Source organism: Eleginops maclovinus, chromosome 5 (genome assembly GCF_036324505.1).
Source record: "Eleginops maclovinus isolate JMC-PN-2008 ecotype Puerto Natales chromosome 5, JC_Emac_rtc_rv5, whole genome shotgun sequence".
In the NCBI taxonomy this organism is placed as follows: Eukaryota; Metazoa; Chordata; class Actinopteri; order Perciformes; family Eleginopidae; genus Eleginops; species Eleginops maclovinus.
In genome coordinates this window covers 6,161,782-6,233,870 of record NC_086353.1, presented here as the reverse complement: position 1 = coordinate 6,233,870, position 72,089 = coordinate 6,161,782, and the positions used below count along the sequence as shown (strand labels likewise).

Below are 72,089 nucleotides of genomic sequence, written 5' to 3'. Positions count from 1 at the left end.
GCCCCCCCACAATCAGTGTGAAAGAGACAAACTCCCGTTCCTTTTTTGAAGAAGTTGACTTAATTGCTTAGATTATTGCTGACTTTAGAGTCTAGCAGCATTCGACTGCTCTTATGGAAATGAACTATGATGCTTTAAAGTTATAGAAGTATTTATAAAACGAAACAATTTAGATTAAACATCTTACCTTTGTTGATGACGAGCCACAGAGAGCCCAATAAAATGCAGTATCACCACACAGACCCTCCGGCTTATTTCCATCATTTTCTTCCACCACAGTTTCTATACTGACCTTTTAAGTTCATGTTAGCTACATCTATCCTCTGAAACCTTCTCTCCAACATGTGATGTGTGTTTGTTTGAAAGGCAATTGTAGAGGTGTCCACCGTGCCAAAGGGCGTTTAAGTGTGTGTGTGTGTGTGTGTGTGTGTGTGTGTGTGTGTGTGTGTGTGTGAGTGTTTGTTCAGGAGGTGGAGGGAAGGGGGTCACACGGTGTAATTGTAGGGTCCAGGTGTGACAGCTCACCTGTGTGCGGCGAGGGGGACAGATGAAGAGAACAAGGGAGAAAAACAAGAAGAGGATCACAGAGGATAATTGAGGTACAGGAATGCAAGGAACTGATGAGTATATTTGTCGACAAAACTACATTCAACATTACTATAACTCATTTGTTCTTGGATGTAACACACATGTCTTCATCCAATGCACAGGTATCATAATCCTGAGTACTTTTAGGACTTCTTCCAGCTTCCAGTCTTTACACTTTGGCATTTTAGCTATCATGAGTCATGAGTGGGAAATCCTTCTTTGAGTGATAATAATTTACAGGGACAAGAACTCTACAAAATGCTGGGGAAAGCAACACTTCTTAAAATCTGCATTTCACATACTGAAAAGGGACTTTAAGAATTTGAATACACTATGATATTATCATATTTGTGTTATCATCATTATCATTTTAGTTTAAAAGCTTTACTTTGTCATTGTACCCTGAATATGTGTTTTTTAGTAATGATTTACTCTCCCTTTGTTTGTACATCAACTTACAGTATGATGTTATATACAGTAATGAAATAACAAAGATGAGGAATACATGTTTTCCAAAAGCTGGGTCTACGATCTAAGTCTCGGAAATAACTGCCGCAGTCTCAGAGTTAGAGCCTTTGAAGCTTTAACTATTACCAGCACTGATCAGAGTGCAATCAGTTGTATTAAGCTCAAAGGCGGAGTACATGTCTGGAAGCCTGGTGGTCTGCAAAATCACACACACACACACACACACACACACACACACACACACACACACACACACACACACACACACACACACACACACACACACACACACACACACACACCAGTCTTACCTTAACACTACATCTGTCTGATGAATGAACATCAGCTGTTAAACAAGTTATGATGTCACGTGTTAACCAGCTTCTCCGAGGGCCCACACCAAACTGATTACGCTTACCTGCACCAAGGCCAACATTATTCTGCTCCCTTTGTCAGTTTACAGCAAACCAGACTTTTCTGTTTTCAATTGACACCTCAATTTGTCTGACCTCTAAACAACAAATAACACATATTTGGCAGGTTTCTCCAATCCCATTCAGCTAATTATGAGATTACTGTGGGTCGTTGGCCCCGGGGTGCAACCTCCGCAAAGGAGACCACGGCGTAGAAAAGATTTAACTGCAAACCACACAGTTTTTATATTCAACTAATCATACTTGTAGAGGTATGTGATCATATGAGGTGCTGAATTGCAGGAAAGGACGTGTGATTAAGGGTGACTGAGAAGTCTAAATTGGTGTGTATAAAGGTTTTGTCTCAATTCATTTTCAATCTCTTTCTCTACAGCCCTCCACCCAGCCCTCCATCTTGGAGGTTTTTTGTCAAAAGTGTCACCACCACACATCAGCAAGTGAGGTGGAAAGAAACCATAAAATGGCTCTGCACGGTCTGCCTTGAATTACTGCCAAACCTCACTCCGTATCTGTCATAAACGATACAATTAAACTTAATCCTGCCTGCCAAAAAGGAAGGGAACTGGAGAAAAAAAGAAAGTGGCCGTCAACAGTAAAACAGAATGATAAACGTTGTCGGTGCTAGCGCAGTGTGTGGCAAGTGCAGGGGTTGATCAGAGAGCTGTGCTGCGTCGCCTCCATCTGCCAGCATGGACTTGGTGGGAGAGGATCAAGATTTCAAGTGTGTCTGTGCCAGATCTGCAGATCCTCCTCCTCCTTTGACCACATTAGAGGTGTAACACATTGGTGGTCTTTGATACCTCAACTTGAAAAGGGAAGCCGCACAAAGAGATCAGATGTCATTAATGTAAAGCCTCTTCCCCACCCCCACCTGCTCAAAAGATATAACATGTCCGTCATAAATGATGAGGTTGGAGTGAGTCCCCCCGATGTGAAAATAAGATTCCAACAATGTAGGTGGTCAATCACACAGGCCATACAGGCAGCCCTTCTGCTCTTATTAAATTGTACTTATCCTTATGTAATAGTGACATGCGGGGGGATTTCATGACAATTCAGATGCCTTTTCTCCTGCCCACAGAGAAGAAAAGACCACAAGTAAACTGGAAAGTGAAATTAAACTTAGTTCAATAATTGCTGACAATGATTTTGGAGTTAGTAACTGCCAATAATTGCTTCATTTAGACTAAATTGTCAAAGGACTGCTTGAGGTTTTGAGTTCTGTTTAATGTCAAACTTGGAGGATTTACTTGCCAAAAAATAGATGTGGATATGAATGACCTGATTTAGAAAAAGTAGACAAATATGACTTTGTATACTTCCCGCTTTGTAATCATATGTTATCTTCTTGTGAACCGAACCCTACTTGATATTATTAATAAATAAAAAGGACATTTGCCAGAACTGTCTAATGATTTAATGATTTGTAACTTTTCATCTTGGCCACTGGTATCACAATAAAGACCAACAACTCCAAAAACTTGATGTGATCAGAAAGCTGCATTTAGCCATCTTAAATTAACATTGAACCGGTTTATATGACTGCTACTGCACACCACATAAAAACATAGCTTACGATCACTCTATCTGGACTTAAAAAAGCAAGATCAGGCAAAACTGGGCAGCTACTTTCTCTTATTTACCTCATAGCGAGAAATATACAGCGTTCTGTTACTCATCGTATGCAGGATGTGCCAGTGTTGTAGTCAAGTCACTATGCCTCGATAGCAGAGCGAACAGGTACAGGAGGCGTAGAGCAAGGAGATCATTGTCCACTAGTTAATCGATCGCGGATAGCCCCTAGCACCGGCTGTGAATCACGTAGGATCTCGCGGGAGAATGCATCGGAAAGAAGAGAGTCTACCGATTCCGGCAACATTTCTACGCCGTATTGTGGCATACATATGAATAGAAACATATCGAAAACGTTGCGAAAACGCGCCGGCGTGTTCGTCGACCTCAGGGTTTTAATGACAAAGTCGAGTCCTTTCGAGTCATCGCGAGTCCGAATGCACGAGTCCAAGTCCGGGTTCAAGTCATTAGTGCTCAAGTCCAAGTCAAGTCACGAGTCTCTAAATTTAGCTCACGAGTCGGACTCGAGTCCAAGTCCCGGACTCGATTACGACAACACTGGGATATACACACTACTCTGTATTCATGCATTCATATGCATAGTTTCAAGTGCACGTGGTAAAGTGTAAGTACATCTGGTTCTGATAAAAACACATGTTTACAGTAGGCTATGAATGTATTTATGAGTGTAAATTGAAAGCAGATTTTGGCATTTACGTATATATACATGCACGTTTTTTTCTGTATTTCCATAAGCAAGAAACATTATACACATTTAACGTGCTATTTAGGACCCCAAAAATCAGTCCACGTGTAAATAATCAGACGTATAAAGTCTTTAGTATATTGGAATAATATGTGATTGACAACTTTTTTTTTCAATATTAAGCCTCTTGTTACAAACCAGTTAGGTATGATAGAATTAACTTGTATATAATTCACAAATCCAGTGTAGCCTACTTGTACTTTTTTGGGTATTATTCTCAGACTTTTGTGCAGAGAGCATCATCACAGAGTTACTATAATTTATTTTGGTTAATGCTTTTCCAGGTGACCCCCATGATGATGGACAGTCTGGGGTCAGAGTTCGGAGAGGGTATGCAAAGGAGTCGCCCAGGAGTGAGGGGTTAAAAGTGAAAGGTCAAGGATGAGGGCAGCATACAGGACACCTGCGAGGGCTTGATGAGGACAGCAGGGACGGCCGTGGCAGCAGGACACGGTAACAGATTTGGGGAGCGAAACAGGGAGGAAGTCTCACTCCATCCATCACCGTGATGCTGATCACCTGGGTGCCGGCGCGGCACTTTGTAATCCTCTCTCACCCTGATCCTGTGATCTGTCCTTCTTTCATATTTCATGTGCGGGAACATATGTACATTAACACATTAACTCTGGCTGACTGAAGACAGGCATCTCAAGAATTTATATCTGTAGCATCAAGTCTTGTTTGAATCATCTCCATTTTCAAGTTTTAAATCAAGTGTATGCCACTGTGAGTCCATCATAACACTGTTTCAAGGACCCCCAGAAATCCAGAAAGTGATATTGAGTTATATAAGAAGTGATTTGTCTCATTCATAACAAGAAACTAGAGATAACCCCTGTGGAATCAAGAAGACTATATATACAGTACATCTTATTAAGTCCCCTAGCAAGGCCAAAACAATACAATCCTTCAACTAACAAGTGCAAGACTTGCTGCTTTCAGAAATCATTCCCTGATTTATATCATTTTAAAGTGAATGTATTTTGGTTTGGCAATGGCATTTTTCAGTTTTCCTGAAATTCGTAAGGCATAGTGATTTATAGATGATCGTAGTCTAGAAAGACAGAAAAAACATACAATTAAAAGGAATGAGAAGCCCTGCCATCGCAGTTCAAAACACAACCTTGGATCCTGCTAAAATGGCTAAATTGATTGACAGGTCTTGTATGACACAGCCTTAAAACAAAATCTTTGAAATGACTGTTTTTGATTCAACACACGAGTAAAAGAGGCATGCATTTAACATATATCTGACCTTTAATGCCTTCTTTTCTCCCTTCCCTTCCTCTTTCTTCCTATCTGTTTGTGTAACAACCCCTTCCTGTCACCACTTTGCCATGCCTGTTAGAGTAAAGCTAAACTGGAAGTACAAAGTGTTCACAGAGGCAGTGCAGCCATTAGACACAGAGCTTTGGAGAGATTAGGATGCACACAGTACACCACCACCAACACAGGCAGCCTCTGAACCAAACGAGGATTAGAGCTTTGGCATTGCCAAGGCAGCACCACAGAAAAAACACCAGAACATCGCCAAAGAAAATCATACACCATGTGTTCCTACCTCATGTGGCATTGATGAGAATGAATGGGCAATAATTCTTATTCAGCTCAATATTTCTCTGCGGTAAAGGCCATGTTTACTCTGTAATCCTCCATTTCTGGAATAACACTAACTAGATTTATTTATGATTCATTTTGCAGAGTGCGCTCTGACGCAGGAGTTGGAGTTATGGGGGTGCATTTGTGTGACTGTGTGTGTGGGTTTGACTGAAAGGCCATGCACTGTTTTAATTTGTTGTGGGAGCCATAAACAATATGGCTTTTTTGTTTACTAAGCTTTGTTTTCCTTTTTTTTGTTTCACAGTAACTGTTGATTCATTGGACAAGTTAAGAGAAGATGTCATTTTTTGTTTGACTCATTGAAAAGCTTCTGTTAATTAAGTTACAGACCTAAAAGGAATAGTTCTACAGTTTTGGTAATTGCGTAATTCAATGTTTTCCTTTGTTGCGGACAATTTGTCTCTTGACAGTTTATTGTGTTTGTGCATTCATAAGCCAGGAGCTGATTAGCTTATTTTAGAATAAAGACTTGAAGCAATAGGAAACAGCTAGCCTGGATGTGCATAGAGAGTCTTCAGTCATGTTATCAGCCTAGGCTTCAGGCACAGCTAAGTACAGAAGTTTACTGAAATTATAACCAATATAATTTCTCCTACATTCACCATTGTATTTTAAAATGCTAGCATGCTAAGACTTAAATTCAAGATCACTAAACACAAGGTTCAGCTGAGGTTGATGGAAGTAATATTAGTTTTCCAGATAAAACCTAATTTGTAGTGGAAGGACTCTCAGACGTGTTCATGGTTTTTGATTTATTTTTGGACAGAGCTAGGTAAGGTTCAAAACTCCCAAAATGAATAAGATAAGTCTTTGTCTTTCTCAAAATGTAAAACTATTCCTTTAAGATTGACTCAAATTGCATCATTTGCTAATATATCCTGAAGGAATACACCAAAGACCAACCAAGAGTAATTTTCAGATACAGTACATGCTGCAGTGGGATGGTGCTCCTGGAGAATCTGAAAGCAGAGGTGTGCATTTGCCTCCCTGCATGCACGTGTGTTCAGGAAACATTCTGTACATGCTAGTCCTGTGTGTGTAATTTTATTTGTGCAAAACCCCAACGTCTTTGCTAGTGGTGTGTGATAAAGTGTAAGGCACAGTCCAGCTGAAAGGGCCGTGCCTCCTCAGATAACAAGGCTGCATCTGGCGGAGTTCACTGGCCTGAACACACAGACACACGGACGTAGGGCTGATGCAAGCTATGGCCACACTTCAGTCAGAGGAAACCACATCTTTGCAAGCACAGAAAAAACAACTGGGCTTAACTTTCTTTCCTTTTGCTGTTCCCTGTTCTCTTTCTCGTAGGGCAGGCAGTGTTTGAAGTGCAAATATGTGCAATGGCATGGTCATCCCAAAACTGTTCTGGGCCATTTCTCTTTGGAAAAGAATTGGCTAGCTTGTTCTGCTGCAGTGGTCAGGTGCCTGTGAACACCAGTGGACACTGAGTGCACCTTTTTTGGCTTTGCTTGGTCGCTTTGTTTGACGCACACTCTGACACACACAAACACATTTTGACCCCAGTGTCAGCGCTAGTGTTAACATTAAAGCTACGGCGGATGTCCCTCTGTTGACTCGGAGTGATGTAAGCTTGAGATGAGCGCTGCAGATTAAGAGTGAAGGCAAACAAAGGGTCCTGCCAAGATGAGCCACAGTGTATACAGATTAATATAACAATACAGCCACACGAGCCCTGCCGTAAACCATTTGCATAACTCTTTTTAATGTGTTTCGGAAAGTTTCTTCGCTTTGCTTTGAGGGGATACCCCCACATGGAAACTTGTACCTAGGTGGTCCATTCCAGCCGACATCAGTTGTTTACCTAGCCCGTCTGAGGATCACAGAGAGGGGAAGCAGACAAAGAGCGATGTGCTGTCTTTGACAGACACACACGTTCATATAGATCAGACACACACACACACACACACACACACACACACACACACACACACACACACACACACACACACACACACACACACACACACACACACACACACACAGTCAAACATGATATACTGTATGAAGATTCACACATAAGGACCTTCATGCTACTGTACACGAACAGAAGCACATTTCACCCATAATGGTGAAAGAATTCTTCTGACAAAATGTTTGTTAAACTGAAAAAACTGAAATATTGACTTTAAATAAATGTATTATGTCAACGATATCTACATAATTGTATCGTGTTAGTTGAAAGCAATAATATTGAGTTAAAATGTAATAGGTGCAGCTGAATATTAGTTAAACTAACTTAATACAATTATGTGTAATCTGTGGACATAAACTATTTAATTAAGTCAATGTTTTAATTTTTTCAGTTTACATTTGTGATCTCAATCAGAAAAGGCACCACAGATCAACAGAAATGTTCTGGACAATGTGCTCCGACTGTACCTTGATCTAATGGTTTAATGAAAGAAGGGAAAGCAATTTCATACATATGGTTATATAAGCTGCCTTGCAGTCCGCCATTCAACAGTTTTAAGAGTAAATTCTTTAATACAGATAATAAGATGTGTTCACAATTTAAGTAACCTATCTAGGTCTAGACTCCATGTTGGAGGATAGTGCAGTAAAATGATGACATCATTGACAAAGGTGGCTCTCATAGATTGTATTTCATAAACCTTGTTCCATTGTACTCTGCTGGTAAAAAGCTAGATCTACATAAATATAAAAGAAATAAATGGGAACAGACTGTTTGAATGACATGTGAGAATTCAAACACACACACACACACACACACACACACACACACTGATGTTTTCTCTCAAAATCCTCTCCTTTCGATGTAGTGCGGTATCATTTATCATGGTTATATTTGGCTTCTTCTGCAGTACAAGACATCACTTCATTTTTTAAACCACCACTCCTCACCCCCGTCAGTTTTACCTGTCGCCCAACACTCAGCGCTGCTCTCAGCGCTCTGTGGGGGTTTAGCATGTGTTAACATGACAGATTGAGCCCCAGTGGGAACCTTAATTGCATCATTTCATGGATGCGAGTCAGTGCTGTGGTCTGGGAGAGTAAACAAGCTCTGAATCCAGGAGCAGAGAGGGAGGGGAGGAAGGGGAGAGAGGGGGAGTGATGGAATGAAGGGATGCAGTGAGGAATGTAAGCTAAGAGCTGGTATAAAGGTAAAAAGAGGAAGTGCCTGAGGATAGAAATGGGTGTAAATAACCTAGATATTGAGATGAATTGAAGGAGTGTGAAATGTGAGATAGTGGAGGTGTGAAAAAAAATCTTCTTGCTAATGACAAAAACCACCAAAAAGCAACAGACTTGCATAAAACCACCCAAACCTCCTCCAAGGTGGTCGTGGAGTTAGGTTTGTTTTGTTATGTGATAAGCTGAGAGTTAAGTGAGGCAGAAAGAGAAGGCAGCAGCAGGCTGGTCGGAAAGTGTGTCTTCATTAGTAAGTGATCGGGGCCGGGGAATATGAGATTTCAGCTGCCTCAGTCGTGCGTTTCAGCAGCAGTACACCCTGAGTCAGAGTAAACACTTGAGGTCACAATACACCACGCAATTAGGGGTGTGACAAAACCAGATATACAACCGGGGGATTGACATGCACACACGTACACAAGCATGTACAGGTCCACAAAAACATCCACCACACATGTTTACACAGTCCAGATCCAATACTCTCACATGAATCAATATGTTGGAACCTGAAGTGGATACAATTTGTATTCAAAATAACAGCAGAGCAGAGCCAATAGGCACAAACACAGATGTTAATGCACAACATTAATCAATGCTGCTCTCCCAGCTTCCCTGACAAGACATCATGACTTCATGTTGACACGTGACATCTGCCAAATGTATAACATGCTGTACATTTAACAGGGATTCTGTGGGACGGTGGAGAAGAGGTAACGTGCAGTTAGATCACAGTGGAAACAGTTATTCATGGTGAGTCAAACAAGAACTGAAGGGATGTCACAATCATGGTGAGTGTCGGGAGACGTTTCCAGAAAAGTGTCATGGGTGGACATGGGTGGTATCAGAAAAATCAAGATGTTGGAGTCAGAAAAATGGATTATGATGTGGAGCGCCAGACATCAGGGGAACATTAGGTAAAAATCCTTTCTGTGTTTAGGTTGTTACAGGAAATAACCCTGAAACATGATGGTCTGCGTTTGAATTATTTTAGTTTTACCAGTTCTTTTAAAGCCTTTTTTCTGTAGAATTATTTATTTTATACATTAATAAACCTTTGAAAAGGCCTTTAAGCAATTAGGTCATTAAAACACATATTTCACACCGATTCCAGACCTTTCAAGTTTCCACTGCGTAATATTATTTATGGATTTTCCACTGCGTAAGTCACCATACTGTACCTGCACTGAAACTGTGTTATGTTTTACCTCCATGTGCACATGAAGTTTATTCTTATAAAACCTCACAGCCACCTAACTATTCACTTAATGCTTATTTTTAGAGAATGTTCTTGAATTTACAGTCTTCTCCTGCAAGAATAGTGCTACACCTGGATAGGCTGCAGTGGAAAAAAAAGGTGCTAAAACTGACGTCCATCCATGAAGTCAGCACGGAGCAAGGTATAGCGAAGAAGGTTGGGAACACAATGACCTCAGAATTTTCCGAAAGGGTTTAAAGGTCACCTATTGTGCAAAATGCACTTTAAAAAAAACATAAATATGTGTCCCCTCTGTGTTAAGAGACTCGGAAAGTTTCACGAAAAAGATTCTCTCTCTCTCTTTTTGTCCTGATCCATTTATATAAAAGCCAGTCTGAAAATGAGCTGATCAGATTTTGGCCACTTTGTGATGTCACAATGTGCCTTTGGGTTGTGCAACCATTAGCCAATAACAAACCAAGGTATCACCCACCCTCTGTATCGCCTGAATCTCCTCCTTGAACACCATTGTGTTTTTTTAAACCAATCATCTCGCAGAGGGGCGTGGCCAGCAGCAGCTCATTTACCTTTAAAGCTACAGACTCAGCACTTTGAAACAGGACTGAAACAGAGGGGTTTATGGCATGCTACAATGCATGATTTGTTTGGTATTTCCAGCCACACACCTCAGAGACATGTTTTGTATATATACAGTTCCGGAAAGAATTAAGAGATCACTCCAAATGTTTCTTAAATCTTTATCTCTACAAGTATGGCAGCCATTCCAATGTCTGTTGAATTCCAACACAGAGAACAATTGTCAGTAGTTTAGAGAATACAATACAATTAAAACAATAATTTAACTCAAAGACATACCTATAAATAATAAAATAATAGAAAATGATAATACTGAAGTGGTCTCTTAATTTTTTCGTTTAAATCTTTAGAGCTACTTTGTGAAGCTACACATCTTACTAAGCGAATGCATCTTAAAATAGTCTCACAAAGTTTGAAGTAAACGTCTCAATAAAGAAATCTTTAAAACTTAGGTAACTTATTTTTGTTTTGGCCATACATATACTGTATATATAGAGTGTAAGCTGAATCACACTAGTAGCATTTCAAATATTCAATAGAACATTTCCTGTTTGTTTCATCTGTGGAAAGATGAATTAATGCATTAAAAGAAATCTGGTTTAGTGATTAAAAAAGGGGAAAACCCAAAATATGTACAAAAATATAAAGCGAGGAGTTATCTGTAGACTCCCACGGTGCAACTGGTGGACTGAAGGGTCATGATTAGAGATAGATTTACTTTGAGAATATGTAGCCAGGTTTTGTTCTCAATATCAACAAAATGAGAGAGTACCGCTGCACAGATCTACTTTGATAATTTTTCAAAAAGTAAGTAATTCAGGCAGACATGGAATCATCACATGTGTTTCACCTTACCAGTGCCATCAATCCCTGCTCTTCATCATGCCTTCATTAGTTTGGAGTAGTTTAATACTTGGTATTATTAGACAGACACCTGTTTGCAAAGACGATCGGGTGATCTGACTCGCGTGCCTCAATAGTTTCAGCTGTAGTTATTTTTTCATTTATCCCGAGGTCACTCATTGTTTGTTCATTATATCCATGCTCCATTTCAATGACATGAGGCCGTATTGGATCTCCTACGGGACGTAATGGGAAACAGATCAGAAACTCAAGTAAATACCGCATAATGAATTGTTCACTTTTGTCTGGATAAGCAGAAACAGAATGACGTCTCTTCTTAATCACGGGGCTATTGTTTTTTCCTGTTTTTTTCCCGTCTCCTCCTGTTACCCTATAAGTATTGCTTGTGCCGACTCTTTCACTCATGTATACAATATTATGGCATGCACTTCCAGCCATCTCAGTCCTACAAATATTTGGTATACAGGCTCCTCATGTTTATTCAAAGTACTGGGTTACACTGTTTGGGAAAGATAGCCAGACAAGGGCCCTTTGGGAAGGAAAAAGAAAACTATTCCAAATGAAAAGTAATGATTCATGCCACAGATAGTGTATAAACTCAAATATACGCTGGACCTCGCAGCACTATTGGACAGTTCCACTTTATGCAATTTTGATTGGATCTGAACAGTGCATAGACAACTTAGTGTTGCATTACTCTAAATATGGCAGTGTGTGCACTTGTGTGTGTGAGTGCGAGCAGAGTGAGGTGGGTGGTCTCCACTCACTATCAGTATACAACACAAAGCCTCATTGGTATTTTGAGAAGGAAATTAATATTGCCATTGCAGTGGCTCGTGCGTGTGTTCCTAGCTGCATGAATGTGTTTTGCGTACTTCCGAAAAACAGAGTGGAGAATTTCCATTTCACAAGATGACATTTTTCCGGCTGAACTTTGAGCGATGCCATGACGCAGCATGACGACACATAGCAGCCATCTCGGCTCTCTCCTCGCTGTCAACTCTGCAGGCTTTTCCATTCAAGCGGGAGTAAAAGGAAAAGCCCAGGCCTGGTGCCACATTGGCCCCCATATAACTTAAACCGTCTCTGAACATCCTTCTCTCTACTGTCTTTAACTGGCTGCAGGAACGTTTGTCTGTGGAAATGTTGCAGCTGACTGACTAGAAATGAGACAATTCCCAGTTCCAAGTACAGGTTTTATACATTAAAGACCACCAATTAGGTCTCGACCAGTCGTATGTGTTCTTCTTTCCAAAGGTTCCCCCATCCCCAAATTGTCTGGTGCAATTTGTTTATTTTGTGGCTATCTTACGTCCATATCACGATTTATTTCAGGCTATTAGAAAGAAGAAATCCAAAATTCATACCAAGGTATTGATTTTTCTAAATGTGCCTGTAGGTTTCTCCTAAACGCAGCTAACGTCAACATTCTAAAATAGGTAATACAGAAAGTATTATTCTTTATTCAAGAAATATATTCCGGGGGTTTTATTGTGGTACTATTTTGGGTTTCTCCCATTTTTGGAAAAAGGGGTTTTCAGTTTACCTAGTTTTTCCAGGTATTATGTGCTGGATTATTTCTTGTCTGGTAAAAATAAAGTTATATGTACATTAGTGTGCTTTAGAGGTAGTGCTAAGTAGAATTGTTATTCTATTTTCTTTTTAACCTTTGGACAGAGCCAGAATAACACCTCCTACTCCTTAAAGATTTAAAATGTATAAATTGTTAAGTATAAATACATGTTTACTTTTTCCTAGGGAAGTTCTACTTTTCCAGTGACTACGCGTAATACAAAGTTAAATAGGTATCCCTTCTGAAATGAAAAGGAAACCTAAAACTTTACCTTTTATTGGCGAATACCAAAAACAGGAGACAAATATTTCTGACATGCTATAAATTTTAATAGACATATTGATATTTCTGTAGAGAAAAAAAGTTATCCCTAGTTTTATTTACAATACAGGAATAAAAAAAATGGTCACATACAGTACAATGGTAAAAACAACATAGAACTTAAATAATTATTTTATTTGTGTAACTACTTAAATAATGAAAATGGTTATTCTATTCACACCACGCCGTCTCAGCAGCTACAATGCAACTTTCACATTAAGTGCTAAAAAAAATTATAATTTTCCATTTTACAGCATGAATTCCATTTTGACCAGGTAGAGTTGATTTATTTCAGCAAACACAAGCAAAGCAGGAGATGAAAAAACAAATACATCTTTTATCGACACTGAACTTCAATTAACCATGATACTTGGAAACTTGGTTTTTCAAAATAAAAGTTGGGGAGAGGGCACATCTGCAACTGTTTGCCTTTAAAATATTAAACACAATGACTGTTTCTGACTCCTTTTATGGAATTAAAATGGCAAAATATCAAATGTTGATTTCTTAATAGGATAGTTTAAGAGAATATAAGCATGCATGTGAGTCTGCTGCATCTGTATTAACTTCTGGAATCCGAGCACACATAAACGCGGCTCCAGACAATCCCAGTCTGTTTTTTAACTACATATAGGAGTCATTATATTGTAACCTTCAAGCGACATTAGACAGATCCTCAGGTTAATCTTAAATCTGCTCTCTACAGATAGGATCAGCCTCCGACTGCGACTCGGTGGCCCGACGAGACGTTTGATCATCTCACAACAGAGACACGTTTCTGACAGTGGGAATGAAACCACACGTCAGGGATAAGAATTGGATGGACTCAGGCAACTGCTCCGAATTACTCTCTGCAGGCACAGACACGCATCACTTTTACAGTGGGGGGAAAAAGAAAAGGAAAAAAAAAAAGGTTTACGTGACTTTCTGAACAGAGGAAAAAGCTGCATATGTATAAGTACAAGAACATGAAATGACATGACCTGACAAGCTTAGTGTAAAACTGCTTTCTATAAACACCGTTCTCTCCCATATATTATTACGCTTAAAAAAATAAACCCTCCTCTATGATAACAATAGTAATGCTATAGTTTTTTTTTTTTTTTTGCAATGCTAAGTAGTACTTAGGTAAGCTCTATTGGAAATATACATCACCGCGCTACTGTATCTCTTCCCTTTGTAGTTTGAGTTCGGGTTCAGTGTGTGACGCAATGTAAGGAGTTTGTTAAACCATACCTGTGACAGTGTGGTGTGTGTGTGTGTGTGTGTCTGTGTGTGTGTGTGTGTGTGTGTGAGAGAGTGTTAATGTTAAACTACTATCATTGCGCTTTTAATAAATGTTTTTAATTCATTTTGAATAATAAAGTGAATGAAACAAAAATGAATACAGTGCATGGGAGCCAAAAACTCAGATTGTTGAAACTGGCTTTGACAAAACGTTCTCACTCTGTCGTTCCTGTTCCTGTGGAGGGGACAGTCCTCTGCCGTAGATCCATTCTGTACATTGATAGCAAGTGACTGTTGCAAAACAAAGTATACACAACGTATACTGTTATAGCTTTTTATGACAATGTGCCCACAAACTAAATACAACATCATAAGTGAGACGACATCTCTCTTGTATTAGAGCCTTTTGAAAATGATAGCACTGCAGGCTCTATGTGACCCACGACTTTCCTTGACTTCGGAGTGTTCCTTCAAAGTCCTCGTGTAAAGACATTTATTCTGCTGGGTTTGAATGGACCATGAGTACAAATTGGATCGCGAGCCACGCTGCTCCTTACAATTTTGAATCCTTAAAGTACCCCTGAACAATCAACTGTCTCCGCTGAAATGCCTCAAACCCCATTTATTGTTGGGTCTTAAGTAAGGCAACAGATTAGCCCCTTTAAGGTCCAAAGTCTTGGGTTAAAATCGTCTGTTCCTGCAAGCGTTATCTGAACGAGAGAGGAAATGCCCTAGTGGAACATCCATAACTTGGCCATGCGTATCAATCATCTCCTCTGCTGTCCCTCCGAAGTGTGAACACGGCTTGGATGCCAGGCCTGGTGCTCAAGAGCAAGTAGCTTATAGGCGAAAGAGGAAGAGCTTGGTTTGGTGATGAGAATGAGGATGAAAAGCAGTCAGACAGGGATCCTGTGTGTATTTGTGAGTGTGTACATGCCTGTGTGGGTGTGAGGGAGATTAAGAGGCCGTGTTAAGGACACCTCGTTAGAGTCTGCTGGTGGTGGTAGGTAGATTTGTGTCAGCTGGGGGATGACAGCGGGGAGCGGCCCCCCTCTGCGCCCCTATACGATGTAGCTGGTCAGGTCCAGGAGGTACGAGGTCATGTCGATGATGTGGTCCAGAATGCCGTCTTTCTCCTGGTCGTTGGGCATACCCCGCTCACTCTTCTCACACTGGTCCCCAGAGTAGCCGCTCTTACACAGGCACTTGTTGGGCTCCATACACACTCCTCCGTTACGGCAGGCTGGTTCACACTTGGCTACAGAGAGGGAAGAAAACAGATGAGAAGATTAGAAGACACAGAAGCAGGTGTTTCACTCATGAAAAGATCTTACAGGATTCTGAATAAGTATAAGAACACATGTCACAGGTTTAACGGTGAATGTTGTGCATCAATAAATAAATAAAAGGATATTTGATAAGATTTTAGATATATGGATGTTTGTTTGCATGTTAGTACACTGAAAGCAGCGGATGCCAATCTTTGAAAAGGCCCTCACCAACTCTGCAGAAGGGTCCCTCCCAGCCGGGGCTGCAGCAGCACTTGCCGGTCGGAGTGCAGTGTCCGTTCTTACAGTGTCGGGAACAAGCTGTCATCAGCAGCTCTGGAGGCTCCACCTGACGCTGGCACTCCTTTGGGGCAAGAGGCCTGCAACAGTTGTTAGAGGAAGGGAAGGTCAGTATGTGAGGGACAACAGCATCACATAGCATGCTAATGAATTTCAGGGAGAGGGGCGGGGCTTTAAATTATATTAATGCTTCATATTATCACTCTTTTGAATTCTGAATCCTAGAAGAACCCCTGAACATTGAACTGTGTCCGCTGAAATGCCTCAAACTCAATTTTGCATCCGAAAACGTGATGAGACGTAAACAGCTGTGTATTGATTAAACACAGTCAAGCTCAGTGACGTGTAAAGGTGTGTAGTTAAACTCTAACTCCATGTTTGGACAATGTCATGTCATGAGACTTGAAGTATATTGTTTTCTACCTATTTTTCAGACTTTTGGCCAGTCCCACTACACAGCCAATCAGCTCTGTGTTTGTTCTGTGCTCAGCTGCTGCGCCAAGTGGAGACATTTCGCGGAGTTCTGATGTCCAAAACAGAAGTGACGTCTCCAGAGTGCACAGGTTGTTTGATTGGACTTGTAATGGATGGTTTCTATTTGTCTTGTGTCTGCTTTTAGGCACACTATGGCAAATGAGTCTGGTAGGAAGTTTGAAGACCATTTCAGTGAGAAATCACACACACAAACACATCAGTTTAGGATCCGTTTCGTGCAAAATCTATTTTCTTTCTGTAAAATTGGCTTTTAACAAAACTCATATCCAACGCTTATTGGTGAGGAACGCAGTAATACTATACTTTGATTATTCGCAGTACTGTATAAAACATTTTAGCCCTTTGTTTACTCCAAAGCTATTTTTGAATGTTACAACAAGTCGGATCAACAAATCTGCCAACATATGCTATGACCTCACACGATAGGCAGCGTTTGTGGATATGCAACTTCAGTAAGATAGCACTTTTAAGTGATGCACACTGGAACGTTCATTTTTAACCTTCCACAAAGGTAAATCCATTTGAAAATACATGTATATGTCAATAAATGTTCCTATTAGTTGCGTATAATCCAATATTTTGTCATTTATTTCCAAATAATCGTACAGCAGGAACAGTCTTATTGCTTTAACTCGTGTTTTCCTCAAATCCTACCAACTTGAAGAACAAAACAACACAGAGGGTTAATACTGGATTACACTGGCCTCTGCAGCTACAGTATAAACATGATTTGGAAAAATGCAGACACACACAAACACAAACATCTCCACACCATATGTGTCAAGTCTGAATAGCAAAGACACATATTGTGATCATTCCATATTAAGACAAACATCCAGACACGCACAACAGCAAATGGGCTGAAACTGAATTATTTCATATCACGCTCTACAAATCTGGAAATAATACAGTTAGTTCAAATGTGAAGCGTCTGTTAGTGCTTGTTGCCCACACACACACATAAACACGTGTCTGTGTGTGCATAAAGAGAGAGAGGGAGAACTGTAGATGTATTGATGTAAAAAGCTAATGAGGCAACACAGTTTGCTGGACACTGATGGACACACACTGATGGACACACACTGATGGACACACACTGATGGACACACACACACACACACACAGTAACTGGACTCCTGTGGACGGATGCTGGTATGAGAACTGAAGAGCATCAGTAGTGAGGTCAGTGTGTATTTATATGTAATGCTCAGCCCACGGGAGAACAGGCCTCATCAATCATGGCTGGGGAGCAAATGGTCAATCAGCAGAAACTAAACCTAGGTGGAGTTCAGGACCAGAGTGATCATAATCTAAAATCTCTTAGATGCTACAGTCTGCTGTGGGTAAATGTGTGTAAATGCTATATTGCTTTTACCTACTGTATAGGAGTGACTACGAGTGGAGAGACACATATTTCAGAGTTAAATGAGATCTGTCGGTAGTTTGATAAATGACTGCAACAATGATATTGTTTGGTGATAATTGTATTTATTGGACTGTGCAGCTGTTTACTTCCTAGTTTGAAAAATGTGTTGCAAATGTTCTGATAGACAAACTGAGTTATGGCAGTGCACAGTGACAATAGTGGGACTGCGTGTGTGTGTGTGTGTGTGTGTGTGTGTGTGTGTGTGTGTGTGTGTGTGTGTGTGTGTGTGTGTGTGTGTGTGTGTGTGTGTGTGTGTGTGTGTGTGTGTGTGTCCATTAAAGTTGCTTTAAATCTCGAGGATGGAGGGGCGGAGAGGGGGTTGATTCCCATGCTCCCATCAGCACCCAACTCCAGACTCCATCCATGCTGGCTTTTGTTGTTGCAGGCTGCATGCAGTTAAAAAAGAGCGAAGGAGGGAAGCAAACAGAAAGAGAGTAAGAGAGAGAAAGAGTAAGAGTCCCTGGAGGATTGGGGGGTCTGTAGCTAACACTGTTAATAGTAGGCAGGGGTCAGCAGCGCTACTAAACAGTCTGTACGACTGCCAGGGTGGCTGTGAAAACAGCACCTGCTGGTAGCGCCACTTGACAAAGGCAGCTGGGTCAACAGCCACTGTGGGAATTTATCAACTTTGGGAGGGGTGGTGTATGTGTGAGAGCGAGGGAGTGGGAGAAGGGCGACAGTGCTCACACATGAGGTAGTTACATTGACAGAGAAAGAGAAATGATGATGATGAGGAGGAAGGCAAATGATGTCATTATTACAAAAAAAAATAGAACGGAAATTAAGAAAGTCTTAAACTGAAGATTAGTTTAGAAGTGACATGCAGAGATAAGGCAGAGTATGAGGGAGAAGAATGCTGGTTAGGATTGTGGTTTTGTGAAAAAAAACTGCCCTCCCTTCTGTCCTTACATCAGGGGAAGCTGAACATTAACATATCTTAACACTGACATCCATTCAGGTCCGCAGTGTGGATGATCTGCCTCAGATTTGTTCCTGATCTGTTTGATTATTAGGTTTGTGTGTGTGTGTGTGTGTGTGTGTGTGTGTGTGTGTGTGTGTGTATGTGTGTGTGTGTGTGTGTGTGTGTGTGTGTGTGTGTGTGTGTGTGTGTGTGTGTGTGTGTGTGTGTGTGTGTGTGTGTGTGTTAGCTTGTTGGCTCGCAGGGCCGGTTTGATTGACACGAGGTATATGTGAGAAAAGGGCTGTGGAGTGGTGTACATTGTGCACCCTAACAATGGCTTAATCAAACGGCCCAGTGTGGTCTCTTTTGCTGTTTTGTCATCCGACTCCATTGTTTGGGGGCTTCTTTTGTAGCTTCATTCCTTGTTTTAATTGTGCAAGAAATTTACTGTGTATTGTAGGAGCCAGGGCTATTCAGTGCAACTGGCAAGCAGCTTTGTCAAGGGGAGGACCACAGCAGAGATGTAGGAAGATTTAGGAGGGATAGGAAAATAAAGAAAAGGCTCTTTTTCTGCAGCGTGCTGGGAGCTAGCGCAACGCACGCTCACACAGGCTCACAGATGTGCATGTTCGCGTGTTCGCACCACCCACACAGTTTATATCTGTACACACAAAAAAAGTACAAAGAGGCACACATACAGATACATATATCCACAAATGAGCACCCGCTGTCTCCTTCCCCTGTACCTTCAATGATTTGTGACTTCCATGGCTAATGCAGTTCATAAAGGAGGTCCCAGAACCCTATTCGAAGTTCACTGTGTCTTTTTAAGGTCTCTGCTCACTGTAATTCAATCAGTGCAGCCTGCAGCTGACACAACCTGAACGTGTGAAAAGTCTTTCATAATACTACTTCTCTGTAGAGAGGGGCTGTAACAAATAGAGAGGCAAATTGCATTTTACAGCAGAAATCAGCAGGGGGGGGGGGGGGTTGGGGGCTCTATATGCGACAATTGAGCTATTGCTGAGGACCAACTGTAAGAAGCTGACTTTGTCCAAATGCAGGGGTGAAGTGCACCATGTGCCTTTTGAATTACGGTATGATAAACATGTAACTGTGTGACTACGACTCCCATGACGTATTGTATATACACAGAGAGGCCGAAACAAATCCCTTTTTGTGCCGTTTCGTAATATCTTCGTTTGTTAGTAGGTTTCTTTCTTGCATTATTTTCCTGGCATAAATATAATGCTCTGACTGTATAAATAATTATGTTATCAAATGCAGACTGACTGGAACTGAAAGGTAGCCAAACGTGCCCATAAATACCTGCCTACAGTATATGTGCAGAGTCAAGTTTCATTCAGTTGAAAGCAACTGCCCTATAACTGTATGATTTAGGGCAAAATATGAAGGGCATACAAACTTCAATATGATATTTTTATTAAATCAGAAATGACATATATTACTCTTAAATAATATTTATGTATCCTGTGTTTCTCTAACTTTATGTCTAATGTAAAGCACTTTGAATGACGTTGTTGCTGAAGTGTGTTATACAAATAAACTTGCCTTAGATACGATATATGTGCATGGATGGTAATGTTTAACCTATGGGAACAATGTAAAGTGAAGAGAATCTAAACTCACAGTTGATCTAATGACTCAGACCTTTAACTGCATCTCCAAGTCATAATATAGAGACTATATGATTGGAAATATTTCCATTCCACTGCTATACTAAAAACAAGCCCCGTCTTGCTCTCTCCTCACTCACATACACCCTCAGACCAAACACATTCAGCATGTTTCAAAATGCATGGTGGCCTATTTATTATTGGAGGGGTACTCCAACTGACAAACAAATACCTAGAAATGAAGTCATCTGGACAGGACATGTTTACACAAACACTGCTGAAGGATTTTATGGCTGATGTTTCCCTGTAAGCCTTTGCCGCCCTCCCTAACAGTTCCTCTTTCCCCCTCCATGTTCCCAAACACCCAGTTGATGAAAACACAGCGCTAGATGCTATACTGAACCACAAAACCCCCCAGATGTCCGCGTTATGGTAAATAAAAAAGGGGAGGACCACCAGACTAGATAACGCGCTGAGGTCAGACACATTAGCTGCCACATTCACTCCCCCCCGTACCCCCACTACATCCTCCTTGTAACTAGATCATAATATTGAAGCCAGAGTGTATTAGGAGTCAAGGCTCCAACACCACAGGGTCCGCACAGACTAAACAAGTCCACTTGATGGTGGAAAGAATTGTTCTTTGGGAGAAATGCATCCAGCAACCATGCCAGAGAACATAAATATGGAGGGAGCCACCAGGGCCGCTTTGAAACATCTGTGGTCTAATTAATTGCGCTAATGCCTGGGTGGCACTGTCATCAACCAGGAGTAATCAGCTGCGAATATGTTTCTATTGTGATTCTGAGGCATGCAAATTCGCTGTCTCTTACGGCTTCTCTTACTTTCTCTGCCTCTCTTAATTAAATTGAACCTAGCCTAAAGATATATGTGTCATTTGGGACTTTTCTTTGCTTTTAGTACATAGAAAATTGGACGCAGACCTGAGCAGATGGGCCTAATCCCACTGGATTTTACCCTCTCAACTTCCTGCAAAAGTGCTGATAAGAAGATGGGTAGAAACACCTCGGAGGGGTTCAACCTCAAAACTTAATGTGCAATTGGTTTGAATTACAACGTCTGCTTACGTTTGGTAAATGTTCTTTCTGTCAGGATAATAAATCAGAAACAAACGCGTATACTTCTCTACTGTATCATGTGGGATGAACTGATGCCCTGTCTGCACATTTTCTGTGACAAAATGTTTCTCGCATGCATTGGCTTTGCAAAAATAGTTTATAGATCCATCACCATCGCAATGGTTTCTGAAACTGCGATGCATATGGTAAGCATTATGACAGTGGCACGCACACACATTTGAATTATGAATTACACTCACACGCATGTTCCCAACACATTCAAGTTGTTTAACATCCATTAATTCAGGATTAGATTGCACAGAAATAGACTGGACTGCACAGCTAAAACCGTGGTGTGTGTGTGTGCTGGATTGTTGCTGAACTCTTTCCACGTGATGATGAGCAAAATGTGCTCTATACATGAACATGTGTGTGTTCCTACAGTTCCTACATGTGCTAAAATAAATTATATAGAGGTCTCTGTGCGAGACAACAGGTGCCTTTGTGTTTTCCCTGCTCTTAGCAGAATAAACTCTGCTGTCAAATGCTCTGAAAATAACCAGCAGGCAATAGTTTCTAAGGAGAACATGGCCAGCTAAGTCAGTGTTGCTCTTAGCAATACTTTACACTAACATTTTGAAAAGCTATGCTTATTCTCCACTTACTGCTCGGCATTTGTTTTGGCCCAGGCAGACGTTATATGAAGGGCAGGGGAGTTCTTGTCACAGCGATAGGTTATGAGTGTGCAGAGGGGACATAAGCAGTGAGGACTTAAGTAGGAAAATTAGAAAGAATGAACGTCACTGTAGTGAAATGTGATTAACTGTAGAGCCGTGGTTTCATAAGAGTTAGTCTTTTATGAGATACTGTATGGGGGATCATAACAGTCCGACTACTAGACGACAACAGCCTTGATTAAAGGATGGTTGGCTAGATGCTAGTAACTCCATTAAGGACTTAGACCCAATTGTACACCACCAGTTTACCAACATATGATGAAAAATGATCAGGAATGTACCTTTTGGGGTCTACCAGCTTGTAGAGTTTTGCACTGTGTGACTGCGCCATGCTTTTACTGCTTGCCAGTATGTAGACTTCACCTGCAAAAGAGAAACAATTACATTAATATTGGCTTTCAACAATGTTGGTATTGCATATTCATTGCAGAGCGTATGTCCAAATGATTTACTTTCCTGGCATTCATGCAATATCTGTGCCAAAATAAGGACAAAAGGAGGAAATGAGACAAGAGTGGGGAAGACAAGAAGAAAAAAGGAGAGGATGAGGAGAATGAGAGTAGCTACAGCTTCTGCATGGCTGCACTTGCCAAAGGAGTCTAAGAAAGAGTTTAATGGGACAATTGGATACTCATGACTGGGAACCAAGCAGATAATTTAATGAGGAACAAGCCCGCAAGAAAATTCCATAAGGGGACAAATTGTAAACATGTGTCTGTGGGGCCCATACAATGGGACACAAGCCCACCCCCTTTATGATTCTTGCACCAGTTGCAAATCATGATCAAATAGAGGATCTTTTAAATACCTCGTCAAATAATGACTCCACGACCTGGCAGGAACTGTGATCAAACATTTCTGATGGCTGTGTGAGTGAGGAACATCATGTGTTCGTGTTAATCAGAAACAGCAGAGCTGACAGTTAATAATTCTGAGTCTGATGGGGGTCCAGCTGGTAAAATGTTCTGTATCATATTAGTCTGCTCACCTCAGCTCACCCTTTCTTATCTTAATGCTGCAGTCCCCCCAGGTAAACAGTAACACATCTCTCTAACCATGCATAACATCGCCTCGTAGGTGGCCGATTATAAATGGGTCTTTGGAGTATCGTTGCTATCTTATGGAAATGACAATTAATCCAGAAGGAAGTGCGCACCATTTAATATCCTGTTGGGAATGTGCCACAGGAGTAGAGCAAGAGGGATTTTCTGTAGTTTGGAGATGTAACACCTAGTTGGCTAGGTGTTGCACATTTTCCAGATTGCAAATCATGCTCTTATGCGTCACGCTGTTAGTGCGAAACACTCCAAGAATATTTTAAATAACCAAATGGAAAATTCCTCAACATGATGTTAACATTTGCACCATTGATCAATATACAACAAAATGACTCTAAGCCCTGATTATTCAATAGTTTTGACAGCCATTTGAAGTCAATAAGCCTACAAGGGTTCATGTTGTAAAACTTCAAAGTGATTCCAGAAAATATATATAAGTTCACACACAGCTGACACTCATGTGGAAAACACAGAAGGGAAGGGGGGAAAAGTGCAAGAGAGCTTGGACATGTGAGAGGTGATGGATGATATTTGTGTGTGTGTTTCTTATTGCCCTACTGACCTAGTTCATCCTCTCCAAAACCCAAGATGTGTCCCACCAGCATGGACCCACAGGAGCCAGCTGAGCCCAGACACAGAGCCTTTTCCTGCCACTGCTCACCGCTGTCTGATGTTGACAAGGTGGACTTCTGGAGGATCCGCAGGTTACTGAAACAAACAAAACACACAGAGTAGGTGAATTCCTACAGTCGTTACTTTGTCAGTTTATCTCATGTTCACTGTAGTATAATGCTCCGTATGTACCATTCATGCACAATTCTCTGTATAATTAAAAATTCAAATGTGATTACTTTAAAGCGGTATTGGTTGGGAAACAGGGACAAGTTTTACTACATGTTACTTGGTTCATTAACCCATCTTCCTCTTCTACCCAATGTCCCACATGGTGTTATTTAGGACCATGGCTTTTAGTTTCAAAACAAACATCATGCCGGGGCCTTCACTTACCCACAACAGTAAGCCCCAAATTGTAATGAGGCACAGAATTAACCGACCACACATTGTTTTACAACACAGTGCCAACTCCAGATAGTGTACTTCCCCCTGCTATTTACTTCTTTTGTTTACTCAAGCGTCCGTGTTTGACATCAGCAAAGTAGGATGAATTACAAACCAAAGAAAAGTGTGAACAGCACAGAGCAGGATGTTCAATTCTCCATTTACACTGAATGGGCCGTGCCGTCATGGTGACAGTAACATAAAACTTGTTTTCCCCCACGTGGATGGAACTTTGTGTTTACTTTGGCAAGTGCTGAAGCAAGGGACAGATTTCAGTGTGAGAAGAGTTATGTTGATCTCAATGGGACTTAAGATGTTTGTCCTATAACTCATTGTTCAAGTGTACTTGAACGCCAATATGATAATGGAAAAGCGATGTGTGCAGGGATTCAGTCTAGATTTCACAACATGTCATTTTCAGATCGTTATCATCAGTACTGTTTCAGCTTTCTTATTCTTACCCATTTTTGTCTCCAAACACATAGCTGCCATAAAGTCTTCTTGACTGGCAGCCCCTGTAGATGAATCCCCCCACAGGTGGAGCTCCTCCACTGGACTGCAAGTCATAGACCGAAGGCTCATTTTCTGGAGAGGGAAAAGGAGGAAAGGTCTGAATAAGACTCGGCTGTCTGTGTGCAGCACCAGTAAACAAAGTTTAATGATTAAGGAAACCTTATCAATGTATGATTACAATACTCATCAATCTACATCCATCAGTGGGAAAAATCTACTGATTTGCTCAATAAATAATTAAAAGGTATACCTATGACAGTAAGTGCTGTTTTGTTGTTGTTGAAATTAAAATAATAACCTCAATTGTGTCAGTAATCTGTCTGAGATAGTGGTTGTGTGGAAACTCAACAAGAGAAGTAGAAACAACAAAGAGTGAGTCTTGATTGAGGTATTTGACTTCTTCTTTGGCAGACAACTTAGACTTAACAATGTCTTTAGGGCAGAGGATTGAATAATCGTCTATTCATAACTGGCAAATATGGCATGAGGTAATACGGCATATTTTTCTGGATTACAGCGGTCTTGGCAAAGATAAATATGAATGGAAGTTTGCTGCGTTTAAAAAATGTATGATCCAAGACTTGGTGTGCTCACTTCCCCACTGTAATCACTTGAGAGTTTGGCTAAATCAGCCATCCTGCCAAGTGGGAATTGGTGTGTGGAAATAACCAGCATGTTGAATAGGAAATGAGGGATTGCTTTGGGATGCCAAAACAACATTGATTGTGGCAAAGATAACCAGCCCAATGTCATTTGGAATAAACAACAGTGATTTGTTTTTGTGTGAGGAGCAGTCTAAGCATTGTGGAGGAACTGCTGTTATTGATTATTTTCTAAATGTGAGAAGAACTAAGCTCCTCTCAGCTGTGTTTTCAACAATGCTCAACCATCATCTAGACAGTTATTGTTGTTGACAGTTTTAAATCTTACTTGTGGACACCATATTACATTCCCCTGGCAAATATGCACTCCACAAGGGGGGAATCTTTCGAGATCACATCATTTTTATGTTCAACCTTCACTGTCTCTGCACTCGACCCGGGGTGTTTTATGAACTTGTTGCCAAAACACCATGTTCTTACAAAATGAAAGACAGTCGTGAAACAGATGTCATTTTCAGCAGAGTAAATGTGAAAAGGTTATCCAAGAGGTTGATATATTTTCGTGTCTTTCTCAAGACGTAATGCCATCAAACAAAACACAGACAAATGTTGCAATCAGTTATTTTTATCATGAACTATGTTAACATTGCAAAACAATGAGCTCACCATAATCTTTCCCCGGAGTTATCTCCAGTATTCTTCCTGCTGATGTGTTTTTGCCACTGGCATCTGTACAGAGCATCTGGAGGCTTCCATTGTCTGACTGAAGCCGGTCCACTGCACATCTAGGGTTGAGAATATCAGGGGTTAATACAGGGAAAACACCAACCAACTGCACATAGCAAGTTGACCTAAGAGCTGCCAGAGTTTATGAAAATCTTTCTGAAAATAAATTAATGAAACAGCAAATTAGTAAGCTACAAATTCCTTGACAGAACAAAAAAACTGTAAAAGTTTAATTCAGTCGCACTACCACAATTTTGAAGGAACAGCCAGGAACAGCTGTGTAGTTCTTCAAGTGTTTCACTCACCTGCCTGGGTCATGTAATCCATGAGCAAATATTTCAGGTGGCTGGTTGGTGCTGTTGAAGTACGGGTTGTTCCGCGGTATGGAGTAAGGGGAAGTACAGCAGTCTGTGTCCACATCTACCCTCAGGACGGACCCTGTGAAATCACTGCATTCAAACACAAAGAAAATACACCTTCACGATGGTGCGAGCTACCAAATGATTCAATCTTGTTACACACACCAACACTTGATCATTGATACTGTGTTTTCTCAGACCTCTGATCTCACCTGAGTCCATCCATCTCCTCCATATCATCCAGGGTGATCATGCCATCTCCAAGGACGATGTGCAACAGACCATCAGGGCTGAACAGAAGCTGACCTCCAAGGTGCTTCCTGTGCAGCTCGGCCACCTCCATCAGCATCCGCACAGTCCTGGTGTCCACCTGGTTCGGGTTTTTCCTTACAGAAAACAGAAAAATATATTATTGTGGTTTCTGTCAAAGGAGCAAAAATGATGGTTTCTACAACACAAAGTAATATAAATATCAACATCTTTATACCTAAATGTTCCAATACTGTCTCATATAAAGACCTAAAATGTACATGTGTCTTGGTAAGTAGTTTTTAGGAGCAGCTATATTGCGTGTGAAATTATTTTATACATAAGTACCCACTCTGGTTGAGTGTCATTACTTGAATAATTACGTTGGTTGATTAAATGCTCCCAAAGCATGGATAAGAAATGCTGAAATACATAGGACACTTTACAACATCCAACATTAAATGACTTTAAATGGTTGGTTGTCTGGAGACGTTTAATCTAAAAAGCATTGTCTAAGTAAGACCAAGACAGGGGGTGGAGATATAACACAATGTTGCACAAGTTCTGATGCAAAGTGGGGATTTGGCTTTACAGCATCAGCAACAAATATTGCATAAGGTGTTATTTTGAGTAGTCGACGAATTTTCAAAAAGCCGCTCGCCGAAGAAAAAAGATCTTAAACTAACTTCAAATAGTTTTTGCTGTCATTTCTCTATTGGACCCTCAAATTAAGGTCTATATGCTGCAATCACCTATACGCTGCAATTACCAGGACTGCATGCCAAGACTATAATGAAGATTACATCATTAAGTCAAACATACAACTGTGATTATGCTAATTAAAATGTAACACTTAAACACGTTCGTGAGAGAAGATTGTTTTTTTAATTACAGGCCTGTCAAGGGAGTGTGAGGCATCGACACAGCAGCAGGCAATCGTCGCTATCATCACAGGAGTGTTGCAAATAAACGCCCGTGTTACGCTGCGTGCCCTTAAAGCTTTTGTACTTACTGCGGTTCCTATGGTTTGTGACAAATAAGTGTTGTGGGATAGGAATGGCCAATATTATAATACATTCCTTAAGGGTTTTACAGGACTTTTTATACAACATCCAATAAGTTTCAATTTCACCCTATTCTTAATTCTCGATCATTTAAAATGGTTAACAGTTTTACAAACTGCGCATTGTGAATTCTTAAGCATCTACAGTAAAATGAGAGCATGTACTGAAAAGCAATTTGTGGGCATTTACACCAATCGTCATGCTCTGCTACAAATTATGACTGACCACGTTGTAAACTGTCCTGTGATTTTGGGCGGTTAAATGAGTGGGCCAGGCTCTATTCCTCCCCAACAGTTAATGGGTCAGTTAAACTTATGGAGACTATGAGGCAGCTGAGGTTTGGGTTTCCTATCAGGCAGTGAGCGACCCATATTTAAGGTAGATTTGGCACACACTTCTCCCATTACCTCGAAACGGTGTATTCAACCACACGGAGAATGTGGTCGTGTGGTCCGATGGCCCAGCGCTCTTGGTTGGTGGTGTAGGAGACGTAGAGCTTGCCATTCTTCTTGTAATTGGGGTGGAATGCCAGGCTTAGCAGGCCCCTTTCATCTCCACCCTGCAGTCAGATGAGAAACACAAAAGAGCCAGGAGTTAATTATGTCCCTCCTTGGCTTCTGCTCGGGCTGGAATCACCCCCCTCGGCCATCTTCATCATCACCCGGACCACTACATGCAGCCTCTACACACCCATCACCCCCCACCTCCTTTAATTCTTCACCCTCTCTAATCCCTTTTTTTTATTTATCCATCACATTCCCTTTCACACCCCTGCTATTCTCCCATTCTCTCGTTTCCCACCCTCGCCTGTTTCACTTCACACCTTCACCAACCTCCTTGAATATACCATTACCAACCATTATAAAGCATTTGACTCTGGGTAGAGCTGCGCCTCCTCTACAACCCCCCGCCTTTAGGCAGTCTTCTCTGCAGCCTGGTTATGTGCGCTTGTCCACAGGGTCGTGGGGCCCCTGTGACGCTCAGGCCCTCCCGGTGGCCTCCATTGTGCAGTGATTTGTGTGTGTAATCTTTGGGGGATATCCGTGAATGCTACGCTGAGTGGCTGAAAGAATTTATTAGCTCACTCACAGTTCATAGAGAGCACAAAAGTGCAGAGTGCTTCAGTCCGTGCTTTTTGCTCCCCGTCCCCTTACTCTTTACTGGTTTACACAAAATCCATGCAAAATTCAAGGCTTGGAGGGGGAGGGGGAGGGGAAGGGGGGGGGGGGGCAGAGAGCTGCCAACTCCCACTGTCTTGGCAACATGTTTAGAAAACATCCAAATTGCTTGTGTAATATGTAAACCTTTGTCTCACCCCGGAGGCAGCTACATCAGTTGTCACTACCCTGGTGGTCCTCCCATCATAGTTAGTTGTAATAATCAGCTACAGCATTTCATTCCCTAGGCAAGACAGGCCAGGTCGGCCATTTTTCTATGTTTTACTCTCCCTCACTATTTCTTCTTGTCAAAAGAATGAACAGAATGCTAGATTTAGGTGTGAAGAATGTTTATAAAGTGGTCTCTGTGTGATTGTACCCCTCTAAAACAGCTTGATTCTTTTTTTTCCACTGAGGAAACTTAAAAAAGCAAAAGTGATGCATCATGTAGGGAAGTTATCTCACTCATGGCAAACAAACAAGTCTCATTTACTAACACAGCTGTCTCATACTTAAGGTATTCCCTCAAAATAGTAGAAGGAAGAAGGAATTCAGGATATATCAGATTTGAACATAAATGGCAGGCCCTTGATAGGTGAAAGTCACAGGCTAAGGAACACAAATCATCAATCGGTGTACAAATCTCATAGTTCAGTTTGGACTGGATTAGACTCGGCCGAGTTAAACACAACAGTGACACGGGCCACATGCAAATGCAAAACGGATGAGTCTTCGCAAAGGAATGAACTTGAAGTACCAATGAGCCACAACAGAGACTCTAATAATGAGCCACACGAGTTCTATCAATCTGAATATAAAGTGAAATCTTGTGAAAGTGGACAAATAAATCTCCCCCTCAAAATGCATGAGTTCCTCCACAGCGAATTTATGAGTCCTACCAAATGTCAGATCATTGAACTCAAATAAAAATGGATTTATGTGGGAGTGGATACAACACACGGTACAGCTGGGTTAGGCAGAACAGAGTCAAAAGGTTTCATCTTGGGAAGAAAGATTCCCAACCTCACCTTAAAATGCTGGATCCATATGTTGGATTTGGGATGCAGTGACCCAAATCCCCAAAATAAACTCACCACAGGGAGTGGGTCAAAGACCACAACTCCAAAGAGGCCTAGATCCGGAGCCAAAGGGGGACCACCAAGATACACTGTGGTTAAATGGGCTGAAATATAAGGTCTACTGCTAATGACTAGCTCCTTCAGCAGCAGGCGAACAGCAGAGCTCGCAACGGAGCCATAATAAATAAACAGTGCATCAGAAAGGCTTTTACTGCATGGAGATACCTTGATTAAAAGAGGACAAAGTGCCAACCTGTGCCCCCTGAGCATTGATCATCCTGCCAGACCTGCAGTACGCAAGATATTGTTGGCACGATGCAAAAAAGTAATATACTGTACAAACAAGCTCATTAGAGAAACGGCAGGTCTCACATATTGTCAGCTTTATGGCGACTTTAGGAGAATTCAGCTTCAACATTGACGGTTTAAAAGCTATAGTTAGATTTAGGAATGTTTCACTGCCTTGCTTCATTGTACTTTTGATCAACTATTACAGCAGTTTTACAATATGCTGTACTTTTCACCTTCAGCACATAAGCTAGCTAACTGCAAACAGTCATATTAATAATAATTTACCTTGAAAACAGATGTTATTTTTTGCTGATTATAATGCCTGCCATCTCCTAACCTCAAGCCATACAAACGACTCTGCTGTGTCAACTCAATACACATTCCATACTCCATTTTTCCCTTGAACATCTTTGAGTTCTTTATGACGGCCATCATTCTTCCACAGTCAGGCAGGGGGTTCTGATTGAATCTCTCATGAGGTATTATCTCTTCATTTTTCACAAACACCTGCCTCTACATTCCTCTTTTCCCTCCAATTCTGTTCTCTGGGGCTCCGGCTTTGGCGCTGTCAAAGTGTTGGCGTCACTCCACAGAAAGCTGGGAAAGTGAGGTGCAGGGATGAGGATCCGTTATCTCACATCTCACGGCGCATTACATGGAATGCTTGTCCTGTCTAAGCGGTGGAGGCAGCGACACACACAACGCTACGATTTTCAGTCCTGTGTGTTGCAGCTGTCTTTGAGTTCTAGCGTGTTGGCTCAAGCATTGTTACCCTGGACCTTTTGATCCTTCCTCATTGGCTCGTGGGCAAACCGCCACTAAAAGACATTCAACATGGGTTGATTGGAGCAAAACAATGTCTACGCCCTTCACTCAAAGACTACCTGAAGCCTTTGCACTCACAACTCCCTCCCTCACACACACAATACACACACTTCCCGCGTAGTATTCTCAGCTTTCCCCCTGTACAATGAGACTCAAATCTCCAATGCAACTCCTCCACCTGTTGATACATAAATCCTACAGCGATTTCACAGCAATCTCATGAGGCCTTAAATCTCCTACCAACAAAGAATAAGAAATAATCTATCTTCTGAACCAGAAAATTCATTGAATGGCCTTTTTTTCAGCTTACGCTGAGGATAATTGTGAGATCAGTTTGAGTTATGGCGAAGATGAGGCCACTTATTTTAGTCGTCTGTATTCAGCCCTGATGGCCGCTGAGAATGCAGAGCAGCTGTCAGCGGAGCAGGGACAGAAAGAATAACATGCTGTGACTTATTTGTTTAAGTAGTGAAAGATTTTATTGCGGGCCCCCTCGCCCCTGTTACACGGGCTAATGTCAGTGGACTGTCAGCTTTGGGTGGCTACTCGCAGATGTCTGAATTTATAAAACTCACTGTCACTACTGCACGCGCTACTCGAGTGTCTTTTTCCTTGTGCAGGGCAAGATGCTGTTATTGTGTGAGAATTGCTGTCATTAGTAGAGAGTTGTACTGTACTTAGAATACACCTAAGTTATATTTTATAATATATCTTCTGTTGAATTTTTTATAGAAAAACAGTGCTTTTAAGGTGAAGCCACACAATCTTTTCTTATTGGTTTGATTTGTTGTTTTATGACAGGATGTTGCAACCAGTAATATAGCAAAAACAGATTTGTGTTTGGTATAATGGAAAATGTAAAAACAATTACATATATATATATATATAACGATGAAAATCCCCCCCCCCAAAAAAAAGGCAGCTTAAAGATTATTCCATTGTCTTTTGAAATCATCTGTATTTGTATTGGTATTGGACAAAAAAATGAATCCAGTAATAGTCAGCACATTGGTAAGAACGGTCAAACTTCTCCACACTTTCTCCACCACATCCTGTAGTAGGGCTCGTCCAATCAGGGGGCTGGTCTAACGTTCACCAACATGTTAGGTGAGTGAATGTGAGCTAGTTGTGGAGAGACCACTGCGATGATGACATGGATATTGTGTGTGTGTGTGTGTGTGTGTGTGTGTGTGTGTGTGTGTGTGTGTGTGTGTGTGTGTGTGTGTGTGTGTGTGTGTGTGTGTGTGTGTGTGTGTGTGTGTGTGTGTGTGTGTGTGTGGTGGGTGGGTGAGTTGGGGGGCTTGAGTATAGAGATTGGATTTCAGGAGAAGAACACCCACAGCGCAGCTAGGAGCCCACACCACCACAGCACAGCATTGTTTCTGTGCAGTTCAGCTTAATTGGCACCGGGGGGATCCGTGGAAGGAGGGAGATCGAGGAGCAGAAGGAAACACAGAACATTACAATCAAAGCATGTGCATGGAGCTGATGATAAACCCGTTATCTGCCCTGTCTCCCGGGGGCCTGGGTTCCTCTCTCTGTATAAAGGCAGCTCCATCCTGTTGATGCTGCCAGTAAACACCTTAGCCCTCCCTTGCTTGTGTTCACCCTGAGTGGCTGAGATCCCAATCCGGCAGCCAACATCACAGAATAGGACTCCTGAGGCCTGCGGGGGATCGAGCCACGTCTAATTGTCATAATGATCATTTTATCCACAACCAGTTTGGATTGAAAGATGATAAGGGAGCACAGCAGAGCAGCGAGAGCATACTGCAGGGGGCAGTTGCATATTCAATCGCTGTGCTCGGTTAGACTCCTTGTAAGCAAAGGGTCTTGTCAGTGGACGAGCAGGAGGTAGCGTGATAGATAAACTTCCTGTCTGGGAGTGTGCTCCACATCTCGTGCAATCACAACAAATTCCAAACAATTCTTAAATTCTAAATCTGAGATGCAGTACGGATTACTGGTTAGGAATATCATGACAATCCCCTTGATGAGTCTTTGCATTTGAGATATCCATATAGAATGCTTAGGTTATGTTGTATTATAAAAATGTATGTTCAAGTCTTGCCACATTTCTAATGTCGGAAAGAAGACAATCAAAGACCTAGCATCACAGCACAGTCCACAATGGGTTGAATATATATCTTCTTTATGAAACAACTGGCGTAACAATTCCCAAAATGCTGCAACAGGCTCAGAACGAATTAATGACAAAAGACACTTCATGTGCACTTTTTTTGTTTTCACAGCTTTGCCTTGTGTTTATGTTTTACAGAGTTGGCGCAAAGCCAAACAGAAGTTGAACCCTTTTCATACGCACCCCTCCACACCCCTATCATGTCCCCTCTTCTTGCAGGTGCATTTTCATGATGGTAGGGGGTGAAGCACACACTATAAATGCTACAAAAAAACCTCAAAGAATCAAATCAAAAGGATATCAGATAGTTGACGAACATCTTTAAAGGGAATAAAAAGTGTAGACAAGGTTACAATTTGATCCAGTCCCTATCTGGGGTAATAAGTTAGAGACTATGTTAAGTATTAGGTAACCATGTGGGATGTAAGAACCTTTATGGGAACAATATGGGAGAGATTAAGAAAGCCATTAACCCATCTTGTGCAAATTAGCAGAAAATGAGCAGTGAGCACAATGTGTGCTGTATGTACAGTTAATTATCAGATAATAGCGTAATGATTAGCCACGGTCACATTTGATGAATGACTGCTTGTTTGGTGTAATTATATAATTGAATACTAATAGTGAACAGGCAGCACTTTTAAGGGATTTGTCTTGGCTGGAGACGTTCCTCACACGTTTACATAGGTGCAAAAAGTTGTGTTGCAGAGAATTGTGTAAAAGCTCCGGCAAATTACAATGTAGCGAACAATACTTCATGCAATATCTTAACATCTGTGTTCAAATCATAATATCATGTAACATCTGGATTCCCTCCAACACTGTCAACACTAAAATCAGTCAGATTCATTCCTACCTTCAGGCCGTTCTGCACCAGCTTGTGTATGTCCAGGAAGGGCTCCTTGATTAGCTCCAGGTCATGGTCGAGTATCCTGACAATTCCCTCCCTCTCCAGGACAAAGAGCCGCTGGGATCCATCACCACAGTGCCCCACGGCCACCGGCTGCGTCAGACCGCTCAACACCTCCTGGGCACAGTAGCAGTTGTGTTTGTGTTTCCTGGGTAACAAGGGAGACAAAAGGTCAGAGACTGATGGTGGCAGGGAATAATCCAGTTATAAGGTAGAAGGGGAATGTTGAAATTGGAAAGAAGCATGAAGTAATCAAAAATAACAGTTTAATATTAAACCGTGTTTAAGACATTAACAATGATCATCTTTATGGAACACCTCACTTTACTGCTATTTTTAGATATGTGAGCCAAATGACAAAACACACCTTCCTTGTTTTTAAGGTGGGATGTTGCATTAGGATCAGTTTGCACCTGAACTCTGCATCTAAAATTCCCCAAGATAATCCCTAATGTTAGCCCATAACTAACATGAGAGTTTCCTTCTCATTAGCCTGAGTAGACCTCTCAGAAGCCAAAAATAAGCCCCTTTAACTTTTGGAAGTTATTTGACTGAATGTTAGTTGCTGCCATTCAGGTGCACATGCTGCTTGGCCCTCTTGCCTCAGGGGGAACAGAGATGAAAGGCATCCCCCCATGGACAAAAGGCCAAAGCCCTCTGTGATGTACAGACCACTGCAGTGAGGGAGGCAACCAGAATGACGCAGGATAAGCATTTTCATTATGTGAGCAAAGCTGAGCAAATGCAGTCTGGACAAACTTTAGGATTAGAGAGGAGATGGCATAGCATTTCTGTCTGAGAGCATAGACGGTGTCCAAATAGACCAGTGAACCCAAATATCTGACAGAGGCTACTATAAAAACAATAAAATCCTGGCTGTATGTCATGAATCTGAACTCATAAGTAGTAATGAAGCCTGAACGTTCAGTTGGCTGAAACACATTGAAGCACTAGCCAAAGCTTGTTGAAAATAACAATATGTACATCTTATATGGTGTAACTCAATCCTCAAATGGAAACAGCATGGTAAAAGTCAGGCTACAAACCTGCTGATATCTTCTATTTTCTCATCTCCCAAGTAGTTGGAATCTTGCCCTTGTGGTTGCTTTCGTTGAAAATCTGGAAAGCACAGACTTGCATCTCTCCTCCCATAGTATTGGCAGAACTCATCCACATCGGCCTGGAACAGTTCTAGCAAAAACAACAGAAAACAGACACAGACAGAGGGGTTTAGTCTTACTGTAGATGCAGGGTATCAGACTTCATACACCGGGTTTAGGTAGACAGCTTAATCAAATAAATGGAATAAATATTCCTTGTTTTTATAGTACTTTGGATCTATCTTTCCACATGCGTACAAAGCGGTACTATTGCATGCAATTCAATGTGCAAGAGAGCACAATAGTGTAAAATAGAGACAGAGGAAGAGAGAAAGGATGTGATGGTGTTGTTGGGGAGGGATGGAGATATGTGAAAAGAAACTGAGCCAAACAAAAAGGATCGCAGATAAGACAGAGCTCTGCTGTGCAACATGATTGCATTCTCAATTAAAGTTAAACTGTCTTTATTGGGATTTATGAAATTATACTTTTGCACTAGTCCTGGTGGATTAATAATGGGGGAAAAAGGACTGGTTTTCTTCAAAGTTCATTTTGCATCATAGTAAGGGTTTGCTTTTTTATTTCAATTTCATTATACATTCTGAACCAGATGACACATTCAAATCTACAGCAACAATCCAGGTTATCATTTTGTCTGATTTGTACAAACAACTCTTCGACAACTTGTGTGAATGCTTTGAGCTGTATATCTCCGTCTCTTAAACGATCTCAAAGAAGCAGGTTCAGAGGGATTTTCATCTGCAGTCTTTAATCTAAGTGACAAAGCCCCGACCTTTCAGTACAATCCAATTCCCTTCACCCAGCTGGTGTGAAACGCTCACACAGCCCAAACACACCCCGACAAAACCCAATCAAACTTCTGCCATATTTACTTGAAGAGATCACAGAATATGACATTTCTTGTCAAAATATGTCATAACATTTCAAGTTTTGAGGCTAGTTGAAGGATATTTAATTTGGCAGAGTCTTACAACACACACAAGTGAAGGGGAACACCGTGTCAAAGCTCTTACTGTCACCTGTCAAAATCAGCATGACAAAAAGTCACATTGGTGTAGTGTCCATAGTAACAGTGAATGATAGTTTATCCAATGCAAATTTGTTATTTTAATAAACTGGAGGAAAACCCTTTGTATTAATCCTGAATTTCTAAGGCATGCCTAAAAGTGATGTCTATATAAAAACATTGATTTGACTTACTAATTGTATTCAAGTAATTACGCATGTGATTCACATCATTCCTCATTTCCCTTTGGACTGCCTGTTTACATAAAATGTTTTAGCGCCAGAGCAAAAAATGATCTGTGTAAACACAACAGTCACACGCAGCTACGCCTCCATCCTGTGCAGTCACAACACTTTTCCCGGTAAAAAGCAAAGTGTGCAGAGGGGCTCAGAGGCCCTTTGCGACCTAAAAACAATCTTGCCAATATTGCTTCCTTTAGCCAATCCCTCAGAGGACAGAGGAGAGCAAAAACACCAGCGATAAAAACACAAACAGGACTCTCCCTGTCCCTCCTTTCATCTGCCTCTCCTGCCACACCGACCACAAGCACTGACCGCACCGAATACTGGAGGTGATAGGATATCCCCTCAAACATCTAAACACAACATGAAGATCAAACACACACAGGCAGAGCGCTGGCCATACCACCCACTCACTTTGTGTCTGCAGTTATCTTAACCATGCTGGTTAGGGACCTCGGGTGCAGGATGGGGGCGGGTGAGTGAAGAGGGGAGGAAGATATGGGAGAAGAGGAGTACGGGGAAGGTAGGAGGCCTCTGGGCAGAAGTGAGAGTGAAGGCAGTAAATGTCTTTATGGAGAAATGGGGGCTAAGTACATGCCCTAATCAAGGGCTGGTAGAAAGTTTCATGGGAGCAGGACGACAGTTATGGATGCAGTAAAGGCTACTGTTTCATTTTAATACCTTAGGCCAGACATTTTGAATTAGCAAAAGTTAAAAACATTTGACTGTTCACGTTTTTGGTAATATCTAGGGTTGCTGCTTTGCATGGTAAGATTCAGAGCTTATGTTTTCTTTTTTATATTTTAAATGTATTAAATATTTAACAGTCCCAACTGAATTACTGACATTTTTGCAATCATATAACAATGTTGTCAAGCTTGTTGTTTTTAGTAAGGTTTGCATTTTCTAATGTTGATTATATTTATGTGTGTTCCAGCTTTATTGTACTTATCGAGTAAAAGTAGTAAAATAAAAACATGTAAAAGAGAAAAAGGAATACCATGCAAAGAGCGAGAGAGAAAGAGAGAGAGAACTGTGTCCATATTCCCGGCTCCAGAGCGCTAAAGTTATACTTCCATCTGGTTATCTTCCAAGGCAACCTGGGTGGCCCACCCAAAGTACTTGACATCTTGATGCACTTCAGCAGTTTTACATACACACAACCTTTGTAGAAAAATAAATGTGTCATTCGTCACCACATATGCTGATCTGTGGAGGGCTGAGCAGGGGGGGGGATTCTTCTCCAGATTCTTCTCTGGAGCTTTTCTTGGTTTGACTCTCTGAGCCCATATGTCTGTCAGCTCAGAAGCAAGTAACGTAACTCCAGACAAGTCTCCTTCCTCCTCTTCTTTTCTTGTTCTTCTTCTTCCCTCTTTCTACGCACTTTAGAGTCCCACTCGCCTACTTTAAGTGTAGTTCAAGTGCTGTGCAAGATACGCGAGCAGGCCATTAGATGCAGACGAGGATGGACTCACATGGAATGTATGCGTTTGATATTTGACTTGAGCTGTAGCGTACCATGTGGGTGGGTTGCAGACAAGTGTGTTTGAAACTGTTCTCTGTTTGCAAATCTGAGTAGATCTAATCAGTTTGTGGCGTCAGAGATTGGAAGAAGACTTGGCTGAGGAGATCGGAAAGTGTTTGATCATGTTAGGTATGCCATGAAGGCACAGGTACCTGTGATCTTGCATCCCTTCAAAGGAAATATAGAAGACCAAAAGCTTTCAAAGGGCAGAGGGGCTCCTATCATTTAGCAGAACCACATCCACAAGAAAACCTTTGCATCAATGTTTTCTATACTATGAATTCTGCCATCTCATAGTAGAGCTGAGGATCAGAGATAATGGGGGCAAGCAAAGCAACACCCCAACTTTGTTTAGTTTCATGTGAATTTACAACTTTAGCGAAAACATGGTGTTGGCAGAGCATGAGCTACAAGCTTTTAAGTGACAATTTTATGTCTGAGGAAGTCATGTCTAGAACACAGCTAGGGTGCTGATGCATCCCGAATACAGGTCCATCCCCAGCAGTTAGGTCTAGTGAACAGGATGCCTTGCGTGCATGTTTTCACACCCACCTTCGCAAATCTAATATTTTCCATTCACGTGTCAGGAAATGCTTCAAATCTGTGTATGTTACTACACTCAAGATCTTCGAAAAAAAGTCAATGTTTGCAAATTTATGCTGATTAAAATAAACTTGCATGATCCGAACAAACAGAACGAGACAAGAGAACAAAACTTTCTGCACCTGGTTCCATAAATACAGCTACACTAAATAATGTGTCATAACAAAGGCTAAAACAACGCTCTGCTGTTTGCTGGAGCAAGTGCTACATCAGACTGCAGAGTAATCAGCAAACTGGTGTTGTGTCTATGTAGGCAGTGTGTGGTGAGTACATTTTTACTGACGTATTAAAGTGCAACTGTTAAAGCAAGGAGCGAGGCAGCAAACGGTGAGACAAGCTCAGCAACAAATGGAGGTGAGGTCAGATGAGGTAAGAGCTGGATAAATAAATATTCATAGACCAGACTACTGACGCACCACTTTTTGCACAAGTCCAAAAATCTGCCAGTTCGACATATGCAGGCTCCGTCTCAATGAGAAATCTCTACTGGTAATTTCAATTCATCAAAATCAGAGTTGTCAGTTAATGTATGGAATCCTCACGTATGCTTTCTTTACTTACTTTATTATGTGTACATGTTTGCTCGTGTTATCACCAGGTAACCACACAGGAGCTATAATTGAAGTCACATTCATGGTCATCATTATCTGTATAATTTACCTGGTATGTGCCCCCTGCAGGTGTAGTAGAACTCTCGGCAGAAGTCCTGGCAGAGCCGCGGCAGGTCTGGCTCCCTGTGTGGCATCTTATCCATGTCCAAGGAGTGGAACAACACCTGGGCATTGGGGGAGCAGCGAGCACACTTGATCTCCTCCAGGAGAAGTCCACACTCGGTGTTGTTGGTGGAGAAAATCTGGAGACCACACGCAAAAAAAGGAGCAATGCCTGATTAAAAAGATGGGCTTAAGTTGTATTTCTCTAGATTTTACGCTTCATTTTCAAACCTTTGTTATCATAAATCCCTAATAACTTTGACACAATAGGAGATTTTTGAGCACTACAATAAAAAATGTTACGGTTCCTAACTATTGGGAGTCAGTCCAAAATACCTTAAAGAAAAAGGCAAATGTCAGCCCTTAAAAAATGTCATCTAATTTTTTCCATGTGTAGCCTTTATATCAGCCCATGTAATGTGTACAATTAAACATTTTGATTAAATGTTTGTATTGTTCCTTCAATATAACACAGAGACTTTGCAGCACTTTTTCCAGCCCTCACAATTCAGTCCTAAACTAGCCAACCTCATCCCAGTTATCTCACATAGAGTCAATGATCCCTAACCCTTATACAACACCTTTTAAACACTGTATTTTGACAAGCACTCTCACCCATATGTCTACAAAATCAGATAAACTTGCTTTCAACAAGGTGTAAAGTTCCACAAGATGTAATAATTCATTATTCCACATTCTATATCATTACTATATCTGTTTATGTTCTACATGATCTGCAGATTTGACATGCGCTTACGGTTGGTACTTTATTTTTTTGTAGCATCATCTGATGAAGTAGCAAAGAAACAGGCGGTCACTTGCACAGTGTGAAAGTCTGCAGAATCTCTTCTGCGATCTGCATGAAGATTCACACCATTCACACTGCAAAAACGCTCCAAATCTTCACTGGAAGTGGTGGTATAGTCTATTTCCACTGAAACATTTCGGAGAGTTTTTGCAATCTTATGCAGTCAAACTGAATTACAACAAAGCCTTGCAATTGGAGATTACAAATCTTTAACACACTTATGTTTTGACATTTCTATCCTCTCCTAACAACATTTTCTGTGATATCCAATGCTCTATCCTTTCATTCCAATTTGTTAAACATTGAGGTTGGAACACCCTGTCTGTTTGGAGAAATAAACGAAGAAATCATCTCATTCACTGCCTGCTTACCCAAGTTCATAAACAGCTAAAGTCAAATTACAATTCCCATGTCTGACAGATCTCGGGGCACAAAATGAATCAACCCAAATAAGAGCCTCAAAGCCTGACTCAGGATCATTCCGCAAAAGTACACAAAGAGTTAATCCAAAAGAAATTAGCAGGATTATTTACATAACAAATTAGCTGTAATAAAACACAATGTAATCTGTTTTAGGTCAAGAGCAGCGCTGCTTGGGCAGCCAGGCAGGCAGGCTGGTAGTGCTTTGCTCTGTGTGAGGTCCATGTGTAAACACCAATTTAGAGATAGACAGGCACATCATTCCCACTCTGGTATCAACAAATTAGCAGTCTGTCGAAGTCAATTAGACCAGTGGACCCAAGGCCAACATATGGATGCCTTACACCTCGCTCTGACTGCAGAACAAACTGCACCTGGGAAAAGATTTTCAGTTTAGAAGTTATTCAGAGCTGTGTTTACACAACAGGTGGCAGAACATCTGGCAAAACCTTGAGGGTCTACCTGAAAAATGTACTAACATACAGAAAATCTCTCATCACAACAGGGAGTATAACGGACAAATTGAAGGGGGAAATGAAAGTCTGGCCTGTTTAAGGGTTCAGAGTCAGACGGTCAGTTCTGAATCCCACTTCTTTTGTTCTATAGTTTATCTAATTGTTGACTTTTCCTCAAAAAAGGGAGCTCCAGGCTGGCTATGACCCTGTATGTGTGGGGTGTTCCCTTGTATCTGGGTTCTACAAATCCATGCCGTGCGTTGTCGTGGGCATGCCTGCCCTCCTGCTCTAAATTGCCCATTGATTCGGTGTGCCATGGGCTGGCACGAGGTCCATGGAGAGTAGCATTTGTGTGCTCTCAGCCATGCCCTGTGTCCATATGTTGCTGGGATGGGCTCCAATGTTGCCATCATCCAAACCAGAACAAGTGGACCTTTGTTTGTTGTCTTTTGCTGAATCTCAGTGAGTATGTTCCTCAAAAGCAGGGAGAAAATGAGGCTCAACTGTTGCACTTTTGTTGAGGACATGCTAAAAAGCAGGTCAAGAAACACAGCCATAATCAAACTAAGATGGAGCAATATAAATGAAAGAAAATAACATTTCCAATAACATATTTCCAGGCTCTTTCAGATGTTTACATTTTCTAAAGTTGGCATCAGACCAAGCTTCATGTGGGAGAACAGCTGTTACAGGATTACTTCTTTCTAGGATAGCATCTGCATAATGGCTTTTGCCAATGAAATTGCCGGAACAAACATATTAATATACAATGCCACACTTGGGGAAAATCTCGCTTGTCTTTTAATGCAATAAATCAGGGATTCTCTGGAAACCTCACATTGTCAGAGAGACAGAGAGGGAGAGCACTGATGTAGAAAACGCTAAGCTTTAACAAAACACTTCCTGAGGGAATAGGTGTAAGTTGGTTGGCAGGGGGATATAGTGAAGGACACACACACCCTCTCAAATGCATTAACACTTGGACAGGGCTGATGACTGGGGGAGAGTTATGTTCTCCAGCTTCTCCCATTAGTGGAACTAACAAACACAATGGTGTTGTTGTTATTCTTTTGCCATAATCAGAAAGGGCTCCGTGTGTGGGCAGTGTAGTGGGGAGGAGGAGAAGTCGAGTTCGTCCTATTCAGTCCCCCCCTCTTATTTGCATGACTTGAGCAAATTAAATGATGCAATATGGCTTTTTGTCGCAACACAAAGTAAGATACCACCCAGCCACTGAATGATGAGGAGTGGTTTACATGAGAATGGCCCGGTAAGGAAACAACGGAATCCGATACAAGTTTGGCACATAGGCTACAGTCCTGCCGTTCCCTCCACGGAAACTGACCATATAGTTAAAAAGCCTTGGTTTCATGACATTTTTTACACTTCTTGTATCACTTCGGTCGACGCTAAAGAGTTTAACGTAAATGCGCGGTGAATGTTGCGGGGTTTTCCCTCAACGTTAAATACGTTAGACAAACATATTCCTGCACCGGAAAAATGCTGAGAACAAGCTGTCAAACACACGACAAGAAAGCAGAGTGCGCTATCACCTCCCAGCTGCGCAGAAAAAGGTCGACGGCTAATAAAAAGTTACAACCGGGTTCCTACCTTTCAGGGTAAACAGTTTCAACAGTTTAGCTAGCTCGGCTTTCTCCTGACAGTTGAGTGTGGCGTGAAGTAACGTAAATCGGTGAGTGATTACCATGGTAACGCCAAAGCGCATTGGACAGCTGAATTATGGTGCGTTCAATTTGTTGATGTGGAATGTGTAAAGCGTGACACCAAAACAAATGAAAATGTATCATCAAAACCTGGAAATATATTTATTCTCAGATTAGGTGAGCAAGAGGAGCAGGTACACTTTTGAAAGAAAAGATAGACGGACACTATACGAGTACATTAAATTGATTTGAAGAGATATATTATTAAAATATTTAAGGGGATTTATGGCGATACTAAGAGACTGAAAACAGAAACCTTCCACTATTACGGCGAACTTATTGGTAACATTTAAAAGAAAGGAAGTCTATTCTAATGTTGGCAATTGAGTAACATACAGCACACTTATATCCCTTTAGGAATGTTAAAAAGGGACTGTTTCATCTCAGAGGCAGTATAGCCAAGGGCAAATTCCCCTGACCATCCCCATATTCAGCTGTCGGTAACAAGAGGCAGAATGACAATACACAAGAGCTGTAAATGCATCTCCTGAGGCGTTTAAGCCGTAAAAGCCCAGTGTCTCAATTTAAAGAAAATGCATGCATTGTAGTGGGATATTATAACCTACCCTGGCATCCCTGCGGTGCAGGATCTGATAGGCGGCTCTCCTGGTGGGACAGCAGGACACACGGGGGTACAACCTGTGGCAAACTTCTCCGCTGCTGCTGCCGTCAAGCAACACTTTTCGCTCCCTTTTCTTCAGCCGCTTGGGCAAGCTCCCGTCGTAACATCTTCTCCTCCTGGGGCTTATTTCTCCCCTCTCGCCGAATTTTGCGTCTCCACATTCCCACACGTTGACCGCGATGGCCAGGACCAGGACAAATTGCAAATGCTTCATAGTTTTAAAAAATCATAAAATGAATAAAATATAAAATATAAAAAATAAAACAAAAACACAACTTCTGCCCCCCCCCTCCCTTTGAAATAAAAGAGTGGTATTAACCTACAATGTACTATATATTTTTCGTTTTGGGCTGTATTTCTCAATGCAGTAGATTCCTACAAGAAAATTACTAATATGCTCAGAGCAGGTGCCTGAATTTGCCTGAACTGCAATAAAATGTTTACCAGTACATTATTGTTGCCTCTGCTTGTAAAGTACAAGTCAGAAATTAAGAAATAAAAATAAAAACAAAACAATAACAATTTATCCTGATGATCACAAAAAGTAAAACCCCCCAAAAACAACGTGAACTGCAAAAGAGCCGTGACGTTCCTTTAGACGTAATTCCTTTAAAGCACAGCAAGGCGGATTGTGCATGCACGGGGTCAAAAAAACACAGAAGACATAAAAGTTGTCTCTCACTAAAGTCCTCAGACCGCTCACATGTTTTCCCGTGCTCTTTCCTCCTTCTTTTTAACCAGCGCGCGAGAAGAGGAGCGAGCGCGGTGACGTATGACTTCGCGGGGGCGCGCATGTGGCCACAGAGTCGCGTCCACGTCGAGGTAAACAGTTACCTGGTGGATCAGAAGACGGTGAGTGGAGGCAATGGGAGGTGCACTGTTGGGCTCAATAGACTCAAAAGAGAAGATAATTATTACGCAAGTCTACCAAAGCAATGCATATATAATGTAAACGTAACAATACAATAACCATTTGTGTTTTGATTAGTAGGCTACTGGCAATGTTGGAGTGGAAAATGACCAATTACATTTCTAACTTCCAGATTACTCAATGTAAAGAGAGATAGATGGATACACAGATAGAAAAATAGATGGATAGATCATGAAAATATATTTGATATTGTTAAAAAAAAAAACTAAGTATAGTTATTCACGCTGTATTAGTATCGCTGTATGTCACATTCTTAGGTACTATTCCAGCCAACAGAAAGCTAAAGCAGAATCAGATTTGACATACATTACATGCGTAGTCGATTAAATATGACCACTGTGTATAATAACTTAAATGAACTACCCTTGACTCCATAGTCTACAAAATTATAAGTTAATGCATCAGTTAAAATTAATGCAATAAAACCTTTACAGGTTGTATTATTTACAATATAACTACTGCAGGATTTACAGGAATCTGAATACATCTTTCACTGCTATCCATATGGAGTTAGTTTATGGCCATGAGCTTAATCTATTAAATATGTGAAAATAATCCATAGTTGTTGTTTTTTTGGTTCTCAAGTAACTAAACTTATGACAAAGGCATTGAGTTTTCTGCAAGGTGTTGACAATATGAACATTGAGAATGTTATGGTGCACCACAAACTGTATCATGGATGTTAGAATTTGTTTTTAAATATGGTATACAAGGTTACATCTGGTAGCCAAAGAATGAACAATTACATGTGTTAGGCAGTGGAAAATAAGCTACAATGTGAATGAATCACTATGTCTTGATACGCAGCAATTTTATTTGTCCCACAGTTACACATACTTTGAGGCATCTTCATTTTCCTCCTGATTATTCCAGACCAAATGTGATACAAATGCTATTTTATTTCCGTCTTTGGAAATGTCACACGATTGTGTCCCAAAATGGAATGTCCAACCATGGCAATTACTGGAGAAACAATAGCCCCCCCCCTTTTGTTGGCTACACCGGGAATCTGAAATCAGTTACATTAGCGGCACCTGTTCTTACTTGGGGGTCTCCGGCACTCACCAGAGCCCCAGCTCAGCTTATCTACAGGAATCTGGAGCGGGAGGAATCCAGGAGGGGTTGGTTTGATTGTGGGCAATTATGGAAATGACTGTGTGTGCTATGAAGCCTTAGCAGACCCTGCCAGATCTGACCCCCCACCCTCTACATTCTTTATGTTACCCAACTCGAGATATTTCAGGACCAAGTATAGCCAAAGTGCTACTGCAGTATGTATGGATGTAAAGACCATATGCAGAGAAGGAATCTGCCACCACCACTACCACCATCACCACCAAATCTAGAGCTCCGAGCAGAAAGAAAGAATAAAACTGCATTGTCGAACAGTGTGAAAACATGTGGGATGCAGCTGTGGAGCGGAGAAGAGTACATCTGCTGGGAGAGATAGGCCATTAGAGAGAATCACAGTTCGACAGACCGCAGCTTTAAGCTGACAGAGCAGACACACACACACACACACACACACACACACACACACACACACACACACACACACACACACACACACACACACACACACACACACACACACACATGCATACACACAAAGAATTAGGCAAACAATCTTATAAAGTGTCTTCTCTCACAATACTTGGCCTCCATATTATTCAAAACAAGTGTATAACATTTGTTGCATTCCATTTCAGATGTGGATTTTTGTATTACTTTAGTTCATCAGGATCTTGCTAGTAATTCAATATTGGTACAATAAATGAAATATTGAAATAATAATTCCCTGAAAAGATACCACCTGCTTGGTCCTTTTATTTCTGCAGGGTCAGTGGGGGAATTCTCGTTCACTCAGCGTCTGACCCTCTGAGAGGATATCCCAGAGGAAGATGGTTAGGTTTGCGTGTGACCACATAAGGATCAACAACATGAGTCCGGAGCTCTGCAAGCTCTCATTGCCGCCTTCTCTGTTTTCCAGACTGAGGAGATGTTGAAAGTTTCTTCTGTTCTCTCGCTCTGTTCAGTTTCTGCATTGTTTGCTTCCCAACTTAACATCGTAATCATGAGCATTGAAAAACAGCACTGATGACAGAGCTCCAATTGTGCTTTTTCAGTTTTTCCATGCGAAGAAGGCAAAACCACAAACTTACACCTCACAGTTCAGAAGTCCAACTAAAGTTGTCTCTGAGTTTTCTTAGTTGTGTGTTCAGCAAAATTGAAAGAAAGGATTTTTAGCCATTATTCAACTGAACCTTACAAGAAAAGGTATTCCAAATTGCTGTGAATACAGGATTTAGTCTATTTTACAGTCATGTGCTATGCTTTTAAATATGAAGAATCTGAAATTCAACATCTTTCTGTGAACATTCAATTTTCAAATGATTAGCTTCCTTTAGATTCCAATGTAGTTTTTTTTGTCTGTTGGTCCATCACCTGAAATATCTTCTTAATAATATAAGGACAGATTCGATATAATACATTGTTACATACATTCATTGTCCTCAGATGATGAATCTTTATGACTTTGATCCCCAGAAATGATCTGCACTACCATGAGGATCCTATTTGTGGCTTTGCCTAAAATCCCTTTAACACATTTATATAACTCTGTGTTTGAATTGCAATCACTTAAATTAGCAAATGTTAGCAGGCTACATGTTTCTAATATTGTAAACATTGAAAACATTATACATATATCAGAATATCAGAACGTTAGGCATAGCCTGATGTTTACATTTTGTGGATGTATCACTTGTTTGGGTTGGATAAACTTCGGCAAACGTACAGAGGTTATTTTCTGGAAGCAGTACTAATGTCAGGTGTGACTGCAGTGTAGCCCATCTACCATAGAATCGGAGCACAAAGAATGCACACAGTATGCATGCAATGTGTTATCGCAGGGTCCAAGTATTAGGATTCTTCTAGCACACCATTTTTCTAAGCTCCACCAAGAACATGAAATCATTAACTTGAGCCCCCTGCTTACAGCTATTCCACCATGTGTGTACGTTTCTTTCACGGCTTCCATCCCTCACCTTGCAGCACACAGCAGCATTGTGTTATTCTCACACCTTCTTTAATGGCCCAGCTTTGGCAATAGCTAGCCCTAAGGCATACAGAACTCGGAAAGTGTTCACAATGTCATTAATAGTCCTGACAACAGCTTAATGAGCCCCGGCCATCTGTTTATGAAAGCTTCAGGGAAAAGCGAGAGAGAGACAAGAAAATGTGATCCAGTAGCGATTTCCAGCTGTGTGAACGCGCCTGATTTCCACTTGAACATTTCTAAACACATGAGGACATTTTAAGTGTAGTGACTTATGCAGCGTCATCTCCAGTGAGTCAGTGACTGAGCCTGGGCTGTCTGCCCGGTATCAACAGCCTCTAAATCACAGCCTTCAACCATTGGACCACACTACCTCGCCTTTAGCTTCCTCGCCCCTCCTTCCTCTGTACCACCCTGGAGTGTCCTTAGGCCTTGTTTGGCTAAAGTATATACATGGCATGAGTAACTGAAGCCACCCAAGGCTCCCTGGCGCGGTGGCACGAGACACATACCGGGTTGCACAAGTCGAGAAGACAAAGTGTCCCGTCACTGTTTACGGTGTACTCAATGCCTGATGCATACAAATACACACAAAAACAATGACATAGCTCCAGGGAGGTGAATACAGCAGCATCGGCTTGCAGTAGTCCGCACAGGAAACTGATCTGTCACTTGATTCATTTCCAGATGTGTAGCGAGTCCAACACAGGGAGCTTAGAAAGGCTCATTCCACCTCTCAAGGGTCTCAAATCTCTCACTTGGCTTTGATCATGTCTTTCCTAATCTTAAAGCAAAGGGAAGGCAAGGATTGAAATGACCATAGCTTGGTCCTGTTAGTAGTTGGCTAATTTCCTCTGTAGTCTGCTTTGAAAGGGACTGTTTCCATTTCCTCCCTGTTTCAGTTTCTTTGGTCCTCTCTGAACCCTCTAATAGAGAATAGCAGAATCCCCCAAAGGCAAGAAAGAGGTTAATGTGCAGATTGATGACTCTTTGTGGCCACTTGTTAGTAAATGTTTCCATCGGGGGTTAAAAGATCTTAGAGTAGTACCATGTCAGGCACCCTGCATATGTGTGCAAATTGCAGATTCATTACAGTCTAGAATCACTGAGCTGCAAATGAATTTGGTGGGATGGGATGGGGGCGGGCGGGCGAATGGTGGTAAGTGAAGTCTGGTGTGGGCAGCAATGATGGTGGTCCCCGACTGTCGATGCTCTCTCCCGTCTTTCCCTCCCTTTACTCCTTCATTCCCAGTCCCCCGCCGTCCTCAGCCCATCTGTTCCTGCTTGGCCTCTCAGGCTCTCCATCAGGTAGGCCCGAGCTATTGAGTGCACCTCTCATCTCAACGTACAAGAACAAGCCAGGAGTGTGTGTGTGTGTGTGTGTGTGTGTGTGTGTGTGTGTGTGTGTGTGTGTGTGTGTGTGTGTGTGTGTGTGTGTGTGTGTGTGTGTGTGTGTGTGTTTGCACCTGCCACATGTTTTTTTTTTAAAGAACTGTCTAAAACGGTTGATAAATGACGGCCCACCAATGTCAATAGCAGACTATCAACTGAAGAGTGAAAATATTTAGCTGAAGAAGAACATTGAGTGAGAGCTGCATTCTTTTTATCCTTCTAAATGAGACCGGTAAGTAGTACAGGTGGTATCACATAATATCACATTCTAACACCATTTTTTCTCTTGAGAGATTAGTTTTGACTGTTTTGAATCCAAATAGTTTCACTCCCTTTCCAAGCCATTTCTGCAATTAATAAAACACATTTCAATTTCTCCAAAGGCATCAATTCTCATTGTAAACTTTAACATTTTATCGGAGGAGACTGGCCTGCACTATTGCTTTACTGCCACTTACTGTATATTGAACTTTTATCACTCAAACAAAAAGGCAAGCACGCACACCCACCAGATGAATCAATCCCACCCTTATTTAGATTAAGCAAATGGAAAGTATTTTACTTTCATTATTTGCAAAAACTAGCTCTCATGGTGGTCCTCAGTTTGAGTTTAGAGGGATGATTGGTATGATAGTGCAGTGCTGTAGGAGTTTTCTCAATACTGGACATTATATGGTTTTCCCAGGGTCTGTGGTCAATTGTGAAATACTGGTTTACACAGACTCTTTGCATTGGGATCGTTTTACAACAGAAGGAAAAGAGGCGAATGGAGCAGGCGCTTCTAAGAAGGCACTTAGGTGTGGTGTGGAATCAGTTTGGAGATTTTTCCTTTCATCCCACCATACAAAGGTCACTGTATGGGAACCCACTGGGTTTTATGGTCCCAGGGAATTGTTTTGAGGTCTCATTTCAGAGCAATATTTCTATGCCTTGCCCTTGTTCTTTAATATCAAAAAGCCAAAGTAAAAACTTCCCCTTTGTCTGGGATCTGGTTACTAAGCATGAGTCATTTTATAATGTGCCAGCCTCTCCTGTCAGGATGTTTTTGTTCTTATCCCTTTCAGTTAGCCCAAGGTAGGTCTGCTAGAAAACACTCTCCAGTTATTACAGTATACATTTTCATATTGCCTCCCTAAATGTAATTCAAACTGTGGTTTCCTTTGTGTTTTTGCTTCATGCTTGCCATGGAAGGTATTTAGCGGGAGCTTTGATTCAACAGCTTGAAAATTGTAATGTGCCAGATTTGCTACTGCTTTTGTTAGCTCCACTTGCTCTAAACTCAGTGTGACATCAATTATTATTTATGTCCAGGTGCATTTCCACCTTGCCCCTGCTATTACTCTTTATGTTTCACCTAACACTTTAATGGCTACAAAGTCTCTGAATTGGTCATGCACGACGGTGTGTTAGTCAGATGTGTTTTACCTCTTCATGGCCTTAAGGTTCTCATTAGCAGCAGAGTGAGCGTTGTGTCAGAAGGTGGTCTGCATGTTTGCTCCAGTGATGGCAGTTTTGAGTCAGCCATTGCGTTTTTCATGCACAAAGAAGAACAGATTCCTGGGAATAATTACATTTAAATAATCAAATCACAGAACGGGTATTGAGATAACCTTGTTAAAGTCAAATCTGTACTTGCTGCATGCAGTTATCAGATTTCCATTCTACCTTATGCCATTTTTTCATGCCATATTTCAGCTTTTATATAACTCTGCAGCTGAACATTTTTCATTTTCTTTAAATTATTGTAGGAGCTTTTGGATTCACGGTACAGTTTTTCTTGCTGTGCAAACCTATTTAAGTTTGAGCTAGTTTTAGAATTTCCTATCTATTTTAGTGTCAGTTACGAAGAAATTTGGATTTTATTATTCTAAGCACAAACTACTTCTGCAAGTGAAGATGTTTATTTTTTACTGCACTGACAGCAATATACTTCACTTGAATTATTTTAAAAGCACATTGGCACATGTATAATAAGTGTACATAGCCAAAGGACCCAGTTTTTTCTTCTTATTTACATAACTTTAAATAATTAAAGTTAATGTAACCAGATTAGGAAAGTGCATGTAAACACAGTGTGTGTGATTGAGCGGTTGTGTCCTGGGCCCCAGACCTCTCTCAGCAGGGTTTATCTCAGACAGAAGAGGTCACTGCCCTTTCTGCCACTGTATGTCCCCCTCTCATTCCCAAGCCCTCCATCACATTGACACTTGGATGGACAAGCTGTCTTTCACACGGTCTGAACCATGCAGATGTCCCCTATCCATGTGCGTAAGCTCGTCCACCCAAAACAGGCAAACAGTTACAGGCCTATTACCACTAAACACTCAAAAACACAAACACTGCATCATTATCTTCATACTCCCGTCATAGCCATTTAAAGCAGACAACAAATTAAGCAAAGTCAGTCACCATAAACACAGGCTTCATGTTTGTATTTTCTTGTGGGAAAGATAATTTTGTGAAGAATTTAAGAAACAAAAGATAAATCAGGACAGTGTTAAACACCAAGTTTATCTTCAGCTAATTGCAAAGATACGGCACAGAACTTTTTGGGTGCAGTCCCCACTGAGCTGCATTCCAGATGCTGATAGCGGTATTGGACCACCAAGGACTTTAAGTATACTTACATGACTTGAGATGTACAAATACTCTAAAAAATGTTTCCCTCTGCTGCTTATCCATTCTCCATGTGTCAGGAGAGGTAGTGTTTTGTCTGTAAAGCGGCATTTAACAAATGAGCAGCAGCTTGCGTCATCATGGTTATGGTCTGAAACTTTTTTACTTGGAATAATAGTGAGAATGCACTTTCAAAACCTTTTAGAGCCATTATGTCTTTGACATGAAGTAGTTTCAATGAAAACCTTCTCAAAAGTTGTTTTAAGGAGCAACTTGTTTGTAGTTGCTGGAAAGACACATTCCTATATTAGCCATGCTATCGATCAAGATAACTGTTTAATGTATTGCTTTTGGTTTTCTTTCAATTTAATCAACACCATGAAATGAGTTCCCATTCACCTCGATTATGTTGATGTATTGGTGGAAAATCCTAGTTTTTCATAAAAAGACATCTTGTGTGGTTAGAAATAACAAAGGGCAAGTGAAAAAAATAATAATTCTCTGTACTTTCAGGGATCTGGTCTGTTTTTAAGTCCATCTGGCTCATACTGTACATAATTGAGAACAGCTATACTGTGCGGATGGTGGTGTGCATGAGCAGGTGTTTGACGTTGATGCTCTTAGATGTTCAGTTTGTGCTAATTTGCTGTAAAACACTGACTTTTTTATTCAGCCTTTGGCAGAGGACTATAAAGAAGGAAACGAGGTGTTTTGCCAACATCAGGCCACAACTGGAATCAGTATTTCTTTGACACAATGTCTTTGATTAGAAAGGCTGTTATGATTTAACAGGCCAAGACATAGAAGCCATATGGCATGTTTTTTATTAAGATGCTAAATGAACTGAGCCTTTATGTTCTTGCGGTTTGCTCAGCCCACCAAAAGAGCTCTGAGAATCCTTATATCCAGGGGAGATTTGACCAAACTCGACAATGCTGGGGAGATAAACCAGTGAGAAAATTAGAGCACGGATTTTTCATAAATCATTTGTGCACCAAAGTACAACATTCAAATGCATTTCAACACTTGTTCTTCGTTGGGAAAGTAGATTTTTTTCCCCTGACCATTCTTTCACAACCTGTGGCTTGCATGCTGTTTCATGGAGAAGGAGGCTGCCAAGTATCACTGCGTACTCCAAATATTTGTGTGGTCAACTGGACAGTGCTGTTGCGGTTGGTTCCCATCAGTGATGCTTAAACACTCTTGAACATGCTTTATGTTTTACGCTGCGCTTTAATTTATTATGTCATGCAATGAATAAAAAGGGGATGTTTAAACTGAGCTGCAGGAGCATTTGGTCTACGTTAAAACACTTGATTAATTGCTAAATGTGGGTTTATTTGCCAAATAGAAATGACAACAATGATGTTTAATGCCATACGGTATATGTTCTGATCAGTTTTTGAATCAATACCAGGAAAAATGTATGCTGGGTTTTTGAGCTTTTAGAAGTAACTTTTGAGTCTATAATCTGCAGAGTGTTTTTGGAACTTCTTTTCCATCAACACTATTAATGTATTCATTTATTTTTCTCTTGGATATCTGTTGTTGTTTGTCAACTTATTTGTCTCAAATGTTATCATTTTCTGTACGTGAAATACTCCATTAGAGGTCAATAAAGGTTGGTAGCAGTCCTGTCGTAAGGTCATATGAAGGTCAAGAAGGTATTCTGCCAGGTCTTTGTGAACATTTTACATTTTTAATCACATCCACACGTTACATTGTATGTGTGTCCATAAGGCCTGCCAAACATTTTGAATGCATTTCAATCAGTACTTTTCATCTTTTTATACACTAGTTGTGCAGTGTGTGTTAGCTTCTCGATCACAAAGGTCATTTTTTCCTTTATTCTCAATTCAAATCTTGTGCTATTCACAGAGTACTGTCTACTCTGGACAGCTACCACAAACAGTAAAGCATTATCTGGTGATCAATATAGAATTTGGCAGTATCGGTAGCCACAGTCGAGGTAAATAAACTTCTATCGTTGTTGAAATACAGCTCGGTTACTGTAAGCTTTGTGTTGATTCATCACCGCTGTAGACCTCTAGTGTAGACAGAACTGAAACTTGAGAGTGTAACGCAAACTTGAACACATGAAAACTGAGGAAATCATCACATTTATTACAAATGGCGTGCACTCCAAGATCAACTGTAGAGTTCTGGCCATCCTTAAATCACTGTGCCTGCAGCCTCATTAGCAGGCACAGAGGAGAAGAAGTCATATTTTAGCAAATGTTTGCATATCCAAGTGTGACACATTCATCGGTGGCCAAACACAGAGGTGTCATGTGTTTGTACCTGTCTTTGTTGAATGCTTAGCAACCAGTGGCATATTCATTTACGACTCTTGTAGAGCGTACGACCAAATTGCTTTCCATCATGAAATACTCTACGTCTAAAGGAGCCCCTTTGAAACTTTAAACGTGTAATGGTTTGCAAACTGTTTTTAAAGCTAACGTGCCTACTAATAACAGTTTTTTTGCTGAGTAATCATTTACGCTAAACATAGAATGAGTACGAGTTTCTCGTGCTGCAGCGATGATGAGGGATTATACAAAGAACAATCACTGTTGTGATGCCTGTCAGCAAAGGACCCCCCCCCCCCCAATGAAGCCCCAAAAGTGACTAGTTCTTGGGTTTACTGTGTTTGCAGTCCCCAGCTCCATTTTTCTGACCCGGTTATCAACTTTCAAGGCTTTTTATGCAAAATTGTGTTTGTGGTACAAATGTTGCTCGTGAGAGCACAAACACACCAAACCCAGTTACTGGACATTATTTATACCATTGACTTTACAACTTGAAATATGTATTTTCTTTTTCTGTGGTTTCAGAATAATAGTCAGAACAATTTGACATTTCAAGCTAACAAAATATCACGTATCATGTTAAAGCCAAATACTATATTGACACATGGATACATAAAGGAGGCAGTGCTGTATACAGATTATGCCAATGATAATTGTTTAGCAGGTTGTTTGGACTGGCTGTGTGTCACAGTGTGGAGTCCTGGCTAAATATTTACTGGGTGCATTGGAGGGGGTTAGGAGGCATGCTTGGCCAAGCTTGTGTCTGTGGTTCAGGATCAAGGAGATGGAGAGGGGGTAAGATGGCTAAGTCATGGCCACCGACTGATGTCGTTAGAGAAAAGTGACGCTTACTCCTGACCCTTTTACCATTTAGGGGGCCTGGACTGATATGAGTGTTATTGACCCTGAGGCTATGCGTGGCATGTTTGGGGTCTGCAGAATATATCCCATGCCTTAACCTATACAACGAAGCCAATTATAGCTGCGAAAGGCCAAACAATACAATCCATCAGTTAGGTTTCTTGGGTAAACAGGAATGGGCGGTCCATGTTGGGATGTAAACTCCAAAATCCCAGAGAAGCTAAGGGTCAGTGGAGCTGTTTGATTGTCTAATTGGCATTTCTGTTAAAAAAAGAAAAAGAGAGAACGACAGATAAAAAAAAGAGAGAGTAAGGGTATCTGTGTGTGTGTGTGTGTGTGTGTGTGTGTGTGTGTGTGTGTGTGTGTGTGTGTGTGTGTGTGTGTGTGTGTGTGCACGTGTGCATGTGTGCGCGTGTGCATGCGTGCGTGTGTGTGTGTGTCACTGCGCAAACATACAGGTCTGGAGGCAGCGAGACACCTAATGAATGTGTGTTTGTCCTTCAGACCCCACACACCTCTGTTTATTTGAACATGGGATAGTGTTCCTGAGCTGTTTTATCCTCCCTGTGTTTGCCACTTAACACGTTCACCGCAGGGTTGGCTGTGCAGCAGAGTGTACCACTTTTTTGGGGGAAAAAATTGAAAAAAACAGTCAGCCTGACAATAATGATAGACAAACAAACTTTATCTAGTAGTTTGTGGATACAGTGTTCCTCTTCATTATTGTTCAGTCTTCATTATGGTGATAATCCAAACAGCTCCAGCGCAGACGGTGCCAAGGGCAACAGGCCAACGGAAGATTGGCGGTCGGTTTAGTGTCAATGATGTGGTGATGTGGGTCAGGGATAGCAGCAGCAGCCATCATTGCACAGTGGCTAAGAGCCCAGCCAGACCACCGGGGAGGAGGCCTTCACCTCTTTCCTCAGCCATCAATCACTCACATACATATAAGCAAAGATAGATACAAGCAAACACAACCAGACGCTCATCCTTACGTCTTGCCATTATGTGTAATTTACTTACGTTCAGCCAGAATTACCCACACTGAAAGTTGTTGAAATTGACATTTTGCTGCATATTATTCATGCCCGACTAGGCACTGAACATTGATTCATCTGTTTTTCACAAGTGACCATATGTTTACTATGTCTTAAATGTTCCTTTTTTCTTTGGTTAAGTCAACGCTTGTCATAGAAAGAACTTTAAAGCTTATGGTATGCATAAAACAGACTACTTTGTATGTCCTCTAATCACGTCTGATGGCAGTGTTTAGAGCTCTCGGCACTCAAACGGTGCAAAATGCAATATATTGGTAAAACAATGATTACTTGTACGTTCAAAAGATGACATGAGTTATTCTGTAGAGAATGGAAAAAGTTAAAATCCAACTTTTTTCTCACTTCCACACACCTGCTGAACATGTTGTGAAATGGGCCTGAAATATATAAATGGTCCGACACATTACCCTCAGTTTGAATGTTAACAAGCTTTGGTGGAAGGTATTTTAAATGATTTAAATGACCGTCCACAAGCACTTTGGTTAAAGCCATATAATGCCTATAATTCTCAGTGTCAAACAAGGCCTTAATAAACACTGACCTTTGGCTTTACTTTCACAGATAAGGGGGTTTATGTCCCTAATATCAGGCACGACCCTCTTTAATGTTCATTGCAGTATCTAGAGTAAAGAGGCAAACTAAAAACCACCCAGGTAGCACTGACTTATGTTTAGTTTGAAAGGAAACCTGAGCAGAGGCATCACCATAAAATGTTATTCCTACCCTGTAGATATTTAATTTGAAAAAACGCAGCTAAAAGCATTTTTTGTAACAATTGTTCAGTTCTCTACAATCTTTAGAAAATATAATATCACCTTTGTCTGTGGAAGATCAAAGAAGTCCTGGACTTTGTATCTTTGTCTCGGCTCTTTCATATTACCGCAAGGATTCCCTCTGCACCAAACCTGCTCAGCATTATGTCAGTAATGGTGAAGTGTTTTTTTGACCTTTGAGACCTCTGTGTGTCTTATGTGAAGGCCTGCTACTCATCTGGTATTAGCAGATTCATGCTGCTATCAAAACCGATGTCTATGGTTATGTGCATGAAATTCACCATGTAAGCAGCGATTAGAGGGATGAGAGGAGTGTCTGGAGGTGTTGAAAAATATGTGAAAGTTTTGATATTTATAGCATGGTGTCCAGCGGGGTGGTTTTGGATTCTACTGAGTTTGATTATTAAATGAGCATATGCTTGTAAATCCATTTTATAATTGCAAAGCCCGCTAAATTAAAAGTATAGTTAATTCCAGGTTTCTCATTCTTAGTTCACATACTCACACACATATGGAGTGTACTACTACTAGTACTACACACACACACACACACACACACACACACACACACACACACACACACACACACACACACACACACACACACACACACACACACACACACACACACATACAGGCTGCCCTGATGTAGCACCTCTTTAATTCACACCAGCACTTGCTATTCTTCGCTGGTAGTGTGATAGTATTCGCTGTGAGTTGTTCCTCCTGAGTCTTTCAGTTGTCTCAAACACTCTACTTCAGCGCAAGGCCTTATTGCCCACCCAAAGAGGTTATAGGGATTCTCGAATGCTCTCTCTCTCTCCCTAAGTGGGTGGTCCTCTGGGGTATGGCTGAGGCACAGGTGGAGCATTGTAGGGGTGCTCAAAAAAATAACCCCCCTCGCTTCTCACCAACAACCCTTCTCCCCACCCGGTTTTGCCACGCCTGCTCTACGGAAAGGTAGACTAAATTTTGCAGAACCCTCCATTGGACCGTTAAGGCACTAAACACTGAAGGTGAAATGTTGACACACACACAAACCTGTGTGTGAGCCATTCTTGGAAAATCTGGGCAAATTAAACACTCATATACAATACAGCATTCTCCAGCTCTTTCGTAAATAGGAGCTTTAATTTTAAACATGCTTTTGCTTTGAAGGTGTCATAACAAGGCGCTTGTAAAATATAATGCTTAATAAAGTTTTTATCACAAAGGCCGTGGGCAACAAACTAGTGTTACGTTAAAAAAAAAAGAAAATAATCCCCTTTGCCCTCCTAAAAATATTCCCATGCTCTGGTTTTGTAAATAATTACAGTTCTGCTGAATGTGTTTTATAAAGTTTACATGGCAGGTTCAGTGCACCCTATCTGTTGTTTGGAACCCTGCAAACCACCAGCAAGATGTTGACATATGGCTAGCTCTGTAGTGCACAAGGCATGGATTACTTGGGACCATAATAAACAGGAGCATAAAGAGGGATCTGTGCACAGGGGGTGCTCTGAGAGGGGTGACTCTCCTCGGACCTCCTTGTCTTAATATCACTGTCTGTCTCCAGCTTTCTGAAACCCTCTGGGTTTGTAGGGATGCTGCACGTACACACACTCTCATCACACACAATTGGACTGTGTGACTTGGCTGGTAAGAGGCTGCTAGCCACCTGCTTATAAACGCCAACAGAGTGATTTATTGTAAAAGCATGATAAAGATAGACAAATAACATGTGTCCTGATAACCCTGCATCCAGAAGTGACATAACAGTGATATAAAGGTGAAATAATGAAGAAAAATTGTTTAACCATGACATGGAGTTGACACATAAACTCATAATAGAGACATATTTGTGCAGGAATACAGCAGGTGCTGTCTGTAGTGAAATTGCAATGGTAGTTTGCACAAAGACTTGGCTGTGTGCTCCATCCACCTGCACTAAGGTAAAGAGATGCCAGAATTTCTGATTCAATGAAGCATTTATACTAGGTCAAGTAACATAGTGGTCTGCTTGCTTTCCACCTGTACCCCAATGCAGAGTGCATTGTGCAAAAAAACCAAGGAAAAGCTTGTTAACATCCTGTTGAGCGTCTTATTGCAGGAAGACACCGTTAAGATTGACGACTTTGGCAAGGTTGTCAAACACGCGGTGACAGGTACTTCACCCAATGATGGGATTGCAGAGGAATCAGCCAACTTTATGTGAGGCTAAACATCCATTATCAGAGTTCCTATCCTCTTACGTCTCACATAACTTCCTGCTCAGATCTTTGCGAGGGCCAGATGGTTACATTGGCCACTGGGGATTGCAAGAAGCCCAGAAAGACAGTTTTACAATGTGCAATTACGGGACAGATAAACTAAACGCTCAACAAAGCAAGGCATTTCCAGATCCCTGGCTTCCAGACTTTGATAAGGAACTGCATTCCTTGGCCAATTTACTGTCTTCAGAATTGAAATACCAGCGCTAATGAATACTCTTACTGTACCTTGATGTGAGATTTTTGTCTCAGTCTGATGAAGGCATTGTGCTGAAGATATACCGTAAAGCATGCCTTAGTGGGGAACCTTCATTGTGTCCTTACAAAGTTTTTGCAAAGCGCTCAAAGCTATCTGAATTGTTTTTGGTTTGGTCACATGCCAACTGATTCTAAAGGGATAGAGTTTCTTAACCAATGAGCATGGCTTCACATATTGCTACACTCAGAGTTCAGCCTTTTTTGTTCCACATTAACATTTCACAGAGAGATTAGGCGCCTGCCCTCTGTGCTTTACCCCAGGGAGCAAGAATCCCCCACAAACTGACACTGATACAATCTCCAGGTAATGGCTGCCTGCCCGCAAGCCAGAGGGTGCCTGAGGATATACTGTGTGTGTGTGTGTGTGTGTGTGTGTGTGTGTGTGTGTGTGTGTGTGTGTGTGTGTGTGTGTGTGTGTGTGTGTGTGTGTGTGTGTGTGTGTGTGTGTGTGTGTGTGTGTGTGTGTGTGTGTGTGTGTGTGTGACTCTTAGAGGTACCCAGCACCACTGGTGTGGTCACAGGGCCAAAGTTCACTCAGAAATGTGTGGCCTGGGGTCGAGAGGTGCTATGGCCTCCGTTAACGGTGAGGGTAGAGTTTCAACCTCCACCCTCGCCCTCTACTCTGCTCTGCCACTTACATTTCTCATCATGACACGCGTGACGACCCCCACCTTTTGGTCAGGTGACCAGATGAAGGTGAAGAAAGAGCGAACAACAGCACAGGACAGCAGGGCGTTGCAAAACAGAATGAGATGGCAGAGGCCCGGTGGTTTAAATGTGTTGATTTGTTGAATTTAAGTAGGAGAAAGGCAGTACGAAAAAGATTGTTGGAAAGATTTGTGAATGACATGAATATCAAGGCGGGTGTGTTGATGCAATGATGTAAATACATGGTTCACATGTGTAATAATTAGTCTCTACATTTGGAGCAATGGCGTATTTCAGAACAATCACTCAAATACACTACTTAGACCTGTACAATAATGAGGTACTTCACCCTTGTACTTTCACCTAATGTTACTTTATATTCTAACCCTCCTTGATTTTATTTAACAGATGTAGCTACCCGTTTCTTTGCAAATCAAGTACTTTTACATTTAAGTATTTCTACTATGAAGTGTGTAACTTTTGTCTCCCTCCTCTGGCAGTGACATTATTTACTATTTAGAGACCATGTCAACTAAGCAGCAGCTACAAAAATGGTAAAGGCTAGGAGTAGATGCTCCACATAAAAAAGAAACTCGGCAGGTACAACATATCGGTGCAGATGTAGCATTGAAGTCGTTAAAGGCGGCAAACTCGATAAAAAGTGGCAAGCTCACCAGCTAAACTTTCTTAATCTGTCTTTTGTTCACTTTTTTGCAAGGGCTTGAGTGTAAAAAAAGCTCATTTTCAGGGGAAAAGTTCCGCACTCCAGCTTTAACGCAACGTAAACCTGCCACAACATATTTTGTCCACTTGGGGCAGTGCACCTTACAACGGTGTTACGGCTTACCTGTTAGCAAGCCTGTTTCTGATTCACCTGACCACTTTAGGTAATTCAGTTTCCTTTTAGCAGTTTTTTTTTATCTACACTAATTCCTCTAGGAAAAATCTTACTCTTTCATGGTTAAATGCACCACTTTGTTGTGTCTGCCTGTTTTTCTTGGAGCTTTGAAGATAGCTCCAAAAATAGTTAAGTTGAAAGCCGTGGAACTAAAACAATGCTCAAAAGAGGGGAACTTTGTAATCATCAGCTACCATTTTCATGGTAAATGCAATCATTTTATCCTTTGTTTTTATAAACCTTGATAAGTGCAGCTTTAATATCTTAACACTTCCACCGGTGGAGCAAAGGCATACAGCACTGTCCTGAAGTGTCCACAAACAGAAGCTTTTCTCTAAAATCACAGTGACAGCTTCAGTAGTGATCTCTAGTCACATGTGTTATTAATTGGTGCAACTCGCAAACAAAGACACACACCCGTATGCAGACACAAACACAAACACAAACACACATTCTCAGCCGGCCCTGTTTAAGTGTTCCCCAGACAGTATGTGATCCTCAGACTGGACAGTGCTTCCTCCTCTCGTAGTCAGGTCTTGTCTGAAGGATCAGTCTGGCGAGGTCATACAGACAGAGAGAGGAGGATCTCTGTCCTTTATGATGCTCCTGAGCCCGCTCACAAAAATGTGGTGTTTTTTCTCCTCTGTCCCAACTGATGTTACTAGCAAATGTTGTTTAACTTTTTCAGATTCTTCAGTTGGGTTATTTGTGCTTTAGCTTCAGTTTCCCCTCTCATTGTACTTTATTTCAATCCTTTTTTATATCTCAGATCATTTCCATCTAGATATACCTGCACCTTTTTCTATTTTAGAGGATGCAGATCTGTTCATATCTTGTTCATTTTACACATTTTATCATCCCTTTGGCATCATTTCTCACGCAATGTACTCCCTCTGGATTTTTGTGCCTTTGCAGATTTGCCTCCTCGCCTCTCTCTCTGTCTCACTGCTGGTGTTTTTCTGAAAAATAACAAGGTCTGGGGCTGTGCGTGTGCATGTGTTTTGCGCTGGCTGTATAGACTAGATGGGCTGGCTGCACTGGGCTGGCTTCTTGTGTGGTCCCCCGGCAAACTTTATGATTTATTCAGCTAAAGGCAGAGGAGCACGACCCCCAGTGACCACAGAGAGAGAGCTGCACGTGGGTTTAATGATTTCACCACAAAAATGTCTGCTATGGCTGGGTCTGCATGGAGCTCAGAGCCCCCCCACTGGCTGAATGATGGGGAAGGAGGGGGGTTGAAAAGAGAGCTCGGCTGACCGGCCTGAGTCAATACAAACGCTTACCACTACACATCTACATGGAGGGATTTCGAGGGAAGAAGAGGACAGAGAGAAAGCTACATCCGATTGGCTTGTTCCAAATGATTTAAACTCCCGAACGCTCGGTGATTCCTGCGTGTTATTCTTCATCACGCATTCTGATATTTTTCTTTCTCCATCCAAGGCCCCCCCGAGACTTTGCCAGTGGGACATTTCAGAGGCATTATTGAAATGTGGACGCTGAGGATGATGTAAGCAAGCTTTCAAGAACAGGGGAGAGGGGCAGAAATAATAGGTGGGGGGAGCGGCAAGGTTGGGGTAGGGAGATGGTTTGGGGAGGGAGGGTATCTGGCATATTTTTCTCTCCTAGTGTCCAGGTCTGCTGGCTCAAAAGAGTGACTGCTGAGGTCTTGGATCTGGATGCTACGCCTGGTGCTGCTTCGCTCGCTGTCTGTTTGGCTACAACACACCAGAACAAGATGATGTCATCCGCAGGGATCTGTAAACACTGTTGATAAAGGGACAAAATCACACGAGTGAGCCTAATTACGCTGCACGGGTGCGAACAGGTCAGAGATCAATAATGCACCTCGTCTTAAAACAGGTTCACGTGAATCAGATCTTGTTTTATGAAAAAGAAATATCCCTGCGTATTGGTTATGTATAGTTTTGGATAACATTTTATGGAAGCTGAGCACTACAGTTAGAATTTATTATTGATAAATCAGGACAGAGACGCTGTGCAGATTTTAGCGCCCTATGGGGCAAATTTGTAATGTGTGATACTAGGCTACATAAATACAATCTGATTGATTCACAAGTTCACACACGTTAACTTATTGATACATACGATATCGACTCCTTTCTTATAACTGTCTGCTAACAGTTCTGTTTGAAGCAGCATATTTTGACAGATGATGGTTAAACAAAAGTAGATGGAGAGACCAAGTGGCAACCTCCTGTGCCAAAGCAGTAGTTCCTTCCAGTGGAGGCTCCGGAATAAAATCGAAATTCTGATAATGATTAAGGTGACCCATTCAATAGGTACTTAAAGCAAGACCATATCAATTTGTTGTTATATGATTAACTCAGACAGAGATCCGTCTTGTGTCCACTATACAGAAAGTATTTCCTCTCTAGCTACATAAGTTACAGGTGGAAAGCTATGGAAGAAAGTTGCATCCAGGAGCCTCTATAAGCAGAAATGGTGTGGGTCCACAATACATTATTCTACTTATTATTATATTAATTATTTACATGAATCCAATGATGTATGATGTAAAATAGCTAAACAGACCAAAATATATGTTCAGAAACAACATAAAGAAAGGGGCAGCATAGTAAGTCAAGTATTTATTGACTGAACATCGTAGCATGTCAAAAACTTAATCTAACTGTGCCACAAAGTCGACCAGTCCGCGAAAAATGCCAGGGTTGGTGGAGCCCTCAGTTTCATCTTGCCTTGCAAAGCTAGCTCAAACACATTCACACACTGGACAAGCCGGTTGAGGATGTGACGGTTCTTGCTCACCTCATCATTGTGGCGACGAACAGCTAGCCTGAATCACTCATCCAGTTGAGTGGCAATGTTCACCCTCCCAAAAGACGAAAATCTAAAGCAGCTATCCCTGGGAATCTTCGACAGCTCATGTTTCTTTATTTTTTCAGATGGTGCATATCTGTTACACCACTCGACGTCCAAGCATTGCTGTCTGGCGTGCCACCTTCAGGGTGAAAAAGTAGGCAGGGATAGCAGAAGACTGCGTTGGCTACTTCACAGCCTGCTAGCCAGGTTTTTCGCTCATACCCCCCTTTGTAGAAACTTGTTTAAAGGTTCAATTTGGTCTTGGAGGTCCTGATTGTTTTAATGCCAATTTATCTGGATTTGCACGCTGACTAAAAGGAACTTCTTTCAAAGGCACAATGGAATTGCACTGAACGCTAGCCATCTTGAGAGAAGTAGGTGACTTGATCGAAGAAGCTGCCCGCTTTTTTTCTCAGTTATGACAAAAGCGGGTAAGAACAAGCCCTCCCGGAACCCATAGAGATTGCATTGAAAGCTCTGATATTTGAAAATGCATTTTTACATGAGAGTCTATGAGAGAACCCTGGGAAGATTTTCAACCTGACTGAAATCGCACCTAAAGGGGCGGGACCATGTGAAGCACGACTTTAGTCTGATTGGACAATGACGTTTTAGACAGATCTAACGTCGAGAACACTGATTACGACTGCTGCTGTGTTAGAAAAACACCCATTGGTAGTGCGTCGCCCAAATCGCCCTAAAACACAAACCGCCCCTAGTTCCTTAACTGGACACTTGAGTCTGGCCCCAAAAACAAGTCTCCAACATCTCCAACTTCACAGCAGAAACAAAGATGCTTACTTTCCTGGAACATAAACGTTTGGCTGCATTGCTGATATTCCCTTACATGACAACTGTACGGTGGAGAAATGTTATATAACTCACCCATTTAAATTATATTCAAGCTTAAAGTTAAGCACAATAAAGGGATAAAGGGCGTGGACATCTGTGTGATACGTGAGTGCCCTGACAGGTCGCTTGCTGCTAGTGGCTAGCTCTAATTTGCCGTGGCCCGCCCTACCTCTACCAACATCCATTTCTTCGCCATTTTAAAGTAGTCAAGCAGTGTTATCCCAAATCTGATGGGCAGAGCGACACACATTGAGCTTCAAAAAGGTTCTTGAGAAACATATGAGTGATGCCAAGGACACTACATCATTTTTTTACAGGCTTCGGGTGACACACAACTAATAAGCTATGATAGATTCCTTAAATTTCTCAGAATCTCTGTTCCATGAAAATCAGCGCTTTTAATGCAGCCTGCTGTTGATCAATGACTCAAGTTCACTAAAGTTGAACTTGCCGCAAAAGATTAATTGGGATTTACTTTGTCCCTGTGATTGATTCCCTGTGTTCCATTGGAATTAATTAATTTTGCTGCGTCATTTCAGTTGTTTTAATGCTTTACAGTTTTGTTGGTACACCCAAACTTTACTACGTTCTTCCTGCTACGGACAACAACTTGTGAAGGGAAGTATCACTTACATCAAGGTAGGTTTTTAGTCAGGGTGCCTCTCGAGCATCCCTCCGTGTGTCAGAGGGTGAAGCTGTATCAAACCAGTCATCGTTACACGCTCATTCCTCAACCCCAGGAGGGATTACACAACGGTCAGCGTGCTGTGGGTGTGACACAGGCTTCTCCGTTAACCCCAGGCTCCAGCCTCACAGTGAGTAATGAGTCCACCCAGCAGAACCTCAGCACACGCCCAGGGCCCAAGGAAATGTATGTGCTCACCATGTCTGGTATGACAACCCCCCTCCTCGACTAGCCAGGAACAGAAACTCATATCTGCTGCTCTGTCTTTGATCCCAGGCAATCCCTCCCACAACACATATTATGTGGTTTTTATATGGCCAGCTATGAAAGGTTTAATGGCTTATTTCCAGTAGCATCTCATAGGTCTATACGCAGCAATGTACACATAGACGCATACATACATTGTCGATGTCTGACTGTTTCTCTCTCTTCTTTCTGCATCTCTATTTTTCTATCACACACACACACACACACACACACACACACACACACACACACACACACACACACACACACACACACACACACACACACACACACACACACACAGGCTACATACTGTAGGTCCAGACATAAATCAATATGACTCAAAATGCAAAGAAAACATTGACCCAAAACATACGGAGATGATGAAGGCATTTATTTGCTCAGCGGGGTCTGCGATGATATGTGAATGGACCATTTTGTTTAGGGAGAAAATGGAGGTGAATTAATTGATGTGCAGGCAGTTTAATTTAATGTCCATGGGCCTGTTGAGCCCATTATAGTCAGCTGGGGATTTCTCCTGATGTAGTTCCTGGGTTAGCGGCTAAGCAGGACTTCATCAGTGTAGAGAAAAAGCAGCAACGGTTTGGGAGAAAAGAAGGGTCTTGCTACTTTTCAACTCAATTCAGTTGTAAGTGGGAAAACTCCAGAGGGGAGATGATTATCCTTGCCGTGAGACAGCTCTTGTTCGTGTCCACTTCTTTTCTGTCTCACCTCTTGTCGTGCTGGTTTCCTTCTCCCCTCCTCCTTTATTCCTCCTTGGAAGGATTTAGTAATACCAATCGGTTCCAAGTGTGACATATCCTCTTGGTCCTGCTCGGCGACTCTCCCCTCCCCTGCCCTGCCATCCTGTCCCTCTTTAAGGAGCGTTTGTTTTGGGCCTTGTCACCACCAAGCACCCTGCGGTTCCAGCCACGATGGTGGCGAACCGTCTCTTGCTAATTACCGCACTCCAGATGAGTCACGGAGGAAGAGAGACCAAGAAAGAGGCGTTCTCCGCTATTTTTGGCCCCTGACACCGGCCCCATTAGAGACTTTCCTCTCCATGCCTACCCCTCTCTGTCCCTCTGATCTCTGGACCTCCTCAACAGATGAAACGAGCACTTTGAGGAGGGCTTCAGTCACTGGATCCGCTCCTCTCTCTGCTGGCCTGGTGTGAACAGCTGCCTGTTTTGGTTTGTGTCATACTCACAAACACTCATACACACAAACAGTGTTTGGGTTTGAAGGCCTCTCTCGGCAGGTCCTCGGTGTCCTATGAGTTATGACAAACGTTAGTATGCTCCCTTCACATTGCTTTAGCACATGCTGCCAGAGTAGATTGCTGTGTTTTCCGTAGGTCATTTGGCCTCCATCCAGTGTTTGAACAGCTGTAATGAGCACTCACCATTAATAACTTGGAGCAAGAGAGATTGGCTATAGATGGAGTCTTTATTAATAAGAAAAACAGAGAATTTACAAAGTAACATGTGCTGAGTAGATAATACGCTGAATGTTCTCTTACCATAGCAGATGCTGCTTCATGTGGAATAATGTCATGTCTACATTAGACCATTGTTCATTCATTTGTTTTATGAAAATACCCACATCCACCAGAGTCCAGAATCTGACTAGTGGGAGTTCGCTGATTCTTAATGTTTATTGGATGGAGAATAGAAAAACATCCTTAGGGAGTGAGGGCTTCAGTGCTTGCCTACACATTTCCATTTGTCACTGATGGAAACGAGCACATTTGTTTCATTTTCACAAAGACTCATTGGGAGTAGTAAAAGCTGTACTCACACTGCTTTTAGGACACCACAGCGTGACCCAAATTAGACTTCATGTGCCACTTTGTAATGACTAGCTACGGCCTCAATTTTACCCTTGACAAGATTAAAGTAAGGACCCATTTGCTCTGGCATCAGTGGTGTAGGTGGCAGTTCAGCGGGCCGGCGGGTCGGACATGTGCTCTCAGCCAGAGCAATCTATCATTACCAGAGTAATAAGGGGAATTGACTCTTTTTCTGTCTTACAATTGAGAGCAAAATGAATGCTTCCATGCAAAGCGATTATCAAGAGTGCTTGCCAAAGGAGAGGTTTCTAGAAATCCACTATTGCTTTCTTTTTCTCTTTTTTTATCCCAGCGGGTTAGCAGGGCTCATCGTCGGCTGATTGCTGTCTAATTTAGAGCTGACCTCGACAACTACAGAGTCTCCCAAGGTCATACAGTGCTATTTAAATAAAGTGTATTATATAGCTGCTACTATATTTGCAGTTTTTACTGAGCATGCCAGGATGAAGTGTGCTTGTATTACTAATGGCTCTATTCATTTTAGCAGTTAAAATAATGTCACAAACAAATAGTCATTATGCCATGCTAGTGTTGTGGCTATGCCAATGTCAATGTCTGTCAGTGGGTCGTAGCCTGTGATCGAGGCTGAAATTAACATTAATAAATGGATTGAGCCATGAGTTTTGGTATAAATTACTGACCAGATCATGAAACTTAATGATTCTCTCACTTTTAGTCCAGCACCACCATGAGGTTGGCATTTATGGCTTTGACAAAAAAAAAAATGTTATAGATTATCATGAATTTGGTGGAGAAATTCATGTATTCCCACAGGATATTTTGTTAAAACTTTGATGATAAACCGTACTTTTCATCCAGCTACATGATCTGGTCAAACCTTGAATTTATCATAACATTTTAGTATATGACCAAATACCTGGAAAACACCTGGATGACATTCCCATTGGAATGAGCTGTAAATTGCTGATAAATACAATACCATACTACCATGTTAATCTATCTTTCAGCTCTATGCTCAATCTGTCAAACTTGACTCAACCTTTTCTCCAACCTTGGTGTTCGTCATCCGGACCTGTCTTCCAAGAGAAGGAAAGACATTACACTGTGTGGCATTGAATAATGTTCTCTTCAGGAGTATTATTCCAGTAGGTTTTTACAGCCGCTGTGTTGGAAATCACTCATTGTTGTGTGGTCTCTCTCCCATTTTCCATTGTGTGGTCAAGAGAATTGAGAGCGCCTCGTACAGCGCTCCATCCTGCCCAGTCAACAGAACAGGGGGGCCTCTCACAGCAACCAACAGTTGTTTGAAGATGAGGTTTGTGGCTAGTTTCCACCCACAACGCCAAGCTGTCTCTGATTAGACCTGGGATCTAATTTGAGAAGGGGGCTGAGACTGGTTTTTGGGGTGTGGGGGTCTGTGTGGCGCAGCCATCCTCTCCCAGAGGGCCCTCAGCTCAAGGGCTTGTGTGCTTGACTTTCTCTCAAGAAATGCATCCTGATGGTACGAATAAAAGTACAAGAAGCACATGCAGACAGGGAGATGAATGGGAGAAGCCCTACATCCTCCTAGAGAGGAAGCCCCTGTCTTAAACTCCTAGCCATGCTGTTGCCCCCCAGTCAACACACACACAAACACACACACACACACACACACACACACACACACACACACACACACACACACACACACACACACACACACACACACACACACACACACACACACACACACACACAGGGTCTCCTGGTGCCAGTAATCATGATGCTGGTCGACCCTCTGACCCAAGTGATGTATTTTTGTGCAGTGTGTCAGCTCCCTAAGTGTGTTTTCTGGCTCCAGTCTGGGTCATGCATTGTCGGGAATGTTGATGAAAAATGACAGGCCATTATTACATCCCATGGCTGTCCCCTCCTCTCTTCCCCGGCCTCACCACTGACAGAGGAATACTGTGGAAAAAATCCTCGAGCCCACATTGAATGCCACATTTGTATACGTAATATTGAACCCCTTCCGGCAAGGTCAAACTTTGCTATGAAGACCTAAATTCAAGAATTTAGCAGAATATAAACCTGGCATCTATTTTTTTTGCTCAGCTACCCGTCTTCTCATCCTACCTCCTTCATTTTACTCCATTAGGTTTTTATGGACTCAAGTTTCTCTGTGGAGGTCATTGTGGTGCTAATGTTCTGCAGGGCGGGGAACAAAGCGCAGCGCATGTAAAAGAAGCCCTGATTCCTGAGGGAGGAGATCAGGCAGCTGCAGGCAGGGGGTGTGAAGGTTTAGGTTACCTGAACACACTGACTCTTCTCCTCAAGGCTCAGGACCACCTGGGTAGCCGGCGCTGCTCCTCAGGGGAATCAGATAGTGTGGATACAAGAGGATAGACACATAAGGAGTTCGCGCACACACACAAAAACAAAATGACATTCTCACGCGCACACACACTGAGGTGATGAACCTACACATCTCCAGCCTCCACTGACCCATATCTGCTGTGCACAACTCCCGGGGTCTCGTGAGGATGTCAAGAGGTGTGGTGGCTGTCAGTGACGGTTGACCCTGCACCAGTTCTCTGATATCTCCTGTCACACATCACTGCCCAGGAAGCACTTTCCTTTCTCTTCTGGTCTCTATACACTTCATCATGCTGTCTGACTACAACAAGGCTCAAACCACAGACCGCTGACCCGTGTGTATGCGTGTTCAAGTGTGTGTGTGTGTGTGTGTGTGTGTGTGTGTGTGTGTGTGTGTGTGTGTGTGTGTGTGTGTGTGTGTGTGTGTGTGTGTGTGTGTGTGTGTGTGTGTGTGAGAGAGTTTAGCAGCACTTGTGGATTATTCATGTGCTTTGATTTTTTTCCCATAAACCAGTTATGTTTGCTTGTAGCTTGATATCATTGGTTCTACATTATGTTTCAAGTCAAAGATCTGGTACCCAGACAACTCCACTCTCAAAACCAATGTTTTGGCATAGCTACGCATCAGCGTGAACTATTATTGTTACACAACAAAAACGGGGACACTAAAAAGTGGTGCACAAAACAGGACGCTTGTTGACGTTCGGGGATTATAAAGTTTGCCAACTATCACTCTTAGCTTCAAATATATTTCAAAGTCATTAAAAATATACTGACAAGATAATGAACAATTATGAAACAGGCTAACTCTGCCAACAGTGATAGTTGGCCAACTTTATAATCAGTTAGATGTTGATACTGAAACTGTATATTGCACTTGATTAATGTTTTCCATAACTTACATTGACATACAAGCTTAATTCTTGTCCTTGGAAACGCAAATGTAAACCCAAACTCCTTCTGCTGATCAATGTGATACGTGATACAATCGAACGCTTTGGAAAAAAAGAGTAATAATTTGACCATGAGGTGAGATTTTCATTCTCCATTTATGTCTCCAGGATCAAAACCTTTTCAACCTCTAAATTTCTTCTTATTGGACAGGAAGTCATTTTTAGTGCTCAAAAAAACAACAAGAACAATCAAAAAGTCGATGACCACAAACCTGTCAATAAGCTGATGAAGCTCCAAGCAAGCTACTAATGGGATTGTAAGTGTCTGTTTTGTCAATGACCAATAACAGTAGTTAAAACACAACATACATTTAGATAAAGATGAACCAGACAAAAATAAGTTAGCATTGCAAACATAATCCAAGCATGAATCAAAAGATGGTTTTCAGTGGAAAATCTCTAAAGATACACAGTCCACTACCAGCTCAGCACAAAACAGCAGACAGACACAATTATAGACTGTTGGAAACATTGTGGATTTAGAAGCTAAAGAGCCAGATATTTTCCTCAGGAAAGATAAAGACCCAAATCAGAATGACAATTGGAATTCAATTCACCAGATGGCCATAAACACAACTCCAAATAAATGATTGTGTTGCTCCGTAATTGCTAAATGTGTAAATAAACATGTGTTTGCTAAAATATTTCGTAATATCAACTTAAACTTTAATAAAATGTCAATGATAAGTTGATATCGCAGGTTTGGCAGTGAAGGCTTTCCTTAAAGATGGCTGCTCCGAGGCACTGCAAACTTAAGACAAAGCTCATTCAATCGTGACACATAATGTATGGTTATTTATGGCGAGGGGACATGCATAATGTTCTATATCATAACATAGAAAGTGTTTCTACAATGAGTAATGATTCAGATAATGACCAGCTATGGCCATAATTGGGTAACAGTATAAAGAAATGAATGGAGAAGAAAACCTGAGAGGTGGTGTCTGTCCATATTGTAGTCCATATATAGCACATGTACATATGAATTACTTTATTCCCGTCAGCCATAATTTCCACTCATTTAAAAGCACCAGTAGATTTAAATCACAGCAGGCTGAGAATAGTTCTTGTCTTAATATCTGGAAGCATTTAGATGTTGTTGTTTTTGCTCAGCAAACACTTCAAAGTGGAAAGAGTGCTGTGGTTGACCACAGGGGAAAAATATGGTTTCTGATCAGCTCGCTAATTACCTTCCACAGAGTAAATATGAGTAAGAAAAACAGCCACCCGGGTGTAAATGCTAGCTGTTGCACACAAATGTGGTTTTCAGATGCTTTATAAAGTAAAGTGGTGTGTTTGAGGGCTTTATGTGGGTTACTACACTCCAGTGTTTGTAATGCTGCTGCAGCTACATAACCCAGCAGTATCATCACCACCCAGACCTCCCCTACTTGTTGACTAATGCCTTGTTTAACACACTGCAGTTGATGCAGCCTTTTTTGGTGCTTTACACTGTCTCTACAATGCAGCATCATGACAGCTTCTGTATGTGTAGATATCTGTCAACGGCCTTTCAAACATTTGTCACTCATACAGGGATTTCAGTCCTATGCTCTAGATGATTTTCACATCTAGTTCGCTGTTACAGAACTTAACTTTACGCTTCATGACCCGCAAGTGCAGCGTTGCATAAAGGACGTGGTGAGAGCACACACTGTCTGTACTTCTCTGCTTGTCTGCCCACTGTAGTTCAATCACAATCTTGAAGTTTCCTGCCAAAACTCTGCTATGCTGCTCTTGACCGCAGTCCAGTTTGGAACATGTGGACTGCGGCTTGACA

The 72,089-nt window shown here is 41.6% G+C and overlaps 1 protein-coding gene across 2 annotated transcripts; it reads right to left on the bottom strand.

Annotated features, from left to right (window-relative positions):
• Positions 1-13,155: 13,155 nt before the first annotated feature.
• On the bottom strand, positions 13,156-44,202 carry hhip (hedgehog interacting protein). 2 transcript variants are annotated; one of them, XM_063884765.1, is made up of 13 exons: positions 43,455-44,202; positions 39,429-39,621; positions 35,318-35,462; positions 34,218-34,419; positions 28,277-28,428; positions 26,769-26,942; positions 26,503-26,646; positions 26,138-26,256; positions 24,818-24,941; positions 23,860-24,005; positions 22,521-22,602; positions 15,896-16,044; positions 13,156-15,654 (listed from the first exon to the last, which is right to left on the bottom strand). In XM_063884765.1, exons 1-13 carry the CDS (start codon positions 43,722-43,724, stop codon positions 15,458-15,460), a joined length of 2,097 nt encoding a protein of 698 aa, XP_063740835.1. In that variant the 5' UTR covers positions 43,725-44,202; the 3' UTR covers positions 13,156-15,457. The 2 variants fall into 2 exon arrangements, with proteins under 2 accessions (XP_063740835.1, XP_063740836.1); XM_063884766.1 differs by lacking the exon at positions 43,455-44,202 and adding an exon at positions 42,776-42,831.
• Between the last annotated feature and the right edge of the window lie 27,887 nt (positions 44,203-72,089).

Coding starts and splice junctions, on each gene's coding strand:
- hhip (XM_063884765.1), bottom strand. CDS start 43,724: ATGAAGCATTTGCAATTTGTCCTGGTCCTGGCCATCGCGGTCAACGTG. Junction 35,463..39,428: donor CTGCAGGGGGCACATACCAG/GTAAATTATACA, acceptor TGTTTTTGCTAG/AACTGTTCCAGGCCGATGTG. Junction 26,647..26,768: donor GAGGAGATGGATGGACTCAG/GTGAGATCAGAG, acceptor GTTTGAATGCAG/TGATTTCACAGGGTCCGTCC.